The following is a 72,089-nucleotide window of genomic DNA, read 5'->3' on the forward strand; positions in this document are numbered from 1 at the left end:
ATGCATAGGGAGGTTAGAGTGAGAGTCAATTCATATATTATTATTTCTCTGATATCAGCACTGCACCGATTACAGTTTTTATCATCTGTAAACATATCATAAAATGACAATCACTCACAATGCAAGTTATTGTTACTGTTGCACTGCTACCGTTTTAGGCATGGCTAGAGAGAGCTTTAGATATCAGCTTTGAGCCATTGTTTGCTTTGAGTCAGCTCTCTTCAGTCACAGCTTGAAGAAAATACTAGTCATCAATATTTACAGTTCCCTCTTCATCAGCCTGCTGCAATAACTGCTGCATTAGGTGTATATATTTGTGTAGGAAGATGGCTCTGTATATACTATAACAAAGTAAGGTATAGTGTGCATAGAGTCCAGTGGATCAACAAACGCTAACACAGATAAAAGTAGATAATACCTTACTCTCTATTTGTGATAGTGTGGGTGAGCAGTAAGGCTTTATCAGAGGATCGTGTTAAGCATTTATGGTACAAACCCAGGCATGAAATGATGTCACACACTCAAAGACTGAACTCAGACCAATTGTGTGTGTCAAAAATATTTATTTGTTGTATTTTATCTTTAGAACCCAGTATTTGGTACAGGTAAATAGAATTGTACTTTTCCAGACAGATTGATCAGCAAGCAAGCTGGATCAGAATGACTTTTCTTACAGGGTTCTACAAAGATTCAATTACAGTTGAAATTACTTTTGGATTACTTTTGATTACTGTTTAGGTTAATTTTTCTATTCAGTGTGATAAGCCTAGACATTCAAAAAGAACAATTGATGGACAGAATGCAGAACAATTTCATACATTCACCCCAGTACAGAGATCTGGGCCTAAATCCATCGTGTTTTTGCTCACCATGCCATTCCACTTTGGACCCAACCATATGCAAACCAGTCTTGACCCTGCGCCCAATGGGAACAGTCCACCCCGAACTGCCAGGCCAGGTCCTCCCTGGACTGGAAACAAGCATCCTAGGAACGGTTTTTGGTTTTCAGCCCTCATCAGCCAGCATAGCTTGATTCCAGTGGCATGGAGAACACAGGACCCACGTCTGGGCATACCCATCCCAATGTGGTGACAAATGCAAAAAGAACAATTGATGGACAGAATGCAGAACAATGTCATACATTCACCCGGGTGCAGAGATCTGGGCCTAAATCCATAGTTTTTTGCTCACCATGCCATTCCAGTTTGGACCCAGCCATATGCAAATCAGTCTTGACCCTGCACCCAATGGGAACAGTCTAGCCCGAACTTCCAGGCCAGGTCCTCCCTGGACTGGAAACAAGCATCCTAGGACCGATTTCGGACTTTCAGCCAGGCTAGCTTGACTCCAGTGACATGGAGAGCACGGGACCCATGTCTGGGTATACCCGTCCCACCCACTCGGGGTGACAAATGCAAAAAGAACAATTGATGGGCAGAATGCAGAACAATGTCATACACTCACCCCAGTACAGAGATCTGGGCCTAAATCCATATTTTTTTTGCTCACCATGCCATTCCAGTTTGAACTCAGCCATATGCAAATCAGTCTTGACCCTGCGCCCAATGAAAACAGTCCAGCCCGAACTGCCAGGCCAGGTCCTTCCTGGACTTGAAGCAAGCATCCTAGAACCGGTTTCGGGCTTTCAGGGAAGACTTGGCTTGGCAGTTCGGGCTGGACTGTTCCCATGAGGCACAGGGTCAAGACTGATTTGCATATAGAAGTGAGCTAAAGAAGGATGATGGATTCAACCCAGATCTGTGCCTGGGGGTGAGTGTCTGAAAAGTTTCAAAGCTCCGTCCATCATCTCCTCGTGTTTGCTTTGTTCGCCCTAAGTTGGCAGGATATGCCTGTACGTTGGTCCCTTGCTCACTTTGCCACTGGATTCAAGCTAGCCTGGCTGATGAAGTGTGTTACCCAGAAACCGGTCCAAGGATGCTTGTTTCCGTTCAGGGAAGAACTGCTTTGCAGTTCGGGCTGGACTGTTCCCATAAGGCACAGGGTCAAGACTAATTTGCAAATAGCTGGGTCTGAACTGAGGTGGCAAAGTGCGCTAAAGAACGATGATGGATTCAACCCAGAGATGTGACTGGGGGTGAGTGTCTGAAAAGTTTCAAAGCTCCGTCCATCATCTCCTCGTGTTTGCTTTGTTCGCCCTAAGTTGGCAGGATATGCCTGTACGTTGGTCCCTTGCTCACTTTGCCACTGGATTCAAGCTAGCCTGGCTGATGAAGTGTGTTACCCAGAAACCGGTCCCAGGATGCTTGTTTCCGTTCAGGGAAGAACTGCTTTGCAGTTCGGGCTGGACTGTTCCCATAAGGCACAGGGTCAAGACTAATTTGCAAATAGCTGGGTCTGAACTGAGGTGGCAAAGTGAGCTAAAGAACGATGATGGATTCAACCCAGAGATGTGACTGGGGGTGAGTGTATGAAAGGTTTCAGCGCTCTGTCCATCATCGCCTTGTGTTTGCTTTGTTCGCCCTACGTTGGCAGGGTATGCCCAGACGTGGGTCCCTTGCTCACTTTGCCACTGGATTCAAGCTAGCCTGGCTGATGAAAGGCATTATCCAGAAACCGGTCCCAGGATGCTTGCTTCCGGTTCAGGGAAGACCTGGTTTTGCAGTTCATCATCTTCTTGTGTTTGATATGCCTAGATACCACACTGGGACATTTCCTAGGTTAAAGGTAAGTTAAACAGTTTTTATCAAAACATAGTTTCTTAGGTTTCCATATAAACACCCTCCACCCTTAGAAGTTTTTCAGAGGAAAACATTCAATGCAATCCTATGGAGAGCAATGAGGTTACCAGTTTGCAGGTAAGCAATCGATCTTTGGGGTTGAGTTTCTAGGGTTAGATCAAAGGTTCCCCCAGGGTCAAGGAGGCACTCACAAATCACCCTCAGTGGCTCTAGGGCATCCAGGTGCAGAGTGGTGAGGCCCAATGTTAGCCTATGTGGCTGTGGACGTCCGTTGGTTGCTGTTCTCTGACAAGCCACAGGGTTGAGTGAGCAAAGCTCCTTGGGTTAAGCTCAGGGCAAAGGGGATCCTAGTTAGCACAAAATGTGCACCCATAATGGCACAGGGGCTGCCGGCGCAAAGTTCTGATTTGGTCTCGGGTGCCCTGTTGTTTTCAATGGGAGTTGCTGGTTTGGGATTTTGGCTGCAGGCTCAGTCCAGCAAGTCTACCGGGAGGAACCAACAGCAGGGCATGTAAGTTGGAGGGCTCAGGGACCTAGGTGCACCTCCGGTCCTCTTCTCCAGGGCTCAGGGTGGGCGGATGTAGGGGTGCCTTTTGAGGTCAGATTTTACCTGACCTGGTCACTTGCAGTTGGGGGTGTCTCCATGGAGAGGCTGCAGGCAATGTTAGGGAGTCCTGGAGGGCTCAATCCATGATGGACTCAATCAACAATCAATCAATCATAACATTTGTATAGCGCGCTACTCACCCGGAGGGGTCTCAAGGCGCTGGCTGGCAAGGCGCTGGACTCGGACTCTGGAGTGCTGGAGGACCTCGCTGGAACTGGTGGGCCACTTGGAACCAGGCAATAGGCGTCGGTTGCAGTGGTGGCTCCAGGTGTTGGGTTTCTTTGTCCTCAGCAGCCTCAGAGACTTTCTGTGGAGATTCTTTTGAACAGAGCTGCTGTTCATAGGAGATCCAATCTTAGTTGAAGGCAATCAGTCCTCCCAAGGGTTCTGGAGGTCACTGGCTGCAGGACAAGTTGATTTTTGGCACAGAATCTCTGGAAACTGCAGACAGCCAGATAGGGCTGGGGCCAAGTCAGTTTTCTCTGCAGTCTCCTCTACTGAGCGTCTTCTTTCGTCTTTCTTCTTCATAGGTTGCGGTAATCTGACTTCTTGGTTCAGGGCTGCCCCCTAAATACTGTATTTGGTGGGTATTTTAGGGTTCTCTGACCTTAGAGTGACCACACCCTTGGTGTGCTCACCCCACGTGGAGGGTGGGCATAATCCCTAACCCTGATTGGAGATAATCTGCCAGCTACAAGATGGCGGGCACTGAAGAGTAGACTTTACCTTGCCTCCCCTGCTTGAAGGGTGGGGTTGGCAGAGGTGGACACACCTTCTGGGCTGTTCTAAATTTTCCTGCCGGCCTTCCTGCTGGAAAGCAGGGGAGACAGGAAGGGGCCTGCTCCTGATAGCAGGAGAGGCTGGGGGTCGTGTTACAAAGGCAGCAAGGCCTTTGAAGCTCCCCTGCCACAGATGGCTCTCCCTGACCTGGGAGGGGTGTGACCACCTCTGCCCAGAAAGGGTTCTGTTTCTGGGCCCAGGGAGCGAAGGTTCCCACCCCAGGTGTCCAGGAACATGTCATGTAGTGGCAGACTGGTGTTTACCAGTCGGGGTACCCACCAGAGGCTAGTCATTTTTCAGGGGACATCTGTAAGATGCTCTCTGAGTGCAAGGTATAATAAACCCCACACTGGCATCAGTGTGGGTTTATTATGCCGAGAAGTTTGCTTCCAAACTTCCCAGAATTCAGTAACACCATTATAGTGCTGTGGAGTTCGTAATGACAAACTCCAAGACCATATACTGCTCAAGGCTTTACTGCACTTACAATGTCTAAGAATGGACTGTAGGGGTACAGTGCTCATGCAACTGTACCCTCCCCCGGTGGTACAGTGGACCCAGCTAGAGCAGTGGATTGCAGGTGTCGCATACAGGTATGTTTGCCATGTCGACGCTTCACTTTTCTGTGCAACAAAACATGCAGCCTGTGTGTAAACGGTACAGGACCTCAAGGGTGGCACAATATGTGCTGCAGCCCTTAGAGGCCTTCCCTGGCCACAGTGCCCTTGTTACCCGTGGTACCTTATACAAGGGGCTTGCATGTGGGCAGAGAGGTGCCAATTAGAGGCATAAAGGTACAGTTTTGGTAAAGAACACAGACCCTGGGTGTCTGATTGGCAGGGACGCAGGGCACATAGTCATAGTCATAGTCATAGTCTCTTGTATAGTGCACAGATCACCAAAGGTCTCAAGGCGCTTGGCACATCAAGTCAAGGTGCATCAGATATCTGGCAAAAAGTGGGGGGGATGTTACTGCAATAGACACCCACTTTCCTACAGTTTGCCTATAGAGTCCTTGGATTTCTATGACTATGAAGTGTTATTGAACAATGGGAACTCACTGCTACATTCATGGCAAGTAGCTTATTTTCTCCACTCGTACTTGCGACTGGCCGATACGTGGCTGCTACGTTGTTGTTCTGGGTTATTCACGCCTGTTCTGCAGTTAGGGTCTGATCGATACCCCCCTGTTTATATTGGAATTCCTCGCAAGTGGTGCTTGGATTAAACAGGAGCGCTACTACTTATATACATTGTATTATTCTCTGAACATAATGACCCTAGGACACATTTGATGTGGAGATTGAGATCTGGAATCTATCCTGAAGTATGGATTGAAGTATAGATTGATAATACTAGTTGTGACATTGCCTTTGTTGCATTTTGCCCTGAAGAAGTCCAGCCTTGTATGAAACGCTTTGGCTGCTTGAGTGTTGTATACATAAGGACCGTTTGAACCTATGTTTAAAATAAGGAGAAGATTGGCATGTTGCGGGAGCGTGCGCGTAGGACCACTGACCTCCCGGCCAGAGTCCTTGCTCTCCGATGCCCCTCTCCCCAGCAGATCCTGCTCCTGCCTCCGAGCTACGCGTCCCTCTCCCCTTCTGTATTTAATGTTGGCCGCTAGCACGCCAAAGGCGCAGCAAATGCAAGCCCTTATGCGCCCGTCCGCGACCCAACCACGGCCAGGGACCCAGGATCTCCGACCTCCCACCTCTACAACTCCCCTGCCCTCCTCGCACTCAACCTCGGAAGGAACACAGTTCAAAATTTCTTGCCAAGCACTCTGATTAGTATTATCCTTATTTCACAGTTCAATCTTATATCATGGAAATAGTCCATCTTTAATCCAATTCAAAATCAAACACCAAGGTCCTCGTGATGATTTCAATCCATTTCCCAATCAAACACCAAGGTTCAAAATGTTGATCCTTTTATTTTCAAATCAAAAACACAATCTGCAGCCAACACGCGTTTCGTTGGGCATCTGTCATATGCCTAATCAACTTCTTCAGGGCTGCAAGCCAGAAACGATAAAAATATAGTATAACACACCTTCTCCAGTAAACTGTTAACAAATTATACAACTATCATGAAATTATTTGTACATTAGAAAATAATCACCACCTAAGTGAAGTAAAGACAAAGATCCCTCAATTAGTGACAAGTAAAACACAAACAATGTATCAATATCGTGACTCCCGGTGTTCCATATTTTTTAAACAAAACATTCTGATTTATAGCCAGATTCATAGTTATTCAAATAATATTTACCTATAATCAGTAGATCTTGTTTATCTAAAGATGAAATTCATAAAAGTAGAAACTGAATCTGAAATGATATAAGGGAACTCTCAGTCCCGACCCAACAACTCGCGCCCAGCAGAAAAAAGGACACTAAATGCTCGTTTAGCATTGTTATGAAAATTGTAAATTCTCATTCTTTAACAGAGTACACAGATATTTAACGTGACCTCCAACTAAAACTATAATGTCTAACCTATCCAAGTAATCTAACACAAGTACGCTAATAAAACATCAGTTAGTCTGCCTACTAATGCAAACTATCGTCTTAGTTCTGAAAAGTGTATTACCTTGTCAGGTTTTCAACACGCGATTATCAGGTTCATATCCGTTTATTCGTAATGTTGGGGGACTTAGAGATTAATCCAGGACTAGCATCTCAAAGTGGATTTAAAGCGAAATCAAAATGGACACCTCAGCTATCAGCTGTTAACGTAGTAGATGCTTTTTATGAATCTGTGACCATGGAAATTGACAACATAATAAAAAAAGAGAAACATCAAAAGAGAATAGTATCGGGCGTGGCTAGCAGCCGAAAATGGCGGCCGCTTGAAGTGAGAGCTCCCGAGGGCACTGCAGCCTTTAATCTATCCGGCACAATAATCCGCTTACTAGCGCACCTGAAGCGGCGGCGTTCGGGTCCCGGACTTCGGCGGTGCCTCCAGTCCGACTTTGGAACGGATCTGAACACCGGAGCACGAGTTATATCGAATGGCAAGTTGGGGCCTGTAGCCAGAAGAGCAACACCGGCCTCTCGTGACATCCGAGCCCCGGCGGAAGCGCGGCCGACCCGGCCGGAAGGAGTGGACACACCCGGAAGCCAGCCAGGCGGTCCTAAGCTAGCCTAACACTCCTTTAACCACCATCCGCAGGCGCGCGGACTGCTGCCGCCACCAAACGGGACTGCAGTGACACGCAGGTTGGTGCCCTGGCCGCTCGTAATGGCGCCCTCGTCCTGGTGAAACCCCCCGCACTCCCCGAGAAGTCCTAGCGGGCCGGGAGCGCCTCGGCGGCCATCAGCGGCCCCCGCGCACCTGGGAGGTGACAGCGGGCGCTGCTACCGCTGCTGACTCACGGTCCAGAACGCCGGTGCCCCGGGGGGACGACGCCGCTCCGGCCATCTGCACGGGAACATAGAAAAAGTCTGCATTTTACCGAACACACCTGACAACGCCAACGCAGAGGCAGTGACCCGGCGGCCTGTGAGGGGGGCGGCTGACAGAGCTCGGACCCCAGACCATCTGTGGTGGCCGTGCAGGGCGGAGCGACACTGAAAACATAGGGAGAGGCCGCAGTAACCGCCCCAGCCCAGGAGAAAACCACCGGGGGCACCAACTCGGAACCGACAGGCACTTTCCCGACGCCCACGCAAACGGCCGCTGAGGCTCAGCAATCAGCAGGCAAGAGCACTCAGTCCACCACCAACCCAACGTACTGCTGTTCCCGACTCTAAAGACACACTCCGACGAGCGGCGAAGCCTCAAACCTCGCAAATCTTACCACTATGGCGGGTAAAGGCCTCAGGAGTGGCTCTACACAGGCCAAACTGGACAAATTCGCCTACGGCCACCAGAGTCAACATCAGACCACGGGGCGCCCATCTTCGGGACAAGGCCAAGAACCAGAGAAACCTGCCAAAATAACGCTAGAGGACATCATGAAAACACTCTCAGAGGTTAAAACCACGGTGGGCGCCATCTCCTCGGAAGTCTCCCTGCTGCGAGCTGACTTTCACAAAATGGCGGAGAGGGTGTCGCAAGTGGAAGGGGTCACTAAGTCACTGGTGGAAGACACTTCAGAGCTCCAAGTGGCCATGGAAAGGATGCAGAAAGTGACCAAGCTCCTGCACGACAAGCTGGACGACCAGGAAGGGCGTTCGCGACGCAACAACGTTCGTATCCTTGGACTTCCAGAGACGGAGGGGAAAGGGGCTATGGACCTTTATATAGAAGACCTTATCAAAAGCAAACTCCAGCCCAAAGGTCTATCTCACTTCTTCTCAGTGGAGAGGGCACATAGGGTGCCGGGAGGCCCTCCCAAGACGGGGGCAGCACCACGGCCAGTGCTGGCCCGGCTCTTCAACTTCAGAGATAGAGACGCCATTTTACAGGCAGCGAGGAACTCACCGCCAGTGCGGATTCAAAATGCAACCCTAGCCTTTTTCCCGGATTATACGGCGGAAGTGGCCAGACGACGCAAATCCTTCACGGAGGTTAAGAAAGCGCTACGTGAAAGAGAACTGCCGTACTCCATGATGTTCCCGGCTAAACTGCGAGTAGTGGCGGAGGGAAAGACTTGGTTCTTCGACACACCAGAGGTAGCGCAGGACTGGCTGGAGGGCTGGAGACCTGCGGGACAGAGACACCGTTCACAGCGTGACCGACCGCGACATCGTCCTGCGACATCGCCGACCAGTCAGTCTTCCCAGCGTCCGCTACAGAGAGGCGAAGAGGAAACAGAATCAGACCTTGAAAGAGACCCTTTGGACTCTGGGCAATCGGCTCCGGTATGACACTGTACTAAATTGCCTTCGAGACTGTGTGGGCCGCGGATGCCGTGGCTCGGACAAAGCTGAGTAGGGTGGGCGCAGGCAGTGCCCGAAGGGGACTCACTAACCCCACAAGCAAGTAAGATGTATGGGGGAGGGCGAAAGCACTCTGCACAGTTGGGGAAGCGGGCGGGGAATTGTCCGTGGAGCAGGGTAGCAGGGAGGGGGGATGGGGTCGAAGTTTTCGAGTTGAAATGTTTAATTTTGTTTGTAGTCATCGCTCACCACCTACAATGTGCTATTACCTCGACATCAGTGTGTCTCCTCCACAGCACGATACACACCGGCGCATGGGCTCCGCCACAGCACACGGCGTGTGCAACACCCCCTCAGCTCCTTAATGGCCAGGCCACTTGATCACACGCCCGCCGAGGGCTCTTCCACGCCCGGGAGGGTTCCCCCACTACGCATACTGACATGGAATGTCCGGGGCCTGGGGGACAAAATTAAGAGAGGCTTGGTCCTACAGGCCATAAAACGACAAAACCCAGATATAATACTCCTACAGGAAACCCACCTCGCAGGGTCCACCTGCAAGGCCCTAGACAGGAGAGGCTACACAATGGCTGTGCATGCAGACTTCACATCTGGCTCCAGGGGAACGGGCATACTGATGAGAAAGTCGTCCCCCTTTATAGTGTCACGCCGGGTGGAGGATGACCAGGGTCGCTTTGCCGCGATACATGGGCAGTGGGAGGGCAGAGCTCTAAATGTGGTATCAGTATATATTCCACCAGCCCTACACTCTGTGGCCCTTCCGGCACTGGGCAAATTCCTTCTTGATCTCCCTGAAGGCGCAACGATTGTTGGGGGGGACTTCAATGCAGTCATGGACCCGATAGTGGACACCTTTCCCTCTAGAACCCGGCCACGCGGTACGGCTCCACTGTCGGACTTTACAGAAGCCCTGGGCCTTGTTGATCTCTGGCGACAACTGAACGCCGAGACCACTACATACACCTATTATTCAGCGGTGCACAATAGCCTTTCTCGCATAGACTACTTCATGGCACTGGGGCTGGGACTGGACATGGTGGATAGGGTTGACACACTACCCAGGGGAATCTCAGATCATTCTCCGATTGTCCTAACACTCACCGCTGGGGGTACACGGAAGGCCCGACTTTACCCTATCTACCCCAACTTTCTGAAAATCCCCAAGATTCGAAAAAGGCTTCAACTGGTGACCACACAGTACTTTGCTGAAAACACGGGCACAGTGGAATCACCCTCAACCCTATGGGAGGCGTACAAAACAGTCCTCAGGGGGGCGGCCATTGCAGCAATTACGGGACACAAACGAGACTTACGAAAGGACCTCACGGACCTGGAGCTGGCGCTCGACTTGGCCAACCAAGCACATATGTCGGACCCATCCCCATCCACGACGCACACCCTCAAGATTAGGCAACATCAACACCTGGCGCACCTCAAAACGACCGAAAAGGGTTATATCGCGAACACTAGACATAGAATTTATGACGTAGGCGACAAAGCGGGCCGTATGCTTGCGTGGCTGGACAGGAGAGGGACTGGGGCTAGAGGCATTCAGAAGCTCCACACAGAGGAGGGGCGAACACTGGTACACCCAGAAGAAATAGTTTGCGAACTTGCACGACACTATCGGGCAGTGTACACACCAGAACGGTGCGTCACTAGACAAATGGCAACGGCGACACTCACAGGCCTTACCATCCCCAGCATTACTCAGGAAGATAGAGACACCCTAGAACTGGACCCGACGGGAGAGGAAATCCAGCTGGCAATCCAGGCGTTGCAATCCGGGAAAGCTCTGGGCCCTAACGGGATACCGGTGGAGTGGTACAAGTCCATGGCTCCAGACCTCAGTACCCCATTGCTGGCCATGTTCCTGGAAAGCAGGGACAAGCTAGAACTACCACTAGATCAACGCACGGCCACGATCGTAACGATACCCAAGCCAGGGAAACCCCCGACTGAATGCAACGCATACCGCCCGATATCATTACTGAACGTCGAAGCCAAGATACTGGCTAAACTGCTGGCTACCCGATTGCTACCCCACCTCAGTACCCTGATCCACCCTGACCAGTCGGGCTTTATGCCCCACCGGAGCACTGCGATGAATCTTAGAAGGGTCCATGGAGTACTAGCCAGGGCGCACCTCCTTGCGGAGCAGGCGGTGATTCTCTCTCTCGACGCCAAAATGGCATTCGATCTGGTGGAGTGGGAATATCTCTTCGTGGTACTGGAGCGTATGGGGTTTGGGCCGAAATACATACAATGGGTACGGTTACTTTATGCGAAACCTGTGGCACAGGTAGTGGCCAACGGCCACATTTCGCCAAGCTTCCCACTGAGCAGGGGGACTAGGCAGGGCTGCCCCCTGTCCCCCCTGCTCTTTGCACTGGTGCTTGAACCTCTGGCCATCCAGATCAGAACCACGTCACTGTTCGCGGGCATCACGTGGGAGGAGGGGTGGGAGGACAAAGTCTCGCTATATGCAGACGACATGCTTATCTACATGTCCGCACCTGATACAGGCATCCCAGCCCTGCTGGACCTTTGTGACACGCATGGGCGCACATCGGGATACACTCTCAACTGGTCGAAATCCACAATATTCACGTTGAAGGGCCCGGCTCCGACATTGCAGGCAAACTGTCCCTTGCTGACGACGTCGGCCTCTTTCAAATACTTAGGAATTGTCATAGCCTGTGGGGAAGCGGAGTTTTTTATCAACAACCTGAAGCCACCCATAGATCGCCTACGAGCCGATGTTAAATATTGGGCAACCCTGCCCCTGACCCTACTGGGCAGAGCGGCTCTCTACAAGATGATGGCCCTCCCGCGGCTCCTCTATGTCCTCGAAAATACTCCGTATTTGGTACCGCCGCGATACTTTAAACAGATCGTGGCGCTGGTCACGGTCCTGCTATGGAACGCTGGCCCGGCGCGTATAGCATATGACAAACTAGTGAAAAGCTGGTACGAAGGGGGCATAGCGCTCCCCAACATCCAGCTATATTACTGGGCAGCCCAGCTCAAAATTGTGAACTACTGGATCCACGCCCCAAGAAACGACCCGGCCTATCAGGCGGACTGGTCCCAACTTGGGACGGAAGGGATGCTGTCCGTACTCTATAACAAATCACAACTAAAAACACTGATTGGCCCGACCAAACATACGGCGACATTGTGGCACATGGCGCAGGCCCGTCTGGGTTGGACAGGCCGGATCACTAAAATGACGCCCTTATGGGACACAAAGGCATTGGGAAACCTGAGAGGCTGTAAAGGATTTGAGCGATGGGACTCCATAGGCATATCTACAGTAGGAGACCTGTGGGATACTGACTCAGTGCTGCCATTCACGCACCTACAACACCAATACAGTCTAGGACCCACAGAGACGTTTAGATATGTCCAAATTAGACACGCATTACTACAAGCAATCCCTGCAGGCACCACCCTGCCGGATTCCTCACCGCTGGAGGATAGACTGCTGACAGAATACATGCTCCAGAGCGCCACCTCCCTTACCTATAAAAAACTGCTAAACAATCTCCAAGACCCGACACTAAAACTTAAAGAAAAATGGGAAAGGGAACTGGGTGGCACTGACGAATTCGAATGGAATGAAGCGTTGGCCTCCCCGAGGGAGGTTGGGATCTCGAGTAAGCTCAGGCTAGTCCAACTTAAAATCCTACACCGCGTCTACTACACCAGGCCGCTGCTGCACAAAATTGGGAGGGCACTACACCCCTTTTGTTTGAGAGGATGCGGGGAAGAAGGGACACTGATACACACACTGTGGGAATGCCCGCACATTTGTGAATTCTGGAGGCAGGTGCTCCGCTCACTCTCCCAGGCCCTTAAACTGTCCGTAATACCGGAACCACGTAAATGCCTTCTGAACATCTGGGACCCCAATGATCTGGGCAGGTACGAACTGATTTGGGCGTCGTTGGCTATGACGGTGGCTAAACGAGACATAGCGCAGAAGTGGGGGGCGCCAGAAGTACCCACCGCTAGTAGGTGGGCCAAAAACATGGACATTCTCATGGTGACAGAAAGAGCTGTGTACGTGCTCCGAGCAGCGCCCCGGAAATGGAACAAAGTCTGGGCGGCATGGAACAAGTACAGAGGGGACATCTGTGAACCCTTGCCGGAGGGGGAGGACTCAGACTCGGAGGGTGAGGAGGAGTAAATGAGCGGTCACGGGAGGCAGCCTCGTGAGCAGGACAATGCTACTAAAACGGCGCTGGCCCGGCCACGAGCCACAGTGCGTGGAGAGACACTGACTACTGTACCACGTGGGTGGGTGAAACAGTTTGCGATGACACATGGTTCAGGGGGGGTAAGTTGGGAAGTTTGTTCACACTGTTCAATGAAGACATAAAAAAGACTTCGCCATCACTGACACAGGAGGGTGGGGGTATCAGGGGACTCAATCCTGCACGATGCACCTCACGAATGATATATGTAATGTACCTGAGCAATACAGGCAACGAACTCATGCTACAAAAATCGCTCGTCACATATAGAAATGTTTAATTGAAATGCTATACGGGGTTCGCCCAATAGAATGTATGTAACTGATACACCGCTATTCCTTCCTTGAATAAAGTTTTATAAAAAAAAAAAAAAAAAAAAAAAAAAAAAAGAGAATAGTATCAGACAATTTAAAAATAGATGAGAGGGAGGCACTACGAAAATTGACAGATCATCCAGACCTTATTATACGAAGTGCAGATAAGGGTGGCAACATTGTTGTTATGAATCGCAAAGACTACAATGATGAAGTATTATCCCAATTAGGAGATAGGAAATACTATGAGAAGATAAGTACTAACCCTCTGGAAATGGTTAAGAATAAAATTAACATGAGACTTAAAGAATGGTATGACAGTTGCTTACTAGATTATGATGAGTATCTATACCTTAAAATACAATCGCCAAGGGCCCCTTGTATGTACTGTCTACTAAAAATACATAAAAATCGACGGAACCCCCCAGGAAGACCGATAATATCGGGCATTGGTGGGCCTACGGAGAGACTATCACAATTTGTTGACTCATATCTAAGACCATTTGTCCAGAACTTACCTTTTCATATTGATGACACTAAACATGTGCTTAACATCATGAATAACATAGTCTGGGATAGTGATATGATAATGGTTTCACTTGATGTAGTATCCCTCTACTCTAACATTGATCACAAATTGGGGATTCAAGCAATTGAGAGTTTCCTAAACAATAGACCAGTTGAGTATTTGGATCATACATCAATGTTACTTGAAATGACAGGAATGGTACTGGAAAATAACTATTTTTTATTTGAATCTACCTGGTATAAACAAAAACTTGGTACGGCGATGGGGTCCAAATTTGCTCCGTCCTTCGTGAACCTCTTTATGGGGAGATTGGAGGGGGAGTGGATTTGGGGCCCCAAAGGACAACAATGGATAGATCATATTTATTATTGGGGTAGATTCATTGAATACTGCCTGTTATTTTGGAGAGGTACCTCAGAGGAGCTGGAGTCTTTTCTTATGTACCTTAATACGAACAATCTAAACATGACATTTACTACTCATTATGACAAAAATAAACTGACTTTTCTGGATATTCAACTTTTTGTGGAAGATAATAGACTATGCAGTCGTATGTTTCGCAAAGAGACTAGTTGTAATGCCTTATTACGAGCAGACAGCTGCCACCCTAAAAGTCAAATTAATTCTATCCCCTATGGGGAAATGATTAGAGCAAGGAGGAATTGCTCTAAGGATGTGGATTTCCATATTAATATTCAGGATATGGAAAATAGATTCAGAAACAGGATACTCGAGAGATGTGATTAAAAAAGCAACTAATAAAGTTCGGAATTTACAAAGAGATGTTACATTGAAACCTAAAATTAAGAATGATGTATCCAAGAAAGACCAGAAAGTGAGAATGATTACTAATTTTGGCAAAGGGAGTCATAAGCTCTATAACATTATGCGAAAATATTGGCACATGTTGTGTTCTGATAAAGATCTGAAACCCTTTTTAACAGACAAACCAAGTGTGACATACCGGAAAGGGATGACTATTGCCAATTTTGTTAGTCCAAGCTTCCCTAAGCCGATAATATCAATGAGCCAAAGTGATTGGTTACGGGTACGACAAAAAGGCTTCTATCACTGTGGGAATTGTAGTTCTTGTTGGTGCAAAGTACATAAGTTTGAATATAATAACACAGGTATTTTTTACATAGACAATTTTATAAATTGTGAATCAACATTTGTAATTTATGTAATTGCCTGCTTATGTGGAAAAATATATGTAGGAAGCACAGTGAGAAGACTTAAAGATCGAATGGTGGAACATTATCGGGCCCTGAAAAATGGAGATACAAGGTACCCTATTGCCTCACATATGATCCAAAATAGGAATGATTCTGTAAATCACAAATTCTTATATCATGGTATCGAACATGTATCTTTGGATAAACGGGGAGGCAACAGGCTGCTAAAATTAAGACGGAGAGAGGCAAAATGGATCATGGTCCTTCGGGCTGTAGAAGAGGGACTTAATGTTGATACAGAATTGCAGTATTTCTTGGGAGAACAGTAATATCTTGAACTTTGTTGTCAATCAGAATAATTGATGAATGTTAAACTTCTATCCTCTGTTTCATATATAATGATAATTTCAGAAATATGTGGTAGAACAACGAGTGAAATATGGACTCTTCAAATGCTTAAGCTATGTCCCTATCTGTCTGGATTGAGACACTGTAAATATACTGAGACATTATCTGTTAATTTATATTGACAAAGATATATTGGTATGGAGTGATGTGGGCGCTTTTTGTCTTGACGCTGCGACTTATGCCCTTTTAGAGAGAAAGGACATATGACACTTCAGATGAAAGAATATATTAAGTAAAGAAGAATAAGTGCGATGTAAACTTGGTAGTGAGACAGGATATTTTAAATATAACAGAATAATAACTAAGAAAGAAAGTGAGACTGCCTAATAATCAGAATATTAGAGCATTATTGGATTAGATAGGCTTTCAACATACTCCTTTGCCCAATCCAAGATGGCGGCGATAAAATTAATTTAATGAGATTCGTAAACTTACAAATAAGCATATTTGTACATATCTAACACTACTTATCTGATTACTGGTTTCTTATAACATTTTTAATTATATATAAATTAGATTGGTGACTCATTTGATAATACTACGTAAAATCGGAAAGATGTCAATAAATACGAAGAGTTGGTACTATAATGTATTTTGATCGGTTTTTATTATAAATACTTAAACCGATGTTATTGTAAAGTAATTTAGATCTAATAGTGATGCTTTGAAGATACTCGACCTAAGCATACTTATTCAATAGGGCGGCTGTTACAAACGCCAGTCACCCGAACACGGAAAGACTGTGCAGAAACCCGAACACGCAAGGACTATACTTAGAAATCGGGTGAGTTAATATCCGAAAGAACTTAGGATTGGGCAAAATAATAATTGAGACATATACTTACTTGGTTATTTTTCAATAGATATTGGTACCTGTGATTTTGGGATTACGAATAAACGGATATGAACCTGATAATCGCATGTTGAAAACCTGACAAGGTAATACACTTTTCAGAACTAAGACGATAGTTTGAATTAGTAGGCAGACTAACTGATGTTTTATTAGCGTACTTGTGTTAGATTACTTTGATAGGTTAGACATTATAGTTTTAGTTGGAGGTCACGTTAAATATCTGTGTACTCTGTTAAAGAATGAGAATTTACAATTTTCATAACAATGCTAAACGAGCATTTAGTGTCCTTTTTTCTGCTGGGCGCAAGTTGTTGGGTCGGGACTGAGAGTTCCCTTATATCATTTCAGATTCAGTTTCTACTTTTACGAATTTCATCTTTAGATAAAGAAGATCTACTGATTATAGGTAAATATTATTTGAATAACTATGAATCTGGCTATAAATCATAATGTTTTGTTTAAAAAATATGGCACACCGGAAGTCACGATATTGATACATTGTTTGTGTTTTACTTGTCACTAATTGAGGGATCTTTGTCTTTACTTCACTTAGGTGGTGATTATTTTCTAATGTACAAATAATTTCATGATAGTTGTATAATTTGTTAACAGTTTACTGGAGAAGGTGTGTTATACTATATTTTTATCGTTTCTGGCTTGCAGCCCTGAGGAAGTTGATTAGGCATATGACAGATGCCCAACCAAACACGTGTTGGCTGCAGATTGTGTTTTTGATTTGAAAATAAATGGATCAACATTTCGAACCTTGGTGTTTGATTGGGAAATGGATTGAAATCATCACGAGGACCTTGGTGTTTGATTTTGAATTGGATTAAAGATGGACTTGCTATTTCCATGATATAAGATTGAACTGTGAAATAAGGATAATACTAATCAGAGTGCTCGGCAAGAAATTTTGAACTTTGTATACCCAGAGCTTTGCTCTAGGAATTTTGGGGGAGTGAGGTAACCTTCCCTGTCTTGCCTTAGAGAACCCGTTGTGATTTGTGCAATTTGTATTTTGCCTAACTTCGTGCAGTGCGCCCTCTTTACCCTGTTACCTATTTTCATTGTTTATCGGAAGGAATAACAACTGCCAGCGGTCAATACTGAACAACACCCACAGCCAGTTCTCCTGCCGAAACTGCAGACAATCCTTCACCATCCACAGCTCCCCCACGACCGCTGCACCCACGCCAGTCACCCACGCCACTGAAGCCCTGAAGTGCATCCTCCTCAACATACGCTCCCTACACAGACACGCCGTAGAGATCTGGGACCTCCTTGAGACCCTATCACCAGACGTCACCTTCTTAACTGAAACCTGGACAAACACCACCTCCACCCCCTATATTGCCACCGCAATTCCCGGCGAATACAAGATCCAAAGGAAGGACTGCCCCCAACGCCCAGGAGGGGTACCCGCCATTGCACACAAGAGCTCCCTCCGACTCTCCACCTTCAGCATGAGCGACTCCCTCTCCCTCTCCAACACCCTACACCTTCACTTCCAGATCCAGACCAGCCCCAGAACTAAGTATTTGGCACCCTCACCTACAGGCCCCCAGGGCCTCGCACTTCTTTTGCCTCCACCATTACCGACTTACAAACCAACTCACGCTGTCACCTCTACCGACTACATACTCATTGGAGACCTGAACTTTCACCTCTACAACCGCAGCGACCCTGACTCCACCACCCTCCTGGACAACCTTGACAACCTCAAATTAAAGCCGCTCTACACCACCCACACCCACAAGGCTGGACACATCCTTGACGCCATCTTCGCAGGAGGGTCCAACATCCACTTCAGCCACACCTCAGAGCACCTCTGAACAGACCTCCACTGCGTACACTTCTCGTTCAACACCACCAACACACACAAACCTGCCCCACATCCGCCACAAAGGAACTGGAGCAAGGTCACAGAGGAGCACCTCAACTCCACCCTCATCCAAGACCCCCCCTCTGCCACGAGCAACGCCAACTGTGCATCCAAAGAACTTCACCGCTGGATCACCTGCTGCGCTGACAAGCGTGCGCCCCTCCGCCACCCCGACAGATAACACCCCCTAAAGGCAGCCTGGTTCACAACCGACCTCCAAGATGCCAGACGCTCCTGCAGACATCTCGAAAAGCGCTGGAGAAACAGCAAAACCACCGAAGACCAGAACATCTACAAGAACGCCATGTCCGACTACCACCAGTGCATAAGAACCACCAAGAGAACCTTCATCCGGAACAAAATCCTCACCAACGCCAGCAACTCAAAGGAACTTTTCACCGTCATCCAGCAGCTCAGCAAACCCCCCAGTGAAGCCACGGATGTCAAGCCATCCCAGGACCTCTGCAACAAGCTCGATTCCTACTTCCACCTGAAAATCAAAGCCCTTTACGACAACTTAAGGGAACAGACTTCAGAAACCACCCTCCCCTCTGGATACGACAGCCAGCCCACCATCACCACCTGGACACAAGCCACCACCGAAGACACCACCACGACCATGAAGAGCACCCACTCAGGATCCCCATAGACCCCTGCCACCCGCACATCTTCAACAGAGATGCCGCCACCATAGCACCCGAACTACGCCGCACCATCAGTGCCTGCTTCGAATCCGGCATTTTTCCCAATGACTGGAAAGGAGCTGAGGTCAAGCTCCTCCTCAAGAAACCCTTGGCCGATCTGAGGACCTGAAACACTACTGGCCCATCTCTCTCCTTCCCTTTGCAGCCAATATCACTGAGAAATTCGTCAATGCCCAGCTGACCACCTTCATCGAAGAGAACACCATCCTCGACTCCTCCCAGTCCAGATTCCGCAGTAACTACAGCACCGAGACCGCCCTCCTTGCCGCCACCAATGACATCCGCGTGCTACTCGACCAGGGCCACACCGCGGCCCTCATCTTGCTAGACCTCTCTGCAGCCTTCGTCACCGTCTCCCACCGCACTCTGGTATCCAGACTTCACGACACTGGCATCTTGCCGGCAGAACCCAAAGGCTCAGACTCCCACCCTTCCTCTCCGGACCCACAGAGATCAACTGCGGAGTACCCCAAGGATCATTGCTCAGCCCCACGCTCTTCAACATCTACAGGACCCTCGCCGCCATCGTCAGACAGCATGGGCTCAGCATTGCATCCTACGCCGATGACACCCAGCTCATCCTCTCCCTCATGAAGTACCCCGCAGACACAAGACTCAGCTTCCAGGAAGCAATGAAAGACGCCACAGCCTGGATGAGCAACAGTTGCCTAAAGCTCAACTAGGAGAAGACAGAGGTACTCATCCTTGGACCATCCCCTATCACTTGGGACAACACTTGGTTGCCTTCTGCCCTCGGAAACCTACCCACCCTGAGGGACCATGCCCGGAACCTTAGCCTCATTCTAGACACACCCTCACCATGATTCACCAGATCAGCGCATCGCCTCCACCTGCTTCTACTCCCTCCGCATCCTCCGCAAGACCTTCAAGTGGATTCCTCCCGAAGCCAGAAAGACCGTCACCCACGCACTCATCACCAGCAGACTGGACTATGGTAATTCCCTCTACGATGGAATCAACAAATCCCTGCTACACGAACTCCAGACCATCCAGAACACCGCAGCCAGAACCGTCCTCGGCACCCCATGACATGAGCACATGACCCAGCACCTGAGAGACCTCCACTGGCTTCCTGTCGAGAAGAGAGTAACTTTCAAGCCACTCACCCACGCCTACAAATCCCTCCACAACATCGGACCCAAATACCTCAACAAAAGAGTCTCTTTCCACATACCCAAAAGACACCTCCGCTCCACTCCACTGACCTTGCCCTAGCAGAGACCCCGCGGATCCGCAGAACCAGAGCAGGTGGTAGAGCCTTCTCATAAGTTGCAGCCAAGGCCTGGAACAAGCTCCCAGTCAACATCAGGCGAACCAGAGGACCTGTTGCTACGTTTGTCGGTGCATTTTTTTCTGGCTTACCTTGGCCGATCCGAAATCGTTGTTACACCATATGACGTCATTTTGAACTATCAGAAATTCATAGATAAGCAAGAACTCATCTTTGACTTTTTATGTTTTTTCTTTGCGAAAACTGTACAGCATTCACCAACTTGTCTAGTATACGTCTATTCAGCCCTGAAGAAGTCCGGTAACGGACGAAACGCGTTGGCTCTTTGGCTATCAGCGATTGTTTTAAAAGAAAATGAAAAATTGAATAAAAGAAAGAAAACTGAAGATTGAAAGTCTTTTTTTGTGTTCATATTCATTGGGAAAACGAGTATGACAATGTTATATGTATCTTAACAAATATTGAGACATCGTTTGTCAAACACTGTGTATCTCACTTTGAAGGGTGCTGTTCATTTCTTTAAAAAGTCAAGTTTGTCAGGGAAGAGGGGTCTCCCTATCTTCCTTGCTGGGTTTGTATAGGGATTACATTCCTGTTTCTAGCACCTTCACGTTGGACTTAATTGCGGTATTTAAATAGTGGTGCAAACATCGTTGCCTTAATCCCTAAAATCAAAAATCTTTTCAACATCAGGCGCCCCACTACCCTGCACACCTTCAGGAAGAGCCTCAAGCCCTGGCTCTTCAGCAGACCCAGAGCTGCACCACCCCAATAACCCCTCCCCCTGCGCCCCTTAAGACCCTCATGGGTGAGTGGCGTGCTTTATAAGCCCACTGATTGATTGTTTGGTTGAAGAAATGGAAATCTGTTTCTTTTGGACTGTTGATTTTGATCTATAAGTGTTATTTGATGTACCATACTATATGCTATATTCAAGGCAAGAATCTGCATCCACCACCATGATCAGTAACCAAAGCCGGGACCACAGCTGCCTAGACAGTAGGGGCACTTGCTGTCACCACATGATGAACCACAGCAGGAACTGGAGCTGCTACTATGGCTTTAACTACAGTAGCAATGACAGGGACCACAGCAGGGTCCACAGCTGGGAATAACTAACACAACAGCAGGGGCTACAACAGTAGAAGTGACCAAAGGATCGACAACAGCTAACAAAACGGAAAAAATTACACCACAGGAGCCAAAATAGTTGCAAGCAAAACATGAAACACAGGAGCGAATGTAGTTGCCACAATAGCACAGCCAACAGCAGTGGACCTCAGCTTATACAACAGTGGGAGCAACGGCAACAGCTGGCACCACTGCATGAACCATAGCAGGAACCACAGCAGCAACCACAGCTGCCACAATAGCAAAGCCTACCACATCTACATCAGCAGCCCGCAAAGTATAGACAGCACCAGTGAGCATGTAAACACAGCAAGGAAAACCACACAGCTGGGGCCTCTGAATTACATCTGCCACCAAAACAGTTACAGGACCCGTGACTATAGCCGCTACCTCAGCAGTAACAACAGCTTTAAACACACCCAGGACTATGTCAGCGACCACAGCTGCAACTACAACGGGGACGACAGCAATAACCACAGCCCCTACCACAGCAGGAACTACAGATGCAACCATGGCATGGGCCACAGGAGGGAACACACCGGCCAAATTCAGAAGGGGCAACAGCAACAAAGATAGGTGAATTTATTTCTCTTATTTATAGTTTGTAAAGTTTTTCCCAAATATTTCAGACACCAGAAACCCTATTTGGCTGATCCTTCAGATGCCTTAGAACTTAGCCAATGTGAATACCAGTCACCTGGACTTGAATACGCAAATTAAAATAAAGCACAATGTGTCATTTTATCTTTACATGCAAATCGAAAAAGTATGTACGAACACATTGGATTACAATGGTCTCCAAATGACTACAGGTTTATTTGTTTTACTTTAGCACTTTCACGTCGGTTTCCCCTTGTGTGAAATAGCCTTCTGTTACTGCCAGCCTTTGAAAAATGGTGTCATTTACTTCAAATTTCATCGTGAGAAGATGTGTATGGAAATGAGCACCAGGCAAATCTTGATTCATCGACTACTCCACTCTGTCAATGGCCTTTTTTTTCATCTGTGCGTTAAATGGGGCAATCGTGTATATTGCTGATGATTTCAGAATAAAATGCTGGTTCTTAGCATTTCTGCAGAGTGCAGCTTCTGCAGTGCAGGTGTGTGCAACTTTCCTCCCTATGCAGCATCAATCGCAGAGCCAGCGCTCCAGGGGCCATCATCACCTGCGCTAACATTACTTTTCATTACTACAATATCGATTTATATGTACCTTGAAACGTAAAGATATTTTCTACCATGTTTAGACCGTGGTTGATGCTGTTTCCGCCACATCAAACGCCGAGGCGGAAACACAGTCAGGGAAACTGAAAGTGACTGCGGTTCTGCAAATGGAATCATTAATTTTTTTTGTTCCTTTCTTCCACGCTTTTGATAAAGTTGGACATTTTGTAATTACCGTGTCAAATTTCTTCTGCCAAATAGGAAATGGCTCTGACGCTTTGTATTAGGATCGTTTGATTATACTAATAGGAAGTTTTATGCGAGAGGAGCAAAGGGTTACTGGGCTGAACACATTAAATGCAAATGGAAGGCATTAGCAGTCTGCAAAGAGCAGTTTTTCAAAGAAACTCGGAAAGTATCGGTAATTTTCTCAGTGAGATTGACAGCAATGACCTCGAAACACTTTCAAGCACTGCAGAGGGAAATGAAATAAGCAAAATCATATTTTGGAGGCGGATTCCATCATATTATTCAAACGGACACATTTCTGCCTCGTACGTGGCGGGGAGAGGGGTGGAAGGGGGTGGAAGGGGGTGGGGAGGTGTTTGTCAGGTCCAAGGAAATGACGGGCAGCCGCAAACATTCAAGCTGAATCAAGCCTAGACCTTATTGATTTGCATATTAATGAAGTGGGAGGAAGGCCGGGGGCGTCGGAACACGGTACAAAAGCATTACATTTGCAATCATGCAAACAAATAGAATACAAACTCGCATTTCAAACCAGCCTTTCTGTGCTTTTCCATTAGGTGTAAGTACAGTTCAATATTTGAACACACACTAAATGGCATAATTGCATAAAAATATGTGTTGGCATATTTTCCCATCTTAGTTCAAAATAGCAACCTTCAATATATTAGTCTGCATTTGTTTTTTTTGTATATTTGTTCAGCATAGACACAGTGAAACGGGTTATATTAATTTACAAGGAACACATGAAGTGCCATGTAGAAAAACAAGCATTAGAAATGCAATCGGGCTCGGATTTATTTGAGTTTGAGCTAATGGCATTGTAAATGCCAATGTCTTTTTGCTATGTGTTATGGAGTGTGTGCATGTGGTGTGTAGTGGAAGTATGTTGGTTGAATTGTAATTTTACCAATGGTGGCATGCTGTGCTTTATATGAATATGTTTAAAAGTAAAGTGTACCATACTGCGATTGCTTGGTGGAAAAGTGCACTGCCGACTGGAGGTGTGTGTGCCTGGTGGAAGGGTGCACTGACGGCTGGTGGGTGTGTGCTTGGTAAAAGCATGCACAGATGGATGATGGTTGTTGGTGTTTGTGCATGGTGAAAGCATTCATTGACGGCTGGGGGTGTGTTGTTGTGTGTGTTGTTTTCTGTGTGCTGGTGAGTGTGTGGTGGTGAGTCTGTGGGGGTGAGCCTGGGGAGTGAGTGTGGTGGTGAGTGTGTTGTGTTGAGTGGTGACAAGTGTGTGGTGTTGAGAGACTGAGGTGTGTGGTTTGTGTGTGCGTTATGTGTGTGTGGTGTATGTGTGTGTGGTGTTTTCTGCACACTCACACCCTACACATTCACACACTGCTCACCCGCACACTCCCAATGTCACCCTGCATAGTCACACACTGTTTACCCTGCACACTCATTCTGCACACTCACACAATGTGCACCCTGACACACTGTCTCTGCAGTCACTCTGCACTCACTGTCACTCTGCACTCACTGTCACTCTGCACTCACTGTCACTCTGCACTCACTGTCACTCTGAACTCACTGTCACTCTGCACTCACTGTCACTCTGCTGTCACTCTGCACTCACTGTCACTCTGCAATCACTGTCACTCTGCTGTCACTCTGCACTCACTGTCACTCTGCACTCACTGTCACTCTGCACTCACTCTACAGTCACTCTGCACTCACTCTACAGTCACTCTGCACTCACTGTCACTCTGCACTCACTGCCACTCTGCACTCACTGCCACTCTGCACTCACTGCCACTCTGCACTCACTGTAACTCTGCACTCACTGTCACTCTGCACTCACTGTCACTCTTCACTCACTGTCACTCTGCACTCACTGTCACTCTGCACTCACTCTGCACTCACTGTCACTCTGCACTCACGCTACAGTCACTCTGCACTCACTGTCACTCTGCACTCACTGTCACTCTGCACTCACTGTCACTCTGCTGTCACTCTGCACTCACTGTCACTCTGCACTCACTGTCACTCTGCTGTCACTCTGCACTCACTGTCACTCTGCACTCACTGTCACTCTGCTGTCACTCTGCACTCACTGTCACTCTGCACTCACTGTCACTCTGCACTCACTGTCACTCTGCACTCACTGTCACTCTGCACTCTACTGTCACTCTGCACTCACTGTGACTCTGCACTCACTGTCACTCTGCACTCACTCTGCACTCACTGTCACTCTGCGCACTCTGCACTCACTCTACAGTCACTCTGCACTCACTGTCACTCTGCACTCACTGTCACTCTGCACTCACTGCCACTCTGCACTCACTGCCACTCTGCACTCACTGTCACTCTGCACTCACTGTCACTCTGCACTCACTGTCACTCTGCACTCACTGTCACTCTGCACTCACTCTGCACTCACTCTGCACTAACTCTGTACTCACTCTGCACTCACTGTCACTCTGCACTCACTGTCACTCTGCACTCACTGTCACTCTGCACTCACTGTCACTCTGCACTCAGTCTGCACTCACTGTCACTCTGCACTCAGTCTGCACTCACTGTCACTCTGCACTCAGTCTGCACTCACTGCCACTCTGCACTCTCAAACTGCACTCTCAAACTGCACTCTCAATCTGCACTCTCCACTCTCAAACTGCACTCTGCACTCTCAATCTGCACTCTCAAACTGCACTCTCAAACTGCAATCTGCACTCTGCACTCTGATTCTGCACTCTCAATCTGCACTCTCAATCTGCACTCTCAAACTGCACTCTCAATCTGCACTCTCAACTCTCATACTGCACTCTCAAACTGCACTCTCAAACTGCATTCTCAAACTGCACTCTCAAACTGCACTCTCAAACTGCACTCTCAATCTGCACTCTCAAACTGCACTCTCAATCTGCACTCTCAAACTGCACTCTCAAACTGCACTCTCAAACTGCACTCTAAATCTGCACTCTCAAACTGCACTCTCAAACTGCACTCTCAACTCTCAATCTGCACTCTCAACTCTCAAACTGCACTCTCAAACTGCACTCTATAACTGGACTCTCAAACTGCACTCTTAAACTGGACTCTCAAACTGCACTCTTAAACTGCACTCTCAAACTGCACTCTCAAACTGCACTCTCAAACTGCACTCTCAATCTGCACTCTCAATCTGCACTCTCAATCTGCACTCTCAATCTGCACTCTCAACTCTCAAACTGCACTCTGCACTCTCAAACTGCACTCTGCACTCTCAATCTGCACTCTGCACTCTCAAACTGCACTCTCAAACTTCACTCTCAAACTGCACTCTCAAACTGCACTCTCAAACTGCACTCTCAAACTGCACTCTCAACTCTCAAACTGCACTCACAACTCTCATGCTGCACTCTGTAACTGCACTCTCTACTCTGAAACTGCACTCTCAACTCTCAAACTGCACTCTCAACTCTCAAACTGCACTCTCAACTCTCAATGTGCACTCTCAACGTGCACTCTCAACTCTCAATCTGCAATCTGCACTCTCAATCTGCACTCTCAAACTGCACTCTCAATCTGCACTCTGCACTCTCAAACTGCACTCAAACTGCACTCTCAAACTGCTCTCAAACTGCACTCTCAAACTGCACTCTCAAACTGCACTCTGATTCTGCACTCTCAAACTGCACTCTGCACTCTCAATCTGCACTCTCAACTCTCAATCTGCACTCTCAAACTGCAGTCTCAACTCTCAAACTGCATTCTGCACTCTCAAACTGCACTCTGATTCTGCACTCTGATTCCCACTTCACGTGCCTTTTCAAAATTCAGCAGCAAGAACTTGTGCACTTGTGTTTGGGATTGGAATTGTGAAAGGCGGGTGGGAGTTCCGTATTGTGTAGGAAAAGCTCTTGGGTGTAATCGAATGTCACAAAAACAATAATTGTTCTCGAAAACCAATGCTGCATTAAAAAAAATAGAATGTGAAGCAGTACTGAAAGAAATAGTAATTCAATAGCCTTAATTAAGTTACTATGCACTCAACTGCGTCTTGACAAAAAGTTATGAACAAAGTTTAAAAAACTGTTAACATTTTTTTTTTAACGATAGTCGCTGGATCGGATAAAAAAAATAGAAAAACATCAGCAGAATGGAAAGGCATGGAAAAAAAGAGGGTCTGGAGGGTTGGTTGTTAGTATTAAATGTCAACAGAAGTCCACACAACGATCTTTCCACTGCACGGCTCTGGTCTGTACATAGCTCATAAGAAAACATTAATATGCAATGAATAAAGGAAGGAAGGAAGCAACATCAGACAGTTAGACGTCACAGAAATTCTTCTGAGAACGTTTGGGAAAAACATTTGCATCTATTCAAGAAGACTCGTGCAATGAGTTTGTGTGTAGAAGGCGCGTGGTTGTTTTTTTGGACCCACTAACAAAATAATAAAATTTTCCTGTGATGACTAAAACACGAGTTAGGTGATGCCTAATAAAAGGCATGACATTATTACAAGTTGTGAAATGAATTCTCTTTTCTACAGCCCATGACAGAACGTCAGACTCTTGTTCTTGAACTAATGAAGCCCTTTCCCGGCCTGGCATGCAGCAGCTGCGCGCTGAGCGCTGCTGAATGGTGAACGCGCCCGGCCATCTGGATTCACTTACGGAGGCACCCTGACAGCTCCTAATTATAATTAATGTACTTCTTTGCGCGCACACGCACGAAAAATGCCAAACATGGCCGACGAAAACGACATTTAGCCTATCACTTCAAGGCTATTAAAAAGACACCACAGCGAAGACGAATTACTGGCCACTTGACATAACACACTAAGGAATGTGTCTCGCCAAAGCCCTAGAGATACTTTTTTTTTTCTCTTTAACATTAGGAGCTCGAAACTCCTCCCACTTCGTGGGCGTAGGCCGAGCCCTAATAAGGACCCGCATAAGACATAGACTGACCTGCATAAGACATTACAGATCGGCATAGGACCTAGACAGACCCGCATAAGACATGACAGACCAGCATCAGACTCACATAGCCCTGCATAAGACATGACAGACCTGCATAAGACATAACAGGCCCACAAAGCTGCATAAGACTCAGATAGACCTGCATAAGACATAGACAGACCCGCATAAGACATAGACAGACCTGCATAAGACATGACAGACCTGCATACAACTCAGACAGACCTGCATAAGACATGAAAAAACTGCATAAGACTCAGATAGCGCGAACTCTAGAAGAAGGGGATATAAGTAGTGGTATGGATCACGCACTTACCTACCTAGGGTATGTGGATCATGCTAATCATGACCGTGTTTGTTAGGGGGGGGAAAAGACACTAGTTCTTATTAGTTACCCTCACACACCCTAGTGGTGTCATGCTTCATCATCGGGTCACCCCGATTCCTAAAAGTCGAGGTGGGCTCAACCACAGTGTTGGGTAGCTCTTTAGATAGATGATGGGCGGGGGACTTAAAGATAAAATACCTGGAGCTGACCCCTGGTTTCCCATTATTCTTGGGTGACATGTTTCAGGCCCCCAAAGTTTGGATGGAGCCTGGCAATACCAAAACATCTTAATTCTCATGAGGAGAAGCTACTCTTCCCTCCACACACGGATAGGATAGGGACTCCCATCCTGTATTTTCCCACACATAAAGGGGGATCTCGTCAATTGCCCTGAAGAAAGTCCTGGACCTTTACGGCCCCCGTGGACTGAAACATGTCGGCACTAGGGTATTAGGACCATTAAAATCCACAAAAGACCCGTTTTATTTATCTTTTAACAACCGGATCTGACCCAAGAATAAAGGGAAACCAGGGGTCAGCTCCAGGTATTTTATCTTTAAGTCCCCCGCCCATCATCTATCTAAAGAGCTACCCAACACTGTGGTTGAGCCCACCTCGACTTTTAGGAATCGGGGTGACCCGATGATGAAGCATGACACCACTAGGGTGTGTGAGGGTAACTAATAAGAACTAGAGGACCGGTTGCTACGCTCGGGGTTGCGGTGTATTTGGGCTTACCTTGGCCTGATCAAAACCATGGTTACATCCTTACATGACTTCAATATGAATTATCCAATAATCCTTAAAAAGAAAGGATCTCCTTAGACATTTTTTTAGGAATTTGATGAACGTCCAATCGTGCAGCATCTATAAATTTGAAAATTACACGTTACATTCAGCCCTGAAGAAGTCCGGTGACGGACGAAACGGGTTGGCTCTTTGGCTATCAGCGATTATTTTAAGGAAAAGGAAAAACTGAATAAAGGAAAGAAAATTGAAGATACAAAGTCTTTTGTTTATATATTTATTGGGAAAACGACTATGACAATGTTATTTAACTAATACTGAGATATTTTTTGTAAACTGCATATGTAAACTCGAAGGGTGCTGTCTATTTTCTAGAGTCTAGTAACTAATAAGAACTAGTGTCTTTCCCCCCCTAACAAACACGGTCATGATTAGCATGATCCACATACCCTAGGTAGGTAAGTGCGTGATCCATACCACTACTTATATCCCCTTCTTCTAGAGTTCGCACTATTTAGCAACACGCTATATTGTAGTGCAATTGGAGTATCTTTTGTGTATATATATTTCTAGGGAGGACATACTCCGGTTTCTCTTCCTCTCTGAACCCCCCCGACCCCTGGGAAAGGCCCCAGTAGGTCTCTTGTGATAATAAGACTCAGATAGACCTGCATAAGACATAGACAGACCTGCATAAGACATGACAGACCTGCATAAGACATAGACAGACGGAGCAATTGGTAGCAAGAAACCCACCTTCCTCCTCACTACCCCTCTCCCTCTAACCACAACACAATGGAGCAAGAAGGTCTTCAGTTTCTTCCTAAACTGGAGGTACTGAAGGAAGATCTGTAGTACCAGAGGATGGAAATTCCGAAGGGCGCAGCATCACCGTTGTAGGACTAGACCATCACCTTTTGAAGGCCAACTGATAGCCTGACTATGTGAGTAGCACAGCCACCATGGGAGCTTCAATTTACTGGTTGGAGAAAATAGGCTCTGGAAACAAGGGTGTATTGGGTGCTTCAGTATCCCACAAGCTAGCTATGCTGGAGTTCAGATGGTGAATGAACGATAGAGATGCCTTTAAATGTTATCTTTATCTTGTCACATCTCTGTGCATTCAAAGACAGAGGTCATATGTCAGGCTGTGTCTGCCGATACATTGCTGCTTATTTTATTTCCAAGGAAATTAGAGTTTGCTTATGTTTTTCAATTAACTATCTGACAATTTTACTGGTGTCAAAGGAAATTCTATAGGATGTCTTTTTTCTAATACACATCAAAAATGTAATGCCTCTAATTGAACTGTTCAAATATTTCAAGACATATAGGGAAAGCACACATGAAGCGCTTTTATGGTAATAAAGAAGTGTGATGGAAAAAAAGATTTCAATAGTTAAGACACTTTACTTGGTTATGTGCAAATGAGAAATATTCGCTGAAACCTGATTTCCATACATTTTCCTTTGTGTACTATATAGTTTTATCAGTAAAACTGTATGTCTTTGCAAATGTAATGGTCGTTTTAACGGAGAATGTGCGGTCTGTAAATGACAATGCGCTCCATCCATCATGTCCTTGTGTTTGCTTAATGCGCTACCTATGACATCATGCTTTAATTGTATATAATTGCAACAACATGCTCCTAAATGTGCCACCAGCTACATACCACACCCTTGCTACTCTCCTTTTTTCAGTTCAAAAAAGAATTTTATTGATCAGAAGAAGGGTATCAATACAGAATACAAAGCAAAACAAGGTATAAGCAAGAACATTCAAGCAAAGTAACGTAGCTACAACAGTATTTAAAATGGGCTGTAAGGTAAGGCAAAGGAGATAATACATTTATAAATGAGACAATATAAAATAAGAAGCACTAAAATCAGGCTTAAAAGTGAATTTTGTTAAGGGCAAAATCTCACACTTGTCATTGTTTAGTTTGTATCCAGAAATTTTGGAGTATTCACATACTCCTTCTAAGAAGGCAGGTATCGAGTCAGCAGGATTTGACATAAAAAGTAAAATATCGTCAGCGTAAGAGGCAAGTTTGATATGAGAATGAGGCATTTTAAAACCGTGGATGTTAGGATTTTGGCGTAATTTAGAGAGAAAAGGCTCCAAAGCCAAATTAAAAAGAAAAGGGGAAAGGGGACATCCTTGACGTACGCCTCTACCCAGGTCAAAAAAAGAAGATACTAAGCCATTAGCACAGACCGCCGCACGCGGGTTGGAATAAAGAAGGGAAATTAGCAAAATAAATTTAGGGCCGAAACCAATCCATTTGAGGGCAAAAAATAGGTAGGTCCATTCAACCCTATCGAACGCTTTTTCGGCGTCCAATGCAATCGCTGGTAAGGGAGAGTGTGAAAGAGAGGATTTGGATAGAACATTAAGCAAGAGTCTAGTGTTATCTGTTATGAAACGTCCTTTAACAAATACGGACTGCTCCGTTCCTAACAAGTCAGGCAGACAAAGATCTAATCTCGCTGCAAGTGATTTGGCGAAAATGTTATAGTCTATGTTAACTAGAGAAATGGGTCTGTAATTTTTACAATATTTAGGATCTTTCCTTTCCTTAGGTATAAGACATATGTGAGCATCAGAGAAAGAACCGGAGGAGCTACCTAGTGTAACAAATGAGTCTATGAGGGAGTGGAGCTTTGGTAATAAGATGTTAGAAAAATGGAGATAAAATTCGACCGTAAAACCATCTGGTCCGGGGGCTTTATCTTTTTTGAGGTGCTGAAGTGCAGTAAGTAATGCCTGCCGGGAAATGTCTGATTCCAAAGAAATTAAATCTAAAGGAAAATGTTGAGGTTGATGTATGCCAGAAAAGAAATGCGATAAGGATTGGGTGGAGGGTTGAGTGTCTGAAGAGTAGAGAGTTTTGTAAAAGAGAGAAAATTCAGTTAAAATGTCAACATCCTTATGTTTAAGATCAGAGTTATCATCATAAATAGATTCAATATTCAATTTGTTATGCTTGACTTTCAAATAATTAGCCAAGATTTTCCCAGCTTTATTTTTACCCCCGTAAAATTTTACACTAGACTTTAAGAGGTATAATGAAGCATCTTCTGTGGATTTTTTGTTAAATTGCATTTTAGCATCAACAAGAGCTGTCAAACATTCTTGAGTATGTGAGGTATAGTAAGAGGGCTCCAATCTCTTAATCTTCTGAAGAAGATCTCCAGTAAGTTTGCGGGCAATTTTCCGCTTTTTTGCAACAAAACCGATTATAAAATCTCTCGCAGCAGCTTTGAAGGCATCCCAAATGGTGTGCTTGGGTATAACGTGAGTGTCATTAATCTAAAAAAACTCATCAAAAAAAGTAATAAAAGATGCGGTAAACTTCGGATCTAACATAAGGGCATTATTGAAACGTCATCTCCTTGGTCCCGTAGGTTTAGGTAAAATATCAATGTTGATCGAGACAGGAGCATGATCCGATGGCAAAATGGGACCAATTTGTGCGTTAGTGAGAGTTTGTGCAATATTGTGTGAAGCAAAAATATAATCAATGCTTGACTGAGAATGATGGGAGGGAGAGTAAAAAGTAAACTCTTTAAGAGTTGGATTACAAAGGCGCCAAGCATCAATGAGCTTGTGTTGCGTGACTGCTTGAACAAAAAGTTTGTGGAGTTTGTTGGGAATAAATGAAGCTTTAGAGTACCTGTCAATAAATGGATCAAGAGGTTGGTTACAATCTCCTGCTAGAATGAAATTATCATCCATAAATTTGGTGATGTGCGTAGCCATCACGTGCCAGAAATTGGGATCACCACCTGTGGGAGCGTACGTTAAGGAGAGAGATTGGAAAACCCCTGAGGGACAATTTGACATACAGCCATCTGCCATCTGTGTCTGATTCTTGGTTTATTAAAGAATAAGTGAGGGATTTTCGGCATAAAATTACCACACCATTACGTTTACCATCACCAGGAGAATACAAAACTTCACCTATCCAACCTCTTTTAAGTTTCAGAGATTCAACGTCTGAAAGATGGGTTTCTTGCAAGAATGCAAAGTCAGCGTTAAGTTTGGCTAGGTGAGAGAGAATTCACTGTCTCTTAATGGGAGAATTCAAACCCTTAACGTTCCAGGTGCCAACTTTTAACGACATGCAAAATGATAATCAAATTTGAAAAGATAACCCTTAAGAAAAAGAAGGCCTAAAACAAATAAACAACTGTAGCAAAAAGAGACGGAAAAGAGAAAAAGACGCTCAATAATATATAGTAGGTGAGCAAGCAGAATAGAAAAATCAGAAGAAGGAAAGAGAATGGAAGTAAGAAGCAGGAGATAAATATGAAGAAATAAAAAACTTATCGTCAACGAGTAGAAAAATAAATAGGAAAAGGAAAGTAGTGGGAAAGAAGAGAGTAAGAAATTACACCTGCTAAAAGGGAGTAACAAGAAGAAGAAGAAAATAGTCACAGAACGTGAAGAACATATAAATTGAGAACAAGAAGTAAAGAACATGCTAAAAAGGAGCAATATTTAAAAGGAACACACAAAGAAATCAAAAAGCTCAGGTAGGATCAGAAGAAGAAGAAATCCATAGTGGACGTTCTGCAAGAGTTCAGGAAACTCTGAAGGCGGACAAGATCCTCATACGTCGTTGTTTTGTTATTGTAAGTGACTTTGAAGAGACACGATGGAAAAGTCCATATCTAGCACCTATGGATCGAAGATCAGCTCTCATGTCCAGAAAAGCTTTACGCCGGTTCGCTGTAGCTTTGGCGTAGTCTTGCACGAAGAACAAAGAAGATTCTGACAATGTAATCCGCGAGGAGGCTCTAGCTGCTGATAGGACCTTCAAGAGGTCTGTGTATTCTAAAAAACACAGAATAACTCCTCTCGGTCTTGACGAAGTTGAAGTTGAGGAAGGGACTCGGCCAAGTCTATGAGCACGTTGGATGTTAAGCACCGTTCCCTCTGGTAAGTGTAGAAGCTTGGGGAGAAAAGTTTTGAAGAAGGCGATGGGATCATTCCCCTCACATCCCTCCACCAGGTCGTAAATGCGCAAGTTGTTGCATCTATTGCAGTTTTCAAGCTCCTCCACTTGTCGCTGAAGGGAAGAGACCTGCAAGTGCAGATGGGAGGCTTTGGTAGACGTCTCTTGAAACGATGAAACACTTTGTTCCACAGAGGTGACTCTCGTGTCCATGTGCGACCAGTTATCAGTTAACATTTGTAGTTTGGCGTTGGTTTCTTCCATAAAAGGACGAAGAGCCCTTATTTCCTCCAATAGAAGGTCCATAGAGACTGATGACATTGACTTGGGTGGAGAGGGAGGGTCCTTTTTCAGCCTCTTGGAGTTGGCCTTCCCTGAGGCTGTCGAAGACGATTCCATCTCGAGCTGCATGTCCTGAAGAATGGATGATTGAGAGTCCTCAAATCTGGAAACTGCGAGGAACGCTTTAGAGTTTTTAAACAAGCTGTATTTCAATGTCGTAGTGGAAGAATGCGCTGATTTCCTGCCCATTAGGTACACCTCAAAAAAGCATACAGTAAAGCTGATCTGGAAATAAGCGCAGGAGAACAAACGCTAGTATGACTGGATTATAGTGAATTCACGACTGAGACATTGTGAACCGACTTTGGCTGAAGGTGTAATGAAAACACAACGAGAAAATAGACAATATGCAGAGAGTCAAAAAATGAGGACACCCTTTAAAATATAACCAATATAATTAAATAAAACTCAGGTGTACTGGTCAAACAAAATATTTCTTATTTTGTTTTCACAATTTTTCTATTTATCGTATTACTGCTGTTAGAGAGCCATAACAGTCGTCCCTGTTTGTCAGCTCGGACCTACATCAAGATTGCAATACCAAGTTGATGAACGCGGACGAGTGCATGCAGGAAGTTATTTCACACTGGAAGAATTTACATAAGTAGGACTTATGAGCATTTCTACATTGTGTCCTGATTATGGTCTCGTAGACCACTGGGCCTTAAGAGACCAAAACGTTGACAGTTACTCCGCTCTAACTGAAGTAACAGTGATATTTCATGTATATGTCCATAAGATGTTTGGAACAAAGAAGAAGAAACCTAATTGGACTGTGTATTTGAGGCTACATGTGGTTAGGAAGATATATCGTTCCCCTTTTTTAGAATTAAGCTGTATTTGTTGATTTGACTATGTGTTGGTGTGACAGTGTTGTATGAATATTGCTAGTTGTAAATCAAACCCTGAATATGTATTGTTTATGTGATTATTAATCTTCATACAATCAATAGAAAAATTGTTAAAACAAAATAATAAAAATGTTGTTTGACCAGTATGCCCGTGTTTTATTTCATTATATTGGTTCATTGTAAATGGTGTCTTCTGCATATTAACTATAGTGTTCGATTTAAAGACCAATGAAGCACAAAGTATGCTGGAAGTAATCCCTCCAGGGACATTTTGTTTTTTGACCTAATTACCCAGTTTCCTGGGGGAATATTGGTTGCCCTAGTGTGGATAAATATACTTTCAGAAAGTTGGAATTTTTTTGCCTTATAAAATTAGTAGCCTGTTCTTGGGTCACATGACTAGGTGTAGTTGACAGTTGGCCTTTGTGCATCAATCTTAGACATCCACACACAATAGAGAGCTTGGGAGTGCCAGGATGGTCCATCACTGGTAGTATGGGATGGCGGAGCTGGGCACAGCCCTTCTTATACTTCGCACAATGGGGTACATACTCCCTGTAATTCGTCTCGAGCCAAGACAGGGAAGGTAGAAAGCCTGGGGACTCCAAATGGAAACCTGTAGAAGCTTCTTTCACTTCAAAGGCAGAACTGGGTATAAATATTGGAAATCAGGCAGCAACTCTTCAGTACACTTCTGAATTCTCTGCCAGGAAGAAGGACAGCTATGCGGCTGAAAGGACTTTCCATTCTTCTAGACTAATGCCCTGCTGGATTTCTGCCTTACTGGACTGCTGCCTTGCTGTTCTGACATGCGGTCCTATTACCTGGGTGATAAGGCCTGGACCTGCATCTGTTGAACCCAGGACTCCAAAGTGACTCCAAAGGCTAGTTGGCTGGCCTCCTCACTAGAGCCTCAGGGAAAGAAGGCTCAAACAATCTTCCGTCTGTGAGTCGTACCCTGCCAATTGGTGCCACCCCAGTCCTGGGCCTGAAGGTTCTCTGCCAGCCCATCTGTGAATCCAGCAGAACTGGTACATCTGCTCTGCAGCGCACCCCGAGCAGAACCAATGTATTGCCTCTGCTGTGAGGGTTCTACCAATGCATCATGGTCGGATCGAACTTGTGACTTTGTACCAGTCCAGTGTGGAGCTGATATCCACAGTTGGCACTTTGTGCTTTTTGGAGCTATTTTCACTGACATCTTTAAACCTGCATATCTCTGACTCTTCTGATTGGATTTGTGTTGTTTTGTCTTGTTACATTTACTAAAGAACAATCTATTTTTCTAAATCTGGTGTGGAATCCTTTTGTAGTGTGTTTTCACTGTATTACTGTTTGAAGTGTTGCACAAATACTTTACACGTGGCATCTGAGTTAAGCCTAACCCGAGGGTTGAGCACAGGTCAATTTAGGGTTTACTTGTGACTTCACTCTGACAAGGATTGTGGTTTCTGCTTGAGTAGGGTTTCAACCCCTCAATGAGTAATACAGTTTCTTACAGATATACAGAAAAACTCGAGGGTGCGGTATTTACTGGGCTTGGTAAATACCTTCTATTCCAAGTTCAGACTTGGAAATGGGGCATAACATGCAGCATTTGGTGCTTAGCACCCCAAATTCCACAAGTCTCATTTTTTTGGTAAGGTTTGACATGCCATAATTTACCTGGGGACTACTGCAGAGCTGAATTACCTCTAATTGTAATCCCATGTGCAATTATGTGTTTGTAAACGGACTTGAATATTATGGATTACTTGCTTTCGGGGACTGTAACCGTGCTTCCTTTAGCAACACTCACCTTTCTCATCCATCTGAAAATTCGGAATGTATTAGTCACGGACAGACAGATGGATGGACGGGCGTACGGGCAGATGGATGGATGGACCAATGAATGGATCAGTGGAGGAAGGTTGAGTAAATTGGGAAAGAATGTGCGTTTGGGTGGTTGTTTTGTGTAAATTGATGATAGATAGCTAAAGGGGTGACTGGATTGGATGTGAATGTTTGACAGTTATATTCATACGAAATTGAAACCTGAAAGCTTGTGAACTCAAGACAGATCATAGCATTTTGCTGGAATGTGCAAATTATTTGTCTGTTCAATCTGAAATGAAGTGCAAAACATTTTCATATTTTGCTTGATATCTTGAACATTCTTTTCATTGTTTACCGAATCAGGGGTAAAGTTACCCAAGCAGTAAAGGGCAAAATTTGTCTTACTTCTTTTCTGACAGATGGCTTCTAATGGAATAGGAATGACGGAGGCGTATTTCCTCATCTCTCATTCTTGAGGGATTGTTGGGAGACAATAAATCATTTTATGAAGCACAGATGTTTTTAATTGTTGTTGGCAGTCTTTGACTGCACCGAGGAAGGTGCTAGGATTTTTTATAATTCACAAGAATGACTGTACATAGGACAGCAGTGAGGAGGATTGAACATTGCAGCATTGTCTTTCTGCTCCCTAGTCCTTACACTAACTTTGTTTGTCTCAGAACACCACGGCTCAATGGCCAATATACACATCACTAATAAGAGATAAGGCAATTGTAGGAGTGTAGTTTAGTCACTGAGACTCGGGTGCGAATCTCCAATTTCCCAACTAAAAATGCAGTGGGCTGCAGGATGGAGGGGTGAGATGACAAAGGTTAGGAATGGACTGTTTTCATGAAGAACAGGTTCTGCATTGGCTTGCATTAGGTGTGCCTCTGTCTAGAGAGTCACAGTGGGTACGAAACAGTGGGTTGGACCACTACCCACAGCAATTGCCCTGATTAGATTATTTGCAAGCATTCATCCCATCACCTTTTGGGTGTTTTATTGCCAGTAGTTCGCTTGAAAACTTGGGAATGGAGCAGATTTCCAAGCCTACTACTGCTTATGTTTCCAAAAAGCAGTACATTTGCACCATTCAAAGAGTACTTCTATGGGTGCAGATTTACTACTTTCTTTGTAAACTGGTCATTATATATATATTTAATATATTGAGTCAAAAAATGAACAAGTTAAAACCTCTAAGCGGAATGAGAATGATGGGAAAAACAGGCACATAAATAGCAGACCCAACCCAGAGTCCCCCCACCCAACTATCAAAGCAAGAATGCATTTGAGGGGTGTGAGACCCCAAATAGCTCCACTGAAGCTATGCCTCTGCCCGTTCCACCTGGAACTCATACTACTTCCTTGGAACTCATGACTACGATCACATAAAACAAAACTCGCTTATTTTGAATGTATTTTCATTGCATGCAGTCTTCTTCATCTCTGCTACAAGTAGCTTTGGTGGTAGACTTGTAAAAATGGTGTATGCGGCAGGGCTCCATCTTTCTAGTCCTTGCCCTTTACAAATCATTTTATCAAGTGACTGATGGCCCCATGTACTAAGTTTAAGTCACTAACAGAGGAGGAAGTGTAGGTAAATTAATTGGGTGGGCTGAGCCAGAGCCGAGCCATGGGTCTGGCTTGGTTATAAGAGTCAATGCCCCAGCTGAGCCATGAAAACGTTTCACATGTATATCGTGCGATAAACATAATGTAAAATATGAAACAATCTTTTTAAAATTCAAAAAAGTTAATATCTTTAAAATGTAGAAATGTACCACTGCATATATAATATTTATTAAAAGTGAACGTTTTCAGAAACATTCACGGCTCACCCTTAACGGCAATGCCATTATTACAATAAGGGCCAAGTCAGTAGCCTTGTGAACCCTAAACGTGACTCAGACTCTTATTACAGATGGAGCAACATTACAGTCTGTTAAATCAACTATAAGAGGTGCTTGCACGGTGCACATCCTGAACTGAAGTATTTAAAAGTGTTCTCATATGTTGCTACAAAGAAAAAGGAGGTTTTGTGAAGTAAACCTTTGTGCCTAGCATGACACAATTTGGATTTTGGACAGTCAAGTAAGTCAAAATTAATTCCAGGTTATGTGGTTTCACATTTTGAAATTCAGTCACCAGATGGACATCTCTCACAGTTTATATCAAAGTTCACTGTTTTGACTTTCATTCTTGGCTCAGGACGAGAAAAACCAACACAGAGACAACAGACCCAAATACCAAGTCAAAAACTGAATTATTTGGGGGAGGGTGTCACTCCCCAAATACCTCCCCTGAAGCAATGCCCCCAGGTGACGGTCCATTATCACATGTCCTGTGAAAAGCAGGAGCAGGCCTGACTTCCAAAGTCACAAGAAGAGTGTACATAGTTTACAAAACTCATTGCCCTCATAATAATTCAGTCACGCTTGAGTGTCCCATGTAAGAGAATGCTCCATTCGTACCTCCCAACTCTTCGCTGCGGTCCATAGTTCAGCAGTGTCTTTTCACCATCATAAAACTGTATGGTCTTCCTCTAATTTAGGGATGGGCAATGATTGTTCCACTGGATTCCATATGGATTTATGTTTTTGGTATACTGGTCACTATATATACTTAATAAATAGATTTAAAAAATGAACAAAATAAAACCTCTAAGTGAAGCAAGAATGATCAGAAATACTGGAACAGACATAGCAGATCCATCCCAGGGCCCCCACACAACTACCAAACTGAGAATGCGTTTGTGGGGTGCCACACCTCAAACAACCTCACTGAAGCTAGGCCACTGCCCACCTGGGCTTGATAGTTCTTCCTTAAAACTCATTGCTACGGTCTAAAACAACAAAACGGTCACAAACAACAAAACGATAAAGGTCACAAACAATACATATAAAAATGGAGCGTGAGGTAGGAGTTGTCTACAGGATTTATTTACAAACTGCAGCAAGACCCAGTCAAGAATATTCATGTAATTTACGCAAGTGGTTGGTATCTTTAAAATATTGTCTATTTGGCATGGCTACTCGCTTCATCAAAATTTGCATTCTGCTAAGTGTGTGGATCTTGCACAGTTGGCATCTGAGTAGTTATTTTGAAAATTATTTAGCAGTGACTTATTAAAAGGAGAAAGAGTTTGATCATCTTTCTCTCTTGCAAAGAATACATTTGCGAGATTTTTCTCCCACTTAAAAAAAATTGCAACATTTGTGAAGTTCCCTGTAACACCTATCAGCCTTACGGCGGTCTTCCCCCAAACATTTAGCCTTCACCCTTACTATTTTTGCTGATCTCATTTTTCTTGGTTGTAGGAGTCTGTACACTTTACCGCTGCCAACCAGTTCTAAAGTGTATGGGCTCACTCCTTAACCAATGGCAACATTGGCTTATCCCCAATTGGCATATTTAATTTACTTGTAAGTCCCTAGTAAAGTGGTACTACATATGTACCACGCCTGTAAAAGAAATGCTATTAGTGGGCCTGCCGCACTGATTGTGCCTACCACTTAAGTAGCCCTTTAAACATTTTGCCAGGCTCATACCTTTCTTTTTAATTCATATAAGTCACCCCTAAGGTAGGCTCTGGTCAGCCATGAGGGCAGGATGCAGTGTATTTAAAAAGAAAGAAATGCACTTTTAAGTTTTACATGTCCTGGTAGTAAAATACTCATAGAATAGCATTAGAGTTACCTTATTACATTTAGTAAGCTGTAACTTCCAAATGGGAACACGTAACCAGTTCATGTTTGGTGTTGTCGAATTGAAATGAAAATTCCTCTCTTATGGTAAATTTGGATTTTAAGTTACAATGTTAGACAGTTGGTATTATCCTACCATAGCTATTTAGTGCCTGCAGCCTGTTATGGGTTGCATGACTGGGTGCAGGTGACAGCTGGGCTTTGTGTACACAATAGAGAGCTTAGGAATGCCTGGCTGGGCCATCACTGGCAGAATGGGAGGCAAATCTAGGCACAAACATACTTGCACTCAAATAGGCCTGCCTCCACAAATTGGGCTGCATACCACCTGTAGTCAGTTTGGAGCCAGGGCAGGGAGGTCAGGCAGCCTGTCCACTTCCAAAGGAAATCCTAAAAGCTTTTCCTGCTTAAACGGACAGACTCAGTATAAATATTGGCCCTCAGACACCAACCCTTCAGGATACTTCTGGACATGTGGATAGTCTGCCAGAAAGAAGGACTGCTATGCTGCAGCCACTCTGCTGGACTTCTGCCCTGAAGGACTGCTGCCCTGCAGTGCTGACATACGGCTCTTGCCTGGATGAGAAGGACCAGACCTGCATCTGTTGAACACAGGACCCCAGAGTGATTCCAGGGGCTAGTTGGCTGGCCTTTTATTCAGTGCAAGGACTCCACATCGGATCATAGCCTGCATCGGAACCGCTGCTGTGTGAAGCTTTCCTAATGCAGGTTCTCGTATCTCAGCCTTGCAGCTCCTCAGAAACGATGCAACACCTCGACTGCGCGAGGCATCCCTGACACAGGACTTTGCATCGCAAGCCCTTGTCGAAGGGATCCTCAACGATGAGGCATGAACTTGCATCGCAGCTTTGCAACTCCCTGGAACTGATGCATCACCTCGGCTGTGTGACACATGCTTGACGGGGATCTCACAACGCTCTGCAACCAGGGTTAAAGGTACTTTTGTTCAGTGGGCCTAACTGGGTTCCAGTAGCTGGCCCACACTCCATCGTGGTAGGCCTGAACTTGTAACTTTTCCCCAGTCCGGCGCAACCAAATATCCATAGTTGCCGCTTTGTGCTTTTTGGCACTATTTTCACTGAAATCTTTAAAATTGCAAATTTCTTTTCATTTGGTCTAGTTTTGTTAGTTAAAAATATCATTTTTTTGTATCTGATGTGGGATTCTTTTGTTTTCACTGTATTACACAAATACTTTTGTGTCAAACAAATATTTACACACTGCTCTAAGTCGAGCTTGACTGCTCTGTGTCGAGCTACCAGGGGCTTGAGCAAAGGTTAATTTGGAGTTTGCTTGTGACTTCACCCTGACAAGGATTGTGGTGTCTGTTTGAGTAGGGTTTCACCACCTCAACCAGCAGCCCAATTTCTTACATTCCCAAAATTAAAAACATAAAAGCATTTTATGAAGTGGAGATAGGTTGTACAACTCAGTCCTGGGGCCATTTTATGAGAAGTGACACAAGTTAATTAAAAGAAACCACACCCATTGTAAAGTCGCCTAATTTTCAACTACTTTATATTATCATCTCCCTGTTGTAAACTAGGAAACCCTACATCGAGGTTATCATGGACTTTTGATTAATTGTTCTCCAGGTGACTGGATAAAGCTCTTTTCAGTAGAGGGCCTATTTGTGTGCTGATTTCCTTGTTCAAATTATATTAGACCCGACATTGAGCCATTTACTGCGTGTTTACCTTTCCTTACAATAGTTTGAAGGATGCATGTTATGTTATGTTATGTTTTGTTATGTTATGTTAATAGGATCTTGATATAGCGCTGAAACTCGATCCCAAAGCGACATCACGGCGCCCTGACAGGCAGGAGATGAAAAAGGCAGCTAATTAAGACTAATTGAAACGAATTAAAACAGCCATGATTGGTGATGTTTTTTTAAACTGGACAAACTGGGACAAGCACGAATGAACAAAGGGCGCTTATTCCAGTAATACAGGGTGAGATAAGAAAATGCTTGGCCCTCATATTTTGATGTACTAATGCGCCAAGGGTGTAGCATAAGTTTGTTTTTAGATCTTTGGTTCCTGTCAGGAGAGTATGGAATAAGTATGTCCTGAAGATATTTTGTATGTGAGTATAAATTCCTAGGCAGTTAAGGTATTGAAAAGCAAGTGACTTAAAATGACAGCGAAAGAAGGAATAAGAAAAAACATGTAAAAACAACCATAGTACCCCTGAAGAAGACGTTTTTTCTACGCCGATACGCGCGTCGAGTTCATTTCACCACTGCCCTTGAACACCAATTGTAGAAAAATTCCTTTTTCTCAGTGTGTTCCTGTTTTATGATTAATTTTGTGTATAAATTGTATGAATTTTTAAATTACTGTATTTCCATAATATAGTTTCTGATGCTCAGTTTTCTATATGATTTTTAATTATGTTTATTAAAACTATGGTTGTTTTTACATGTTTTTTCTTATTCCTTCTTTCGCTGTCATTTTAAGTCACTTGCTTTTCAATACCTTAACTGCCTAGGAATTTATACTCACATATTGTTATCCCTGCCCTAGGAGTTACTACCATTGTTCAGGGGGTCCTTGTTTTTTCAATTCCTGAAGATATTTTGGACATAGGCCTGATAGAGATTTGAAGGTAAGATAGAGGAGTTTAAACAGTGCTTTCTTTTTAATGAGGAGCCAATGGATGCCTCTAAGCTTGGGAACGGACGATGTCCGTGGAGGCAAGTTCTTACCATGAGGGCAGTGGTGTTTTGAACTACCTGCATTTTGGCTACAAGGGATTCATTTATAGCAAGGACCTGGGCATTACCTTTATCCAGGCGGCTTATGTTTAATGCCTGGATAAGTGTCTTCCTAGAACTCAAAGGGAGCCATTGAAAGATTTTCCTAAGAAGGCACAGTATGCCAAAACAGGTGCCGCAGGTGGAAATAATCTGGTCTTTCATGGATAGAGTGTCGTCCAGTAGTTTAACCAGATTCCTAGTTGTTCTACTAGGCACATAGTCAGGGCCAAGTTCAGCCAGCCACCGGTCATTCGACCAATAAAGTTGGGGTTTACCAAACAAAAAAAATTCTGTTTTGCCCCCGCTCAATTGAAGATAGTTGTGGCAATTTTCCTCATGCATACACTGTTTGATGCTCTCAATGGTGTGCCCACAAGAGATAACCAATTGGGTGTTGTCTGCAAAGGAAAGTATTTGCAAACCCACAAGACTTGATCAACTGGGCTAAGGGGACTACATAGATGTTGAAGAGTATGGGGCTCAAGGAAGAACCCTGAGGGACCCCCTTATCCAAAAGGATGGTTTTAGAGTGATAGGTAAAATTGGAGACAGTCTGAATCCTGTCTGTGAGAAAGTCATTGAACCAGTTAACTAAGGGCAGTGCCCTGGATACCTGTCTGATCTAGACGTAGTATCGAAATGGAATGAGAAATGGTTTCAAACGCCGCCGACAGATTGAGCAGAACCAGCATGGCGGGATTTCTGGCATCAAGGGATAGCCTAATAGTATCAGCTACTGCAAGAAGGGCAGTCTCCATACTGTGCGATGGTCTGAAGCCTGATTGAGAAGCGTCTAACAAACTGCAGGTCTCCAAATAGGAGGAAAGTTGTTTGTTGTTGTGGGTCAGCAGAGCTTTGCCGTACAGAGAAAGGAGAGATATGGTATGGTAGTTAGTTGGGTCTCTCGGATCTGCATTTGTTTTTTTCAAGATTCGTGTGATAGAAACTAGGTTCAGAGACTAGATAGAAACTAGGGTCAGATAACTGGTGCAAGAAGAGAGAGGCAATGATATGTGGAGGACAAAGACCTAAGGGAGATCCAGATTTTGCGTTAGCCAGCAAATCAAGCATTTGAGATTGAGTGATAGGCTCATATCTTTCCAATGATACTGGAAAAGTGTTTTGAGGTAACTCGATAGTTTGATAGCAAGTTAAAGAATGACCAAGGAGTGAAAACTATGGTATATATTGGTTTGAAAATAGCTAGCTAAAGTGTTACAGAGTAATTGTGAAGCAGGAATGACGAGGATTAGGCTAGAGGTTTGACAAAGTCATTTAGAATTTTAAATAGGTATTTTGAGGAGTTGCCTGCTTGGTCTATCTTGTGGACAATGAAATGCCTACACGCTGACCTTCTTTTACAGTGGTAGGCTAAACTGTATATCTGTTTGTCTCTGTTTTTGAAGCTCTCCATTTACATAATAGTCTTATGCAACTTGCTTTATCTATTTTGAATTCGGCAGTGTATCAATGGGGCATTGGGTTTAGAATATTTCGCAGGTAATTGCTTATGAGGGGCGATAATGTCAAGGCATGGGAGAAGGAGTCATTAAACTGAACTAGAGCGGAGTTCATGATTTGTGAGTTATCTAAAATGGGGGCAAGGAAAGCGGACTGAAAGGATTCTAAAGTGATCCGTTTCCATGGTCTCAATCTAAAGAGCATCTGAACTGTAGGTTTCACTGACGAGGTCATAGTGAGGATCTGAAAACTGATCAAAGACTGATCAGTCCAGGTTAAAGGAAGAGGGGTGAAGTGGGGTGCCAACTTGAAGAAACCTAAAGGTGGAAAAAATGAAGTCCATCTGCTTCTTGCCAAATGAGTAGGAATGGTTTTACTCAAGTGAAGGTCTAGCATTTCAAGATCAGACACCAACATATGTAAGGCAGGGTAGATGGCAATGTCGACGTGATAGTCAATGTCCCCAATCAGGAGAACATTTTGTAGAAATAGTACATAAGTTGCATGAACAAAACCAACCAAATCAAGGGATCAGTAGAAAGGCCAGTTCTTAAGCCTTTCATGAAGGATGTAAGTGAAAATTGCCCTATATGCAAAGCCGGAGATCGTTTCATGCCTTTTGACTAAGCAACTTCAGTCTCCCTAAAATTTTCCTGAGGGTCTGCTAGATGCGAAAACAGAGCCAATCAGAGCAACTAAGTGGATTCAGTATGAGAGATATTTTTAGCAAGGAATGGAGGGGCAGTCTCACAAAAACATGAATGAATGATACAGTTCGGTGTATTATTCATACAAATAAATGTATCTGTTAACATGAATATTAGACCCTGCAGAAACCAAGGATCCCACTCCTGATGAAGGCCTTGTTGTTTACCAGCCAACCAGAGAGACGACAAAACGCAAAGCTTCAACAATAGCTCAAAGGTATGGGCCAAGATATATACCTAATATGAGAAGTTCTTCACCAAGATTGTGTAGAACTGCCCACAAGGAACTGTTCAGGACCTTCAACTGTATACCTATGTTTACAGCAGAAAATTCCTCCATTTACTCCTGCCAGGAATTCACAAAGGAATTTCTGGCTGGTGTGAATTAAATTATTAATGTGGATTTCTCTACCTTGAATGCTCAGAAAGTCACAGGTGTTGAAATAGTAAATAAAGAACTACCTGAGATCAACTTGTTTTCCTTCGATGTAACAGAAGAGCAGTTGTATTTTCTGCTAAAGAGACAAAGGTCCTCGTAGGACGCTGGTGTCAACAAGCAGAACCTGTGAATCATTTTAGATAATGGTGAGGGGATGATGAGCTGTGTAAATGTCTGAATGTGTGAATGGATCTGTGGTGAATTGTTCGTTTGATAGGGGATGCAGAGTTTCTGAATCGTCCAAGATGAAAACCAATAATGCAGTTGTCCTACTCAGCTTGCCTTTGAGCTCCTAATATTAACTATGGAATTTAGCAGTTTAACATGATTTTTTTGGGACATGCCTTCTGGATGTGTAGAGCTAGACCGCAAGATCATCATATTTTCATTAATCTTAGGGGGTTGAGGCATGAGGCATAGTATCACAAAACAAAGAGAAGTCACTTTGACAACTGAGCAATCTTATCTGGTAAAATATTCTCATGGGTGGGGTGGAGGATGTCAGGCCAAAAAGAAAACATAGGAAAACTTGTGAAAACAAACCTGTTTCCATCCCTAAGTTGGTGGAGTTGGCTCATCAACAAGCAGGGTCTTCCTGTAGATTTTTGCAACAATGAGTGATGGAGCGGCGTTCCATGTCACAGGAGAAGAGCAGAGCGGTGTCAGACTGACCCTGCAGAATGTGGATGAGGGTCAGTAGCAGCTGTCTGGAGATTCTGGGCTCTGCAATATAGAGGGCAATTTGTGGAAACACACAGCCAAAGGCAACACCACCCTTGTTCTTTCCAACTCGTTTGGGAGCCTTGCAATTAGCAGAGCAATAAGAATAGCATGGCGTCTCCCCAGTGGCGTAACCAAACTTGAGGGCCCCCCTGCAAAGTCCAGGGACGGGCCCCCCTCTGGACTTAATCAAGAACTCTCTGGCCAGGGTACTATGTTGGGGAGTCTCCCTGGAGCTCCAACCCCCCCCCCCCTCACCACTGGGGCTGCGAGGACCTATGTCACCTAACTGGCACCCCCAAGTGAATAGGCACCCTGAAATGACGGTGAAAAAGCGAGCAAGGTTCTGGCCAGGGCCGGACTGGGAACAGCAACCAGTACTGGCAGATTGCTACTCGACCGGCCCTGGTAGCGGGTTGCGGTGCTAGTAAGAAGCACCATTAATGCTTTTGTTACAGGGGGGTGATATTGCTGACACTGCTGCAAACCGAGGCCCCCAGTGACAAAAACGGCCCCCACGGCCACAATACAGGCCCCAAGCCCTCTGGTCCACCGTGGATATGCCCAGTGCCTGTTACAGCCAGTCCGGTCCTGGTTCTGACTGATACACACACCTGTTGCCAACACAGCCACTAATAGGGAAAAGTAGGGGTCAGCAGCAACTCTTAGGGTCAGTGCAATATTCCCTGTTGCAGTAGTTACACTAGTATCTTTTTCACTGATTATTCTTCAATGTTCTCACATTCTGTGTTTCTTTGCCAGTAGGCACAAACTGACCGCCCTGATAATGCCAGAAAGGATATCTGAGGTGTCACAACAATCACAGCCATAGAGCTAAGGTGTACTCACATAACTAAAAACACACCTTCTAAGCCATAAAATGATTAACCGGAGACATTTTGAAACAAAGCTGTGAATTATTGCACTTCCGGAAAGTTTAACTTATAACTCGGTAATATTTAGCATCATGAGGACTTGAAGTCGCTGAAAATGGGTAATAAATGCAAAGTAGTTCAGATCAGGGGATCCCAAAATGTGTCCCAACCGTGGCATGCAAAAACTGTGCATTGTGTATCTGAAACACTGAGTTTCCTGAACTGTCAATCTTTCCTCCTGTCCCACTCAAAAGGGAGTATAACTTGCATGTCGCCCTGCTGATCTCGACATAGAGAAGCATATGTGCACAAGAACAGATACATGGCACAAACCTGCTAGAAGAGCCAGTCTACTGTATGAAAGCCTGTCCATAAACTGAACACTCTCCGCCATAGAACATTTTCTAAGAAACCTGTCTGTGTTTTGAAATGACCTAATGTGCGAAAGCTGTTTAAACAATCCCAGCCTGTTTGACCTGCTGTTTCTTTCGAAGCAGTAAAATGATGTCTTTCAAACGCTGTCCAAGATTACCCGCCGGCGGTCTCCGAGGCCTGGGGCGTCATGATGACGCAATTCGGGGGATCTACCGGGCACAGCCTCTACATTCCCAGAAGACACAAAGTTAGTTCAGGGAAACCGAAAAGAAAACGTGCTTTTAACACCCATAGGTTCCATTTTTACTGGCAAAAGAGAGCTGGGGAAGAAGGCACAATTTAATCTGTCCTCAGAAACAGGGCCCCATGTTTCTGGAAGGAAAGATGGGGGCTCGGCCTAGGAGGCAAACGTTTTGCTGTTCTGCTCTCAGAGATGGTGCTATTCTTCAGGAAAACATACTGCTTAGGCTGAGAAGTGAGAGCTCTTCTCTCACCCTCGACAACAAGTGCGCTCAACGGGCCTCATTTATGAGGCCGTGCGTCACTTTTGCCCCGCTGGTGCACTTTTTGTGACGCACCAGCAGCGTAAAAAATGTGCCTTGTAGCACCATATTTACAAAGTGACGCATCTACCTAGATGCGTCACTTTGTAAACCCCTGAGCTACATTATAACTACGCCAGGTATAATGTATGCAGAGGGGGCGTTCTGACGCAAGAAAGAGTCATAGAATAAGATTTTACTGCGCCACTTCTAGGACACAAACGCGTCAATTTCTTACTCCTCCCTCACAGCAGGCGTAAGACTGGCGCAGGCCCTTTCACACGGGGCATGCCCCATGTGAAAGGACACACTGCTGGAGTTGCGTCACTTTTGTGACACACTCCAGCAATGCGTCACTTTTGCGCTTACAGATGCGTCAGAAATACTGACGTATCTTGCGTCATGATGCGTCATACTGTAAATATGATGCATCATTGGTGTCGCAAGGAGGGCGCAGTGAAAAGTGACGCATCGCTGTTTTCACGCAGCGATGCGTCACTTTTCATAAATGAGGCCCAACAAATCTACAGGTCACTCTACATGTCACTTCTTTTGGCCCTTTGTTTAGAGAAGAAATGTCAATAGGGTTGTGGGGGGAAACGTTATGTTTACATGAACAAAGAAACTAAATCATGTTGGAAAAGAAAATTATATCTAATAGGAGAGTCAAAAACGTGTCCTGGGTATATTGTTACAGTCATATGCTACAGGTAAAAAACACAGAATCACAGCATCTCAGAAACAGCTACTAAACTCTTAGGAAATTCAGATTAAGTAAAATGTGAAATAGAAACAGGAACTAAATCGCTGACATGGATTGCCCTAATGTTCTTTAAATTAATTGTTCAGAAATGGATGAGTGTTTTTTGTCTGTGAAGTTAAGGACACGAGCATAGGGTACAACAGGGTCCTGTTTCAATTGAAACAGTTGGTGTTTTCAGCATCACAATGCAGTCACTATTGCTCATAACGTACACAATCACAACTTGGCAAGGCACAAGTTTAAGCCCTGTAGTTTCTTTAAGCAAGTACAGTTGTAAACACACTTCTTGCTTTTGATTGGAATTGTCTCAGTATTAATACTCATAGGGAGATGGGCAGCCACCAAATTACGAGCCTCTCAAAAAACTTCCAAGCATTTTCACAGTGCTACTTACCCAACCAAGAGATAACAAACCTTAAAGGTCCTCTTCACATAAAGCTGCCTCCTGGCCCAACATCAAAATCGCACCTGTTAACCAGTTCTATTTTCTAGTTAAAATGTAAAGGTGCTGGGGTACTTTAGCATAACTAGGGGTGTGCAACCAAATCAATTACAAATTACGAATCTCGAATATCAGTCACCCATATTTTATAAAGTCACCTTCTTTTTTTACAAGTACACCCGATATAATTACCCAGCACATTACTAGCAGTGCTGAGACTTTCTTTAAGTGAGTGCCTCTCACAAGGTAAGGTAGCTCAGTTGTGAAGGTCTCGGCAAAAGGCTGGTTCTACTTCAATACATGAATGATAGTCTTGCTTGGTAGGAGTTGAAAAGATGTGCATTTTGTGGCAATAAAAAAGCAGGTTAGATCTACAGATTGAAATTCACATGCGCAGGGTACACTCCTGCATTTTGGTCCAGCTATTTATGCAGATATTTCAGCAGTGATTGTGACACCTAGCCGATTATCTGTGGTAAGAGGCATGATAATGGCCCTTACAAATGAGCATTCACAGGTTCACGACTCAGCTAGCATTCAAAAACACTAGTCCTGTCTTTCACTCACTGAGGGGCATATTATCAAGCACGGCGTTAAAATTATCGCTGCTTTATCGGCAGAAAACTGCCGTTAAAGCGGCGATAATTGGCTTGATAAAATGCCCTTGAGAATTCCAATAGAAGCCCATGTTGACACCAGAACATGGGCTTCTATTGGAATTCTCAAAGGCATATTATCAAGCATATTTTTGCTGCTTTAGCGGCAGTTTTCTGCCGCTAATGCGACGATAATTCTAACGCCATTTCTTGATAATATGCCCCTGAGTCTTGTACATAGGAGAGGAAGTGTTGTTAGACCAAAGCTGCTAACTTTGGAACTGGGGAACCAGGTACGAGTGTCAGTTCCATAAACTAAAATTCTGGGCAAATCAATTAATCTCGCCACTGCTAAACAATTTATTTGTGCAATGTAACTTGTTAGGGACAGTCCTGTAAAACTGTAGCTCTGCAATTTTTTAACAATACTGGTTTGAAGCACTTATGCAATACTTTCAGGGCCGGACTGGCTACCGGGCAGTTGTGTGTGCTGCCGAGCTGGAGGCTGATTTCGTTGGTGGGGGCCTGAGTGTGCAAAACGAAATTCGTTTTGCTTTTTTTATTTCAAAGCGCACGCAGGTCTCTATCAATGAAATAAGCCCCCACCACAGAGAAATTAGCCCCCAGCTCGGCATTACACAGAAACGCCCGGTAGCCAGTCTAGCCCTGAATACTTTGCATTTCATGACAAATATAACGTTGTACCTGTGGGGAGACCGAAGCAACAGAATGAAGCAGCGGCCTGCAATTCACTCACTTCCTGTGGTTGCTGCCTTGTCACAGAATATCCTAACTTCTGAGGATGGTGGAAAATACAGTGAAATTGTCATTATACTCTTTTTAAACATTACCAGTGATTGCTTCAATCTCTCAAACTGTAGAATTAGGTCGAAAACACAGACACAGCCTTGTAAACAAGTCATTTTATTTCAATAAGTTCAGTTCACAACAGGAGCAATGGGGGTACTTAAACCTGAAGCAGGTGCTTCTAATGACTGCATGCTGGCAATACATTGCCCAGTATTTTTGTGCCTTCAAACATTCATTGTGTTAATAACCAACAGGTCTCCATATTTCTGGTACTATCGTTATGACCCGGCTTAGACTTCACAAAATAGGCATTTACGCCTGCACCTACCTGCATGAAAGGAACAGGGATTGAAGAGGTAGTAAGGAAACTATCAAGGATGCTGCGGAGGAAGCAGCAGGAGCCCTGGCACTCCAGAGGTACGATACCGGTCCCTGCGCCAGGTAAAATCACACTTTCTCGGTGTCCCCTCACATGTACCTATAAACTTAACAAGTGGGTAGGTTAAAACTTTTTGAGGGCAAGGGGGGCACTCTAGGGCCCCTTTTTGTACCTGTACCTCATGCCAGGCGTCCATGTGTGAACTTGTGCCTTCCTTTCTTGTCCTGAAAGTACATTATAAGCATACCTATAAGACCTGTATTATGGGTCCATTTATCACAGAAATAGTGCTGAAAATTGCCCAAAATACACAAGGTAAAACAATGAATGGGGGGGAGAAACCCCCATCCACCAATAAATGTCAGACTTGCGTGCTCAGAAACATTAATTGTTTGCTCTTACACCCACCACTTTCAAACCCTACTAGCTGTCACTGCAGTGCAATATCCTGATGGGTAGTTTACACACGGCAGAGCTGGCGCTCCAAGCTCTTGAACTACCCACCCTTTTAGTGAAATGCTATAAAGCTGATTAACTCAAGCCACTTGAGCCCTAAAGTGCAGAGTCCATCCCTAACCAGTGCAAAGTACTTCTTTAGGTCTGACGTTAACCAAAATCTTTTGAATTCTCTAAAATAATATGTTTAATATATTTACATAGAGGGTCCATAAGCCAGGTCTCTTCATCCATTGGTCTGTTGTCGTGTCATTCACATGTTGCTTCCTCTCCTTGCAGCATACAGCATGGGCCAGTGGGTCAGCCTACTACACTCACTGGCTAACTTCACTTTGACTGCATCTTGCTCTTTCACAAGGAGCACATTCACAAACAAGGTTGTTTCATTCAGTGCCAATGTGTTTGTTTTTCCTTCATTATTACTTTTGTGTCACCTTGGTGATAGCAGAGCACTACCAGTTCTTTCTATGAGCACAAGGCACTTTCCAGATTTATCAGTTCCTGCCTCCTGTAATGCTATTGTACTTTTATTTTGTAGTAGCATTTGTTTTTGACTGCTGCTAATTCACGTCATACCAGAGCGTGTCCTTTTGAAACAGTTTTTTATTAAATTATCGCATTTTTAGTATGCACGCAATGAAGTGCATTTATACTTCTACACTTGTATGTTATAGTGGCATATGTTTTAATTTAGGACTACATTTATACGTGTAAACCTATTTAATTGAAGCTGTACTACTTATTCCAATTTGCTTGCTTGCCATCCATCCAATTAGCTATCTTTGCCAGTCTATCTATTTATTTACTTATCTTTTCAACCCTCCCTATCCATTTTTAATAGAGTTTTGCAAAAACATTACAAAAATCATTAGCAAAGGCAAATGAACTGGGAGCACCAACAGGAAATTGATTTACTAGCGACCCTCGATGTGGAGGCACTCTACACCAGTATACCTTTTGGCCGAAACACAATGGAATGCCGAGAACCCCTGTCAATTTCATTCTAGAGTGCACCACAATAGCCCTTAAAGAGACTTTCTTTCAATTCAAGGTCCAACTGTACCACCATATTTAGGGTACATTGATGGGCAGTACATTTGCACACAGTCTAGCCTGTCTGTTTATGGCAGCCTTTGAGCATATAATTGGAGAAACTAACCCGATGATGAAGCATGATACCCACATGGGTGTGTGAAGGCATCACTTCCTAAGAATAAGATCTCCTCATTGCAGTCTACTCCAACCTTTCTTTTTCTCTTCTTCCACTGAGGAGCAGTTACCCCAATGTGTTGATACATACCCTTACTAAGAAGCGTGATATTGCCCCATGTCCCCCCTTTTTATGTCACAAGCGTGTTTCTAAACATGCCATTCACTAAAGGTTTGAAGTACTGCAAAGACCCTCCGCCTTGTTTTCAGAAACAAGCATTAACGGAAACAAAACAATTTTTCCATCACAATTTCTTCCTCTTTTGGAAGTGGTGGTCCAATATTTCATATTTCGTGCTTTGTAACTACTTGCACCGTGTTGGGGAAAGAGGTGTGAAACCCACGGATGAACTTAGAAAGCTATATATTACTGAATACTAGACAAAATCTGAATTCAACACAGAGATCATTTGTGTAGATCACTATATGTTTTCAAAACTAAATTGATCAATACAATAAACAATTATTGAATATAAGTGGGGGGAATAGAGAGCTGGACACATTTTTCACCTGTAACTGTGTGAAGTGAAGGCTGATAAACTAAGGGAATGCACAATTACATCGACTCGACTCTTCTAGTTGCAGAGACACATATGTGTTGTAGATTGTGTACAAATCTGTGCTATACAGAGGTAACAATCGAGCAGTGGGCCACAGGCCCTCCCTAAAGTCCCTACAGACTTTCTTACACCCTCCACTCCAAGTGGCAGATTGGTCGCATTACCCCTACTCTGCTCTCCCTGGGGGTCCGAAAGCATACTAGACACCAGTGATACATTTTTATCAAAATAAATAAAAGAATGATGTGCCAGCCAGCCCATCCTAACATTGGGCTGCACTCCTTACACATTTTGCCCAGACAGAATATCTGCCCCCTGCAGGCGAGATCCTGAGATTATACCCCAATCTTCCCTCACTGGGGCAATTGAAAGCCCGCAAGTCACCAGGGGTAGATTTAGTGTTAGTAAAAAATGGTGAGGTGAGAACCATAACTTCCACTCTTAAAGCCCCACCAGTCTTTTTGAACCTCCTGGGGCTTAGTGTCCGAATGATTCAGACATCACCATGTCAAGTGAGAGGAAAGTTTTATTCTTTTAGGTAAAGTTTTAACATATGGACCAGCAGAGGATGGATTAACACCCCCTTTCTGCCTCCCCCAGACGACAGAAAGAGTATCTGGTGCCCAGGGGTGGGGAATGCAGTTTAATTTCAGGATGGCAAGTCCTTCACCCCATTCTGTTTAGCACGTTTTACCCCCATCCACCACAACCTTTCAGTTGCTGAGCTTGAAAAAGATGTGCAAATAATATCAATTCTATTGCAGACTGATGTGGGTTCAAACAGAATTACATCATCCATACAAGGCACTACATTCATATCCAAACTAATTATTCTAGGAGGAAACATCCTTACTCTAGCAAAGAAGGAAGTTAAGTTTACCAGGTGGAGTGAAAACAATGTGGGTGCAAGAATAGGCCTCTTTTACATGTCATAACCCTTTTCCCAGAAAGACATCTCTCAGCCTCTATTAGACCATGTGCACTGGTATCAGAATGTAGGGTGCCGAAAAGGGCAGCAGACCAATGGTAATCCCTACTGGGCAAAGAGTCTGTCTGTCAGCCTGGTCAAGGGCTGTTGAATGGTCGATGAAAACTGCATGATCTCATTGGCTATTCTTTCCTATTTATTCATTTTTTTAATGTGTCAAAAATAGCTTAAATCATAGTATATTGTGTAAACATAATACATTGTCTCCGAAATGATAGTTTGATAAGTAACACCCTTTTTTTACTCCAATGTTTGTATTTGTCGAAATAAAGTCTTGTTTAAAAAAACTAACAGCGCAATGACGTAGAGGTTACATGGAATATTTCTGGAACCATCCTTGTAAGGGAGGAGAACACTCTCCTTCAGAGAAGCTGGAACTTTAAATGAGTCAATGAATCCTGAATATAAAAGGGTCTAATATTTTACCCCAATGCCAATATCACTCTTTAGAACTGAGAAGAGAATCCATCTTGTTCCTGACCTCCAGAATTACTGGCTTTCCTAAAAAGAGAACTTACTTCACCTACTGGGGTAGAAAACAGGAAGCCTGACTGAAATTAATCCTCTATCAAATACAAATAGGCATGCAGCTCCTGGGAATTGCCTACATAACACGGTCAAATGAATACTTCCCATTCCACCTCAGAAATGGTACCAGAGTCTTGTCACATCTTAAAAAATAAAATAGAACAGCACAAGGAAAAACTTAGGGGCATATTATCAAGACCTGCGATAAAATTATCACTGCTTTAGCACCAGGAAACTGCCGCTACAACGGCGATAATGGGCTTGATAACATGTCCTTGTGAATTCCTATTGCAGCCCAGGTTCTGGTGTTAACCTGGGCTGCTATGAGAATTCACAAGGGCATATTATCAAGCCCATTATCGCCGTTTTAGCTGTAATTTCCTGCCACTAAGTTAACCAGGGACGTTCGGTTTAATACAATAAGTGATCACTTATTGTATTAAGCCGGATGTGATCGCTTATTGTATTAAACCGGATGGCCCTGGTTAACTTAACCAGCCAGTCAACGTCTGTCTCACCTGTTTTTAACGGTCGCTGGTTTTCCACTATTAAAATGAGTTCTGGATAAAACCGGCCACCTTTTAAAACTTGCACCACTTATCACACTCGCATCCCAGCACTAAAACCTGCTACTCTGCAACTCAGGCGTCATAGCACACCAGGGAGGCACTCGGCCTCTCTGGTGGGAACCCAATGGTAAAGCATGTCACCAACTAGGTTTGTGAGTGAGGGTTCTTTTAAAGAATTACGTTTTTCCTTATGCTGTTCTATTTTCTAAGTTTCCCCTAGAAATGTTTCCAGCCACTCTTTTGTTGTTTTCTAGTATACTCTTTAGGGGGAACAAGAGTGACTATCCCTCTCTCTCTTGTTGATACCATACATCCTAGAAGTAATAATTTTAGTCATTATATTCTAAAACCAGGGTTTGGAACTGTAAAAGTGCTAACATTAGAACTGCATCAGAGTGATAATGCAAATCACTACATACACATTAGCTTTTAAAAATATATCATTACTGCAGATGACTTAGAATCATTAATGAATGGTAACTAATATTAAGGTGACAATAATGACTGAGCAGGCTTTTTATACAGTTATTTTTACAAATAACTTTTCACGTAGCCCAGTGTAGCAACCAAAGAGACAGCCCTTTGTGAATGTGATAGAGCAGCACAGCGCCATATCTGTTCAAATATGGTGCTATTTTCCTCAATTCCTGTGCTGGTGCACTTTAGTTTTGCATGTGCCAATGCACACACCCTTGCACTTTGGTGCTAAGGCGTGTGCATTCTGTCAAGCAGAGGTTTTGTACTGAAAGGGGACTTTTCTAGTACAAAAATTATGCTTTAAGATGTTTTCCTTCTTTATATGGAAAAATGTAGAGTGCTTCAAAACACTAACACTTGTCCTGAGGAGGTGTACAATTTTGGCACAAATCTCTGTCTACCAATGTTAGTAGACAGGGATTTCCATCGAAACCCAGGGAGGGTTTCATGTGAATGCCCATGTACTACCCATGATATGACCTTTCGACGCAAAGTAGCCAATAGTGCTACTTTGCATTACTTTTGGCAACTTTCCAATTAAACTAGTGATTTGCCTGGGAAAGTCTATACCACCAGAACTCTTAGCACTGGGTGTGCGTTGCAAAAGTAATGGGCATCCAGCACAACGTGTTAGTACATCTGGGGAGAAAGTGTAGTGCTAGAACACATGACTTTGTCAATGATCTTAAATGGGTTAAATAGGGTGGCACAGTAGGTCATAGTTGCATCTTGACTCCCATCATATAATTCACTAGTTAGCACAGGTCTAGACAGAACACAGGACAATGGAAACTGTGACAATGCGGGTTACTGGTTGACTGAGGTGTGTGCTGTGGTCAAGCAGCAATCACAATCCTTGTCAGGGTAAGGCACAAGCAAACCCCAAATTAACCTGTACTAACCCTATGGTTGGAATGAAGCGACAACAGTGGCTATCTGGGGCAGCTGGACCAGGTCAAAGTCAAATGTTCAAGCCAACGGCAATGGAGTCGGATAGAGTCCCAGATTTATTCTGCTGAAGGTTTACCTTCTCAAGTTTTGTGCCAAAATTCCCATTTGTGTTGGAGAGGGTCACGTAGAGCAAGGAGAGTATTGTGGCCGTGAGTCAGGGTGGTGCGAAAAGCAGGCCAGGTGTCACGGCCAGGCATGCTGGTGCTTCGTGTTGGTGGGTCTACGTGGGCGATCAATGGTTGCTGTGTTAAGAGACGGACTGAGGCTGGCTCGCGCTGAATTTCAGTGTGAGCGGCATGGTCTTGGTGTGAACGGGCCCGTTTGCAGTCACAAAGGGCCAAAAACTTGATATCAATTGTCTGTGAGTCACAACAAGGGCCCAGAACCTGAGAGGTACCACTTGGAGGTCAGGAACTTGCTGAAGACAGGTCCACGAGCTGTTGGGGAGCCATTTATATCACTGAGGCTCAGATCAGGAGACCAGAAGACTAGCCCTTTGAGTCACTCCGGGGTCCTGGGTTCAAGGTAAGGTTGCCGGTCCAGTTCTTCTTCCCCAGGCAAGAGTGCAGCAGGTAGCAGGTCAGCACAGCAGTGCAGCAGTTCCTTCAGAGCAGCACTCCAGCAGTGGGTCAGTTCTTGTAGCAGCACAGCAGTCCTTTCTGGAGGAGTAGTAACAGGTCTAGAAATGTATACTGAAGTGTTAGTGTCTAAGCGTCTTCTTTTAAACACAATTGTGCCTTTGAAGTGGGGAGAAGCTTCTAGAGGCATGCCTTTAAAGTGCTCAAAAGCACTGCCTTCCTGGCCCAGGCTCCAGATTAACTACAGGGAATATGTAGCCCTTCGTGTTGAGGCATGACACAGCTTATTCAGGTGTAAGTGGGGCTGTGCCCAGTGTTAAAAATAGCAATGTGTATGTACATAAGCGGCGTTCATTTGTGTTCATAGCACCCCTTGTTGTAAGCAGAACGGATATTGCGAAAACACTGAGTGTGTTATTCCGCCAGGATAGATCCATGCACACATGTACATGACAGCCATTTTAGGTACCATGGTCTCCCTGTTCACGATCGCTCATCAGCGCACTTCCCTGACCCTGCAAGCATTCCCCCATGCACCCTGACTGCCCCCTCTCCCACATGCGCGAGTCACGAGCCCGCCCCTCCCGCATGACTCTGTCCCTAAGAATCGCACCCCGCGACTGACCAACACCTCCTGTCCCTCCGTGAATACCCCTCCTTTGATGACCTCTTCCTCCGAGCCTGAATGTTTGCACGGGCCGCTGGTCATCCCTTAGCCCGAGGATACGGTTTATTGCCCACTACTTTATGCACTCGTCTCTCTTGGAAAAAGCTACTATTGATCATGGCCACCCCACCCCCTGAGACTCGATCAGGCACACACATTCCAATGGAATCAGCAGAACACTCAGCCGCATGATAGCCCCTCCTATTTGCATGGAGAATAAGGGCCCTACTGTAGCCACGTGTTGGAATACCTCCATACTATACAATGTGTTGATTGTAATAAAGGATGCCTGTGTGCCATAAACCTGTGTATAAAAGACGAAGCCTCAGAGAAACTTGTTAGAGCACCTCCCGAAGACACCATGCGAGTGTCCCAAAGGACATGCTCTCCTCATGAGTAATAAACTCTGTTCTTGTTTTCCTACTTCCAGTGCCCGTCTCCTTATTTGGTAATTATTCAAGGTGAGAACGAAGAGTCGCCCTGCACCAGCAGCCTGGGCATCGGGTGCGATAGGGGCTGACTTTTTAACAATTGGCGCCCAAAACTCGGGGCCCATCAGCGACATAAGGTCCGGTAAGAGAGGTCCAGACGATGGGGTGAACATCTAAATGATTGGAGTATACCTGCCTTGAGAGGGCCCTCGTCCGGCTGCCGATTGAATGAGCTTCACCGATTCCGAACGGACCTCTCTCAAGTGACCTATTGTCCTGACTGGAATCCCACAGGAATGCTGCGGTAAAAACATGGAGAAAGAGAACGATCGGGCGCTGGAAAAAGGAAGGCGAAGAACTGTCCACATGGTCCGGTCCGGGTAAGGTCGTGACACACGACAAATTGCGAAATTGATTGATTGTTTGAAAATACTAGTATTGCCTATTGATTGCTTCTGGGAGATTCTCTATTTGCAAACAAACACAGAGTCGCCATACTCTGTTTAATCTTTGCAGATAGTGAAGGGTAGGCAACGCAAAACTTTAACACGTCGTGCCTATTTTTTCCTCCCCATTGATTGATTGATTGAATCGAGCATTAAATTGTTCGAAGTTGGTTCTCTTAAGGATCTTCTCTGCCTACAAACGGGGAAGAATAGGAATATTCTCTCTCCCTTTGCCGACAGTGAAGGGTAGGTAACGCAAACCTTTAACACGTCGTACCTATTTCGTTCCTCATTGATTGATTGTATGTCCAAACATTGACTGTTTGGAATTGGTTCTTTTTGGAGGTATTCTCTATTTTTGCAAACAAGCACAGGAGTCACCATACTCTAGTCTTTGCAAGTAGTGAAGGGTAGGTAATGCGGACCTTTGTCCCCCGTTGTAATCTGTCATACCTATCTACTCCCCACTGACTGATACGCCAGTCTCACCCGGACCATTTACTGGAGGTAGGTCACCTGGCCTGACCAGAGAACACCCCTAGTAAAAAGGACATATACAATAATAACGAAGTGATCACTGTAACCTGTTAACAGAAAAACTTTAGCATGAAACAACCTGGAAAGAAGGGAATAGGAAAACGAATTCAGTAGGCCACTGATGAAAAACGAACTTTTTATTAAATAACGAACAAGGAAAACGATAACAATACTTAATGGTAAAACCTATTTAGTAACCCGTAATAAGAAACCTGAAAACAATAAGAACGATAAACTGGGGAAAATGCAAGTCAGCAGAACATCCGCCCCCACTCTAGAAACTTCCAAAGTGGAGCAGGGTTGCGGCCACGCCCAGCCGGAAGCAACCCATATAAGGCGGGTCCTGCTGCCAACAGTCGGCCAGGAGATCGTAACGTAGGGTGTAGCCGGAGGAGAGGCCGAGGCCAGCGGGATCCGGTCAGGGGATTGCCTTGACAATGCCGGAGAGTTGCAGGGGGGGGAATGTCTATGTCCTCGACCCTCCCCTCTCTCTCCCAGTCCGGCCGCGGTGGCCCGTGAGAGTTGCAGGTAGTCCCGCCACATTCTCTCCCGGCCCGGCCACCAACGACCGGGGACAGGGGCCGACGAGATCCGGCTGCAGCCGATGAGCCAAGGAGCCCGTTCATGGGGCCAGAGCAAGGGGCGTCCGGCCGACATCCACCGGAGGCCCGGCCCAAAGACGGACGGGACATTGTTTCTTTTCTCCTTCGTAATGGCAGCGACAACACGCCAGACATTTCTTCTTTCTTCAATAATTGCTGCGACAACTCTGGGGGGGGATGTCTTGCACATGCCTCCGACCCCCCCGTCCTCATCGCCTGGTCCGGCCATAACAAATGTCAAACGAGGCGCCGTGGGGTGCACTGGGAGGGAGAGACGGTGCGAACAGGCCTCTCCCGCCTCCCCAGGTGGAGGCTTCCCAACGGCACCCTCAGCGCTCCAGGCGCCCGGAAAAGGGTTCTTCCACTGCGGCAATGCTGCAACGCCTCGCTCGGCAGGTGGGAGCCCGTCCGCTCATTTGACCCCGCGATCGCCTGTAGCTGCCGAACTCTCAAAATGGCGATCGACCTGGCAAGAGCGGGCCCAGCATGAAGGAATGGCCCGGTCACTTGTTGACTCCACCGTCATAGTTCTCCACAACCTTGAAGATTCTAGAGGAGCCACGGGAGTCCCCGACTCCCGCAAATACCCCCGATGGGGAGTGACTGCCATGATTGCCCACGGAACGATGGAAACGTAGCCGCAGGACGTCGGCGCTCCCATGCTGGCGCCAGTCTCAGTTTGAATGACTAGAGTCCTATAGACCACAGTTCGGATCAGTTCCGGTGGAAGCACAGTATGACCCGGTAGGAACATTGTTGCCTCCCTCCCCCTCTTTTTGACTGATGGTTCAAACCACCGATCCCTTCTTTTTCCCTTTAACGGAACTTTGGACTGCCAAAGGAAGCTCTGGGCCAACCATGACTTAGTAGAGATTTAGACTATGCCTGAATCTGCCTGACTGCACTAAAAAATGGCGCCGATGCAAATGAAACTTTCAACTCCTTGTTGTACCCCGATTGTTCGGCCCTGGTGTCATGAGATATGTATGAAGGTTTTTTTTTAACCACATGAATTGATATACTGTCAGTTCGGGAAATGAATTGATATGGGATGGGTACTTGTTATAGGTTCGGACAATGAAGTGATATTGGATGGGTACTGATTATGTGTTCAGACGGCGAATTGACATCAAATGGGTATTGATTGAACATTCGGACAATGAATTGTTGTTTAAAATTTTGCACATCATGATTATTGAAAGTTGGAAGCCCAACACTTATGACACTCGCTCACACTGAAGTCTCGACATGATTTTATTGCGCTTTTCGCACTTTTATTGTGAAATAAACGACCACCGACTCCGCTCCAGCCTGCTCCGTGGCCGGTCCACGGGGTTGTAGGCCCGTATTTATACATCGACATTCTTATTAAAGATTTTTTGAGAAAGCAACTATAGTTGTCCGTGTAAATTGATAAAGTCTTGAATGAATAATCCCTATTTTTCGATATAACTGAAATGTAGGTGGAATGACTAAGCTCGGTTAGATAAAGGGCTGAAAAAGGTATAACGCGTAGAAATATTACAAATATGAAGGGTCGAATTTTAGTTGTGTATTTTTCCTTTTTATACAGCCAAAGGCAACCGCTGGAGATCCAGGTATTTAGCCCACACTTTATATGCTACCTGTATAAGAAAAATCACACTAACGGTCCACCTGGGCTTAAACGCCCCAGTTGGCAGTGACTGCATCCTGTGGAAATAGGCCGAGTACGCAGTAAGTAAAAACCTTTCTGGGTTTATGCGCGCGAGTGCGTATCAATATAGCTTGCTCTCCCTTCCCTCCTTTTCTCTCTCTCTCTGCAGGTCACCTCGGAATGCCGACGAAAACGGCGATCCAACAGACGAAGAGACGGGAAAAGGGGTCTGATTATAGTACCTAACCACGACAAACCCCGAATAAAGTAAAGAAGAATAATGTACACACATGATTAAGCGTTCTTACGTTTGACTAAGTAGGGAAAGGTTTAGGGTATTTCGAGGTAGGGGTTACACAAGTATCCTCCGCCGAGAGGACTAGGGATATTGCCAATATTTAAAAACCTACTACCTCCTTTTCCGCATCCTCATAGGCATATAACTAAAAGCTGCCCCATTGCTCTCCAATTGACACCAACTGTTGTCTCAGCCTGGAAACGCACTTGCTAAAAATGACTCGAATAAACCTCCGTGAGCATTAGCCCGACCAGGTTAGTCCATGACCAGTTGCCAAAGGCGTAAGTGTGTACAATCAAAGTCACCAGCAAGAGGCAGCCAACGAATAAAAGATAAGAAAAAGGTAAAAAGAACTTAGGATGATAAAGATGCTCAGCTCACAGAAAAGGATAATTGTGGCCAATAACTGTTTTATGTTTTGTCTTGGATCTTTTTATGTAATACCCGTACTGTCACCCCCGTCTGAGTTTGTGTGTACGTGATGTATGGATCTACGTCGTCCCTCCGCTTGTGTTTACGCATTACTTAACCCCTGCTGTTCTAAGTTGTGTGCGCACTGAATGGACCATTATTGTACACGTCTCTCTCTCCTCACGGCATACGAGTACCGAATGGTTCGTTTAGAGTACGACTCTCTCTCTCTCTCTCTCTCTCTTCTCTCTCTCTCTCTCTCTCTCTCTCTCTCTCTCTCTCTCTCTCTCTCTCTCTCTCTCTCTCTCTCTCTCTCTCTCTCTCTCTCTCTCTCTCTCTCTCTCTCTCCCTCTCTCCAGAAGCCCCCCGTTTCCCCTTTTTCTTGTATGATGGCATTGTGTCCCTCCGACACAAACATAATTGGGTTTCCTCGAACGCAAAGGTGTTCAGCAAAATTGACCAAACCCAAAATGATTGAGACTTACCATATTACTACCTCTCCCTTCTACAAACAATAGAACCCGAGTTGGTAATGAAGGAAAGGACGGGTAAGACGACGGATGTCCCCTAATCTGGCCTTTTATAGGGGAACTATAACGTCAATGGTCTTCTTTTTCTCAGTTCGTTAGAAAATGCGATCCCCAATGTCCCGATTGCCCCACCCCCTTGCACCTAAGTGCGGATGTCCAGAGTACCCCACTTCCCCCGATCGACCCTAGCTCTCTGTCCAAAAGCACCCACTCGCCCCCGATCAACCCTATGATAATGCCCCTGCTTGCAAGAATTAGCCGACCCCGAAAGGAGATGTGATATTGTCGATACTTGGGTAAAAGGGAAGAACGAGTCTCTCCATAAGGACTCGATTTTTTGTAACGTAATACATTGTGTACAAAAGTTCAATTTCTCTTATCATATATCGCGAATGATCGCCAAACAAGTCTATGAATTCAATATGCAATGCCCTTCTACAGACTCCATAAATAACGACCTCTGACTGTGACCGATGAACCTATCCCCCACCTACTCAGGAATAGGGAAGGAATTGAGATGTATATCTGTTCTCCCGACCAGTTTGTCTAACAACTTGTTTTTCACCCATTCAAAGATACAATCGCCAAAGGAGAGGAGCTGGACGTGACGCACAGCCTGGCCACAGATCATGGAGCACGTGTGACGACCAAAGGTGGAGCCGCAGAGCAACGAGACACGGGACGAGGCACAACTTTCAAGTTCAGCTGATAAAGGAATAAGGGGCTGCCTTGAAGCCCTCGACTTGCTGACCCACTCGTGCCTGAAGTCCCCGTCCCTTTTTCCGACTGATGGGCCTGCCTGCTCATTGTCCTTTGCTCCCTTGGTCCCTTGGTGTGTTCGAAGATCTGGCCCCACTCCGCCCTCTCCTCCCTCGATTGTTCAACAAACTCTTTCATATAAAATTTGACTATGGACTGGGATTTTGTCACGGAAAAGGAAAGACACGCAGGTGCCCAGCATAAGGCACCCCTAAGACAATAAGTTAGGAAACAGGACTGTGATCTAACAGCAGAGGACTGATCGCACCCTGCAACGTGTAAGGACGAATCCGAGCTGGACCTATAGCTCCACCGCCGGTGCTCAGCAGCGCCAACAAAAGAAGACGGACTATGTTAAAAGACATTGCGACAAAGACCCTCCCCCCTTTCCAGAACTTTCTATTCACCCCTGACTAAATTACTTGTATCAAATTGAATACCTCCCTCAACCATTTTGTATTGCCTTTTAAGAAATGTTTCGTCGGTCACTCATGTGGTTAGTTTTCCAAAATCCCCTATAGTACTGACAAGTCGGAAGGTATCAGAGCGTTCTTCCTGTATGTTGATGTCACTAGAGAGAAAATGTGAAGCTGATTTTTATGTATCGGAACATTTTTCTTGGTTCTACACCGACTAAACATTATGCCGATCTCTAGGCTTGTATGAAGAACCCGACAGGTGTAAATTAACATGTATTGCATTCCGCCAATCACATCGACTAGGTAGAAACTGAACTTGCTTATGTAAAAAGCGGCGACTGTTAAAAATAGCAATGTGTATGTACATAAGCGGCGTTCATTTGTGTTCATAGCACCCCTTGTTGTAAGCAGAACGGATATTGCGAAAACACTGAGTGTGTTATTCCGCCAGCATAGATCCATGCACACATGTACATGACAGCCATTTTAGGTACCATGGTCTCCCTGTTCACGATCGCTCATCAGCGCACTTCCCTGACCCTGCAAGCATTCCCCCATGCACCCTGACTGCCCCCTCTCCCACATGCGCGAGTCACGAGCCCGCCCCTCCCGCATGACTCTGTCCCTAAGAATCGCACCCCGCGCCTGACCAACACCTCCTGTCCCTCCGTGAATACCCCTCCTTTGATGACCTCTTCCTCCGAGCCTGAATGTTTGCACGGACCGCTGGTCATCCCTTAGCCCAAGGATACGGTTTATTGCCCACTACTTTATGCACTCGTCTCTCTTGGAAAAAGCTACTATTGATCATGGCCACCCCACCCCCTGAGACTCGATCAGGCACACACATTCCAATGGAATCAGCAGAACACTCAGCCGCATGATAGCCCCTCCTATTTGCATGGAGAATAAGGGCCCTACTGTAGCCACGTGTTGGAATACCTCCATACTATACAATGTGTTGATTGTAATAAAGGATGCCTGTGTGCCATAAACCTGTGTATAAAAGACGAAGCCTCAGAGAAACTTGTTAGAGCACCTCCCGAAGACACCATGCGAGTGTCCCAAAGGACATGCTCTCCTCATGAGTAATAAACTCTGTTCTTGTTTTCCTACTTCCAGTGCCCGTCTCCTTATTTGGTAATTATTCAAGGTGAGAACGAAGAGTCGCCCTGCACCAGCAGCCTGGGCATCGGGTGCGATAGGGGCTGACTTTTTAACACCCAGCGTCTCCCTCCCATCCAGGCAGTGATGGCCCATCCAGTTACACCTATGCTCCAATTATGTGTGGCTGTCTAGGAGGAATACACAAAGCCCAACTGTCACTCACACTCAGTCATGTGACCAGAGACCGGCTGCAGATACCTAATGTCTAACGCAAGAAAATGCCAACTTTTTAAAAGTGGTGTTTTCAGAATTTGAATTTAAAACTCAATGTCACCATAAGTTACTATTTTAAATTGTGATTCCAGCGACACAAATCATGAACTGGTTATATCTTCCCATTTGGAAATTACACTTATGAAATGTAATAAGATAACTCCACTGTCATCCTATGGGAGAGATAATCCTTGCAATATTGAAAAATGATTTTTAAAGTTTTTCACTACCAAGACATGTAAAACTTAAAAGTGTGTGTGCTACTTTTTAAATACAATTTACCCTGGTTACATATATATATGCATTAAAACATTTTTTTTATTGAGACATGTTTAAGGTTCTACTTAAGTGAGGGGCATAATCAGTGCTGCAAGCCAACTAGTAGCATGGAATAAACAGGGCCTGGTCATTTTTAGTGTACTCTACTATGAACCTAAATGTAAATTAAACATGCCAATTGGGTATAAGACAGTGTTACCATGTTTTAAGCAAAGAGCACAGGCACATTAGCACTGGTTAGTAGTATTAAATTGTGCAGAGCCGTAAGGCCAGCAGAAATGAAGTCAGCAAAAACAGGAGGTCTGAAGGCAAGAAGTTAGGAGAAAACCATGCCACGGATGCCAACTCCAACAGTAATCAAAAAACAATCTTCTTTAATGATACAAAAGGACCAGGACTTTTTAAAGCTATTAAGGAATAATAAAATGAGTAACAAAGAATAATAAATAGGGCAGGTTGATTCACACTGATTGTTAAGGACTTAATAGGGTGTTACTAGGAAATAATGAACAACTACCAAGGGGACAAGTCAACCTAAAGGGTGAAAATGAGCACCTACAAAGCAAGGGCCGTAATACTTACAGAAGCATTTATCAAAGAGCACTAGCCCATTTGAATAGAAAAGCAAAAAAAAATACTTTGGACCAAAATCCTGCTACTGTGTAGTGACCTATACTCTTATAGGGGTTTGTATTAACCTCCATTGTGCATTTGAAGGTCTGGTATATCTTCCTTTGCCTTAAAGGGAGAGTGAGACTTCATAGGAACACAGGAGTAAGTAGTCCCATATGAAGTTTAGAACTCAGAGTCACATGAGAGCAAAAGAGATAGATAGGAAACGCAGATCAGACAAGCTCTCCTAAATATTGATACCACACATTTCCTCATTTCCTCATCAAGCTTCATATATAGAGAGGGAAACCAGTGATTTCAGTCATCTAGGTCAACAGCAAAAAATAGGTGAGTGATTTATCTGGCAATGCAGGGACAGGTCAGTGATGGAGTGCCACTGGTGCAAGCCTCCATCAGCATCTTCATTAAAGGTGCACACACAATAAATCTATGGGAAACCTTTTGACAGATGCTTGAATCAAATGTAATGGTGCACACGCAAAACATTATCCCTGCAAAGCGGAGAAGGAAGCGCATACTGTATGATTAATTTATTAGGATTTTTTTCTATAATGTCACATTTGTTACCTTGCAGGCACTTCAGAGCACTTTGTTCACGAATAATGCTTAAAATGTGGTGATACCTCTGATTTGAAATAGAGGCTCAGCTGGCGATGCTAAAGGTGAGATGCAATCTAGATATAGTCAGTTCAGCTTCTGCAGTGTGTATGGATTTTACCTTATTTCAAGAGCAGAAAAATGACTGGTTCACAGGTTATCGGCGAGGGCAGTGATACTAGGTACAAGATGCAGATTGTTGTGGATGGTGTTGGAGTAAGAAGATCATTTGATCATCACCCTGACACGTGTGAGGCTAAATCAATCGAAGGCTCTCTGAAGAACACAACACCTCCAGCAATTGAGTTCTACAAGATAGTCTGTTCTTCACAAAAACTGACTTTGAACAGAACAGCAGGAAAAAGTACAACATATTTGGTCAAGGATTACCATTTGAATAAGAGAGTAGAAAAGAAAGAGTAATTACTTAAATTTGTGAAGTGCGAAATATAGACACAATCATATATTGATGCTTGGATGCCACAAGTTTGAAGGATTGTGAGTCTGCTTCAACAACAAATCCTCTGTGTGCTGAAAGAGGTAGATCCATGAAGTTTTGCCAAGATGTCTGTAGCTGGAAAGAAGAAAGAAGCGTGCTTTCCTGAGCACGAACTAGCAGTGACCATTCTTGCAAGTTCTCAGGAGGATTGAGCCAACAGCCAGTAGGTATTATTCACAATTCAGAGAGAAAATTGTAGTGTTTCGCTGATCTCCTGGAATCTGGAATACGTTCCGTGTTCCAGATTCCAGGGCAGGCGGTTTGGCCCAAGTTTATTTGATGAAGCGGACCTGTTTATCTCCTGAAAGAATACAATCACTTATCTACATTCCTGTGAACTGTAATCTTTCTGATACAACAACTTTACACTGGCGACGAATGGAGAAACACACCTGGAAGCCTGGAGTCCTGCGGTCAGCAGATCCCGAATCCGTCCACTGTCAAAAGCAGCAGACCGCCTCCAGAACAACCATGGTGAAGACCTTGTAAGTGACGCTTCACTTTCCTGAAAATTGCAGAAAAATTGAAGATTGCGGTGAGATTGTTCTCATTTTTATGCGCTTTGCATTTTTTTTTATTCATCTCCTACTTGGAGCACGAAACCTGCATGCACTGTCTTGTCTCTCGCTCTCACAGTGAACGTGTTGAGTCTGCATGCGTTGCTCTGTCTCTCACGTGCTCAGTGAACGTGTTGAGCCTGCAGGCATTGCTCCTCATTCGCAATTGTTCACCAAAGTTATAATCTGTGCCTCGCATTCATTCACTACAAAGCCTGCATGCGGTGCCTGCACACGCTAAAACGCAATCCATTGTGCGCATCACGAAAGCTGATTATTCAATCAAACACGCATGTGCTTGTAACTCCTTTCTTGTGCACTGACTTCATTTTTAAACGCTGCATGCAATATAGTATCGGAATGAAGACTAGAGCCCTGACCTCCTTTGGATGACGATGCTTTTCAGTGAAGACTAGAGCGATGACAGCCTTATGATGAGGATTCTTTTCACTGTTATAATCCTGCGTGTAGCTGCATCTCAGTGACACACACGCCTGTAATGGATGAAATATCTAATTATTTGTTATTCTCATATTTTGCCTCAATAGGTAATCATCACAATTCACTCATTTTACATCATCATTACCTAATTTCCATTTACAGCAGAATATCAGTGTCACTGCTACATTCACAACAATTGACATTTTCTCCATTATTATTTGTATTTTTGAATATGGAGGGTTTTAATGCACCAGCGCCGTTTTTATCATCTCCTGGTGAACCCATTCTAGAGTGGAAAAAATTGAAAGAAGGTTTAGAGGAGTAGATTGAAGCCATTGGTGGTGTTGATTATACGGACAAGAGGAAACTTGCAATTTTAAAACATTGTCTTGGTGCAGAAGGCAGACGTATTTTAAGTCACTTACCTTCAAGTACCGTTCATTACGCATCATCATCAGATGACGATATCGATGTATTTGATGAGGCTATCAAACAATTAGACAAACGTTATGTTAAAAAAGTCAACAAAGTTGTTTCAAGTCACACATTTCTCAGCGGAGGTCAATTAATAAATGAATCCATAGACGATTTTGTCTATTATTTTAAGAATCTTAGCATCCAAATGTAATTACTCTACATTTCATGACCAGATGGTACGTGACCAACTTTTACATAAAGTTGTTGATGTTAAACTACAAGAAAAATGATTGCCAGTTGAAGATCTTACGCTAAATAAAGCCATTGATATTGCCCATTGCTTTGAGGATATGAAACAAGGCCTGAAGGAACTTGCCGAAGAGAAGGTTTCTGAGGTTCAGACAGTTAAAAAGTCGAATGCTGATGAGGCCACTTCTAACAAATTTAAGTGTAAAACTCATATCAAACAAGAAAGAAAAGTATATGTTTGTTTCAAGTGTGACATTTCTGGTTATTTGGCCAATGACAAAAGATGTCCTGCTATTGGTCAAGTGTGTAGATTTGGTAAACTAAAAGGATGTGTAGGAATAAGAACAAATCCAATAATATAATTATTGCCTATAAGAGTCAACAGGCTGGACAGGAGAAAGAAGTTGACTGTGATATCAAAGATGATGAATTTCTTCTAGCTGTTTATGAAGTTAACAGTAATGCGAAAGATGCTCCTTTTTGCACTGTTGTAATTGGTGATAAAGATGTAAGGGTCATGGCAGACTCTGGTGCCAGACATACCCTTACTGGGGATGAACGGTTAAAGGAATAATATATATCTAAATATATGTTTGTAATTGTCTCTGATGCCAGCAATGTTGGTTTAAGTGCTGTTCTTATTCAGAATCAAAATGTTCATTTAGTTACAATTGCTTTTGCATCCAGACTATTAAGAGGTGCTGGGTGCAAATACTCCACTTTAGAAAAAGAAACTCTTGAGTGTTGGTGGGAAATTGAGTATTTTCATAAGTATGTATATGGCACTGTCTTCAAGGTGAGGACTGACCACCGTCATCTTGTAGATTTATTTACAACAAAGTGTTGTGGTAGGGCTACTTCTAGGGTGGCCAAATGACAGTATAAGTTACAAGATTTTCATTTCAAAGTTGTGTATATTCCTGGGGTAAAAATACATTCTTGTTGATTGTTTATTGAGACTGCCTGTGGCTGATGACAATGTTGTTGAAAAGGATGAATATTTAGAGAATGTTATTTGGATATGCGAGGTGTCCAAGGAATGTATCCAAGAGAATCAGTGGAGAGTGGCTCGTGACAAGGACCTGGTTCTAAAAGAGGTCATTAGTTACATCAATGCTTCATGGCCTAGGAAGGCTGACATTCCAGAAAGTCTCCTTCCTTTCTTTCATGTAGCCCACGAATTGTCTCTACATAAAGGTGTTTTAATGAGAGGTTTGCAACTTGTTGTGCCTGTAGATTTGCAACAAACCATTCTCGATGTGGCGCATGAAGGGCACCCCGGTATGACCAGTATGAAAAGAAGAACTAGAAGCGAGTTTTGGTGGCCAGCGATGGACAAGTGTGTGGAACGCAAAGTTAGATTTTGTGTTGAATGTTCCATTAGCGATAAATCTAAAAAAAATGTTTCTTATGAGCGCCTTCCTATTGATAGACCGTCACGTGTATGGCAATGTGTATCTCTTGGAAAAATATAGAGAAACCCACTGAGGACACTCCCCTTACATGTGTCACGACATATAACACGATCTCCAACGATGTGACCAGGATAATAAACAAACATTGGTCAATTCTAAACTCCGGCAAAATGCAATGGGATAAACCCCTTTTTTCTTTTAAAAAAGCGAGGAGTATTAAGGATGCAGTGGTGAACACCAGACCGGCAATAGGAGTTGCAGAGAATGAAACAGTGCTGAATGCATGGGGATTACCTAAGGTTACCGGCCACTACAGATGTGGTAACTGTAGTGTTTGCCCACTGACAAGAAATACCAAAACCCTACACCTGGAACCAGGGAAGATCTGGACAATTCGAGGCCACACTAATTGCAACAGCGAAAACGTGGTCTACAGAATAACGTGCCCCTGTAATTTGCACTACATTGGTATGACCAATAGGAAGGTCAAAATACGCATAGGGGAACACAGAAGTACCATCGGGTGCAAGAAGTCCATGACCAGACTAACAGAACATTATTTATCTGCAGGACATACGCCTGACGACCTTCAATGGACAATTATTGCACAAGTAAATCCGGGAAATAATCTGGCTCAACGTCTTTTTGAGAAAGAGCAAAGATGGGTTTACAGGCTGTCCACCCATAGGACAGGTTTGAATGACAATATCCCGTGGGGCTCAGTCATGGGGTGATTTGCAAATTCATTGAGTGCAAGCATATACCCTCTAGTTTATGGACTGAATTATCACCATCTATGCTAAGAGGATTTAGCGGGACTCCTGGTGCATTAAATGTAAAAACGATAATGTGATAAAAAAACATCTTTTGCAATTCCTTCCCCCACTGAACTCTGATGTGCGACTCCCCCCCCTCTAGGCATAAATGCCCCATTGTAATCCCTATAACGCAACCTTCTGCCAAGTAAAATAAAAATCTGAGGTGTAAATCACCTATCACCCCGGTAAACTCTGACCCTCCTTCGATACATAGTTTTTGCCGTTTGGGAAGTTTTAATGCAGGACACTTGCCCATGCATTTCATACTGACTCGAATACTCCATGTGCCTTTAAATTTAACTTAGTCTGCCCTCCACCAACTACTGGCACGACTTTACAT

This window comes from Lissotriton helveticus, chromosome 2_2 (assembly GCF_964261635.1).
Source record: "Lissotriton helveticus chromosome 2_2, aLisHel1.1, whole genome shotgun sequence".
Classification (NCBI taxonomy): Eukaryota; Metazoa; Chordata; class Amphibia; order Caudata; family Salamandridae; genus Lissotriton; species Lissotriton helveticus.